At 38.9% G+C, this 72,089-nt stretch overlaps 1 protein-coding gene and 3 pseudogenes across 3 annotated transcripts; all 4 read right to left on the minus strand.

Annotated features, from left to right (window-relative positions):
* Positions 1-8,743: 8,743 nt before the first annotated feature.
* Positions 8,744-20,006, minus strand: LOC101405707 (ankyrin repeat domain-containing protein 40-like; annotated as a pseudogene). The gene is made up of 4 exons (XR_015552679.1): positions 18,925-20,006; positions 18,234-18,329; positions 17,501-17,591; positions 8,744-9,781 (listed from the first exon to the last, which is right to left on the minus strand). The product of XR_015552679.1 is annotated as an ankyrin repeat domain-containing protein 40-like (transcript).
* Positions 12,692-13,279, minus strand: LOC147916593 (E3 ubiquitin-protein ligase TRIM22 pseudogene; annotated as a pseudogene).
* A 17,488-nt stretch (positions 20,007-37,494) lies between the features above and the next one.
* LOC147916594 (ankyrin repeat domain-containing protein 40 pseudogene) lies at positions 37,495-43,127 on the minus strand (annotated as a pseudogene).
* LOC101402130 (E3 ubiquitin-protein ligase TRIM22-like) lies at positions 41,839-55,514 on the minus strand. Of its 2 annotated transcripts, none has more exons than XM_087433333.1 (8): positions 55,469-55,514; positions 51,402-51,884; positions 50,714-50,809; positions 49,831-50,061; positions 45,796-45,818; positions 44,464-44,564; positions 44,134-44,160; positions 41,839-43,875 (listed from the first exon to the last, which is right to left on the minus strand). In XM_087433333.1, the coding sequence occupies exons 2-8, from the start codon at positions 51,822-51,824 to the stop codon at positions 43,280-43,282; spliced, it is 1,497 nt and encodes a 498-aa protein (XP_087289459.1). In that variant the 5' UTR covers positions 51,825-51,884; positions 55,469-55,514; the 3' UTR covers positions 41,839-43,279. The 2 variants fall into 2 exon arrangements, with proteins under 2 accessions (XP_087289459.1, XP_087289458.1); XM_087433332.1 differs by having other exon boundaries at positions 55,382-55,499.
* Between the last annotated feature and the right edge of the window lie 16,575 nt (positions 55,515-72,089).

Genomic DNA, 72,089 nt, shown 5'->3' on the forward strand with positions numbered 1-72,089 from the left:
CTCTGAGACCCAGGACATGAGTTCAGATCAGAAATGTAAAGGTAAAAAAGACCGCAGGCATACTTCACTTTATTGTGCTACACATTGTGTTCTTTTACAAATTGAAGGTTCATGGCAATCCTGCACAGAGCAAGTCTAACAGGATTTTTCCATTTGCCATTTTTCCAACAACATTTGCTCACTTCATGTCTCTGTATCACATTTTGATAATTCTCACAATATCTAAATTTTTTCATTATTATTATATTTGTTATGGTGATCTGTAATCAGTGATCATTGATGTTACTATCATAATTGTTTTGCAGTGTCACAAACTGTGCCCATAAAAGACGGCAAACTTAATCAAAAAATGTTGTGTGTGTTCTGACTGCTCCACTGACCGGTCATTCCCCCATCTCTCTCCTTCTCCTTGGGCTTACATATTCCCTGACACACAACAATATTGAAATTAGGCCAATTAACCCTAAAATGACCTCTAAGTATTCAAGTGAAGAGTTACACATCTCTCACTTTAAATCAAAGGCTAGAAATGATTAAGCTTAGTGAAGAAGGCATGTTGAAAGCTGAGACAGACAGAAAGCTAGGCTTATTACACCTGTCAGGACATAGGAAAATCTCCTTTCTTCCATGCTTGTGTTCTTATGGCTGAACTATAATAAAACTGACACAAGACTACATTAACAGGAGAAAAACCCAGTTTAATATGTACATATTGGAGACCATAAAGAAATGATGCTCAGAGAGTGAACAAAGTAGGCAGTATACATATCTTTTATACAAAGAAACAATAAATTTGTGAAGAATTGACAGGCCAAAGAAACTTAGGTTTGGGGTACGTAATTAATGAGGAATTTGAGCTGAGTTTAGACTTGAGGTATTAAATTAGCAAGGTATGTGTATACAGGTCTCTCAGCCTTGAATTCCCTAGCTCTGGTGATAAAGATGCAGGGAGAGCCCGTTTCACATGGGAGATTTATTTCTTGCTTTCAGGGGAAATAGAGAAAGGAGGATCAGAATGCCATTTTTGTTTCTCAAGTAACTTTAATTTAAAATAATGAATATGCTTTCTTGGGATACTTTGAGGTGGCCTGCCCATGCCCCAACACACCAAACAACTAACCAAGCAATGAATGTGACGGAAAAGTTCTTGAAGGAAATTAAAAGTGCTACTCCAGTGAATACACAAATGATAAGAAAGTGAAATAGCTTTATTGCTGATATGGAGAGAGTTTTAGTAGTCTGGATAGACAATCAAACCAGCCACAACATTCCTTTAGGCCAAAGCCTAATCCAGAGCAAGGCCCTAACTCTTCAATTATATCAAGGCTGAGAGAGGTGAGGAAGATGCAGAAAAAAAGTTTGAAGCTAGCAGAGCTTGCCTCATGAGGTTGAAGACAAGAAACCATCTTTAAAACATAAAAGTACAAGATGAAGCAGCAAGTGCTGATGTAGCTAGTTATCCAGAATACCTATTGAAAATAATTAATGAAGGTGGCTAAACTAAATAACAGATCTTCAATGTAAACACACCTATATCAGAAGAAGATGCTATCTAGGACTTTCACAGCAAGAAAGGAGAAGTCAATGCTTAGCTTCCAATCTTCCAAGGACAGTCTGACTCCCTAGTTAAGGGCTTATGCAGTTGGTGACTTTAAGTTGAAGCCAACGCTCACAAATCATTCTGAAAATCCTAGACCCCTTAAGAATTTTGCTAAATCTACTCTGTACATGCTATATAAATGGAATAACAAAACCTGGATGACAGCACAACTTTTTACAATATGGTTTGCTGAATATTTTAAGCCCACTGTTGAGACTTACTGCTCAGAAGAAAAGATTTCCTTCAAAATATTATTGTTCATTGACAATACACCTGGTTAACCAAGGGCACTGATGGAGATGTACAACAGGATTAATGTTTTCATGCTTGCTAACCCAACACCCATTCTGCAGCCCATGGATTAAGAAGTAATTTCAACTTTCAAACTTTATTATTTTATAAGGCTATAGCTGCCATAGACAGAATTCTTCTGATGGATCTGGGCAAAGTAAATTGAAAACCTTATGGAAAGGATTCACCATTTTAGACACCATTAAGATTATTCATGATTCATGGGTGTAGGTCAAAATATCAACATTAACAGAAGATTGGAAGAAGTTGATTCTAAATCTCCTGGATGACTTTGAGGGGACCAAGACTTCAGTGCAAGAAGTAACTGCAGATGTGGTAGAGACAGCAAGAGAACTCGAGTTAGAAGTAGAGCCTGAAGATGTCACTGAATTGCTAAAATGTCATGATAAAACTTTAACAGATGAGGAGCTGCTTCTTATGGATGAGCAAACAAAGTTGTTTCTTGAGGTAGAAACCACTCTTGATGAAGATGCTGTGAAGACTGTTGAAATGACAATAAAGGGTTTAAAATATTACATAAACTAAGCTGATAAAACAGCAGCAGGGTTTGAGAGGATTGGCACAAATTTTGAAAGAAGTTCTACTGTGCATAAAATGCTGTCAAATAGCATCGCATGCTACAGAGAAATCTTCCATGAAAGGAAGAGTCAACCAATGTGGCAAATTTCACTGTTGTCTCATTTTAAAGAAATTGCTACAGCCACCCCAACCTTCAGGGACCACCATCTTGATCAGGTAAGCAGCCATCAATATCAAGAAAAGACTCTCCACCAGCAAAAAGATTAGGACTCGCTGAAGATTCGGATGATGGTTAATATTTTTTAGCAATAAAGTATTTTTTAATGAAGATATATACATTGGTTTTTTAGACGTAGTGCTATTGCACACTTAAGAGAGTACAGTATAGCGTGAATGTAACTTTTATATGCACTGGGAAAACAAAAAAAATTATGTGACTTGCTTTATTGTGATAGTCACTTTATTGTGGTCTGGAACCTAAACTGCAATATCTCTGAAGTATGCCTGCAAAAGGATGGCTATGGGACTTCTGAGAGGTATGAGAAAGGAAGGAGTACTAGAGAGAAGAGAGGTCCTTGGATAAATGAGTTCATCTCCTTTTTCTCACAATCGATTTCCCTACCTTGCTCTATGCACGCCACATAACAAACTCACACACTGAGCCCTCTATTCCACTCCAGCTGTCAACAAGATTTACAGATCAAAAGTAAACTATAAACAAACATCACGCCACTGTATAGCTCTCCATTAACCACCATACTCCATACCATCCTCTTCTCCTTTCTGAACTGTGAGAAGGAAAAGTAGGACAACCACTTTGAAAGAAATTGGCCGTTTCTTATGACATAAAATATATATTGACCCTAAAAATCAGTATACTGCCTTATAGTATTTACTCAAGAGGAGTGATCTGTTTGTATTTCTAGAGACCTGGATATAGGGCCCTCCAAGCCCTGCATGAACAAACACGGCAGAAACAATTCCCCTCCCTTCTCACTGGGGGAGGAGAAAGGGCTTTTCTTCATTCCTGAGGACTGCCATAGTCTGTCAGCTCACTGGAAAGAGTGAGGCTGACCAGGAGAAACAAAAGTTTGGCCTACGATGTTGTTGAGAAATCGCTGAAAGTACTCTTGACTCTTCCTATATTGCTGTGAATAATAATTTTTTGAACCTAGGCAAGCAGAGAAAAGGATTTCAAATAAAATAGAATTATTTCAAAAATAGAAAAGAATATTAAATCAACATTTAATTAGTATATTCAGTGAAATGGTCTATTATAATTATAAAATAAGATGAGGGAGCTATGAAGATGACAAGAAAATTTGGTTTAGGATGCTAAAATATTTATGTTACAACTACATAAAATTCTCTAAAATCTTTTTTTTTTCTGTGAGGAAGATCAGCCCTGAGCTAACATCCATGCCAATCCTCCTCTTTTTGCTGAGGAAGATTGGCCCTTGGCTGACATCTGTGCCTATCTTCCTCCACTTTATATGGGACGCCGCCACAGCATGACCTGACAAGCGGTGCCTTGGTGCGTGCCAGGGATCCGAACCTGGGCCGCCAGCAGCGGAGGGCGCGCACTTAACCACTGCACCATGGGGCCAGCCCTCTAAAATCTTTTTGATTGCTTAGCAAGTTATTCTATTACTTAAAACAAAGCAAAGATAATAATTTTGAAAGTAAGCTAATACATATTTTTAAAATAGTTTATTTCAATACAGTTAAAGGCAACCAGAAAATCAATTAATAGACACCGTTCTGGATCACTGCTTATGTGTTAGGAAACAGTGGCAGTTATTTAAAATATTTTATTGTTTAATTTTCACAATAACTCATCAACTGATTTTCATTACATATTTTTTGCAAATGAGGAAGTATATCTCATACAGTTTAGTTTACTCGATAAGAGCCAGTAGGTGGAAACACCAGAATTATAATGTCTCCTTGTGATACAGAAAGAGAAATATTGCATGATCTCACTTACATTTAGAATCTAAAATAGTCAAACTCATGGAAGCAGAGGGTAGGATGGTGGTTGCCAGGGGCTGGGAGCAAGGGGAAATGAAGAGATTTTAGTCAAAGGGTACAAAGTTTCAGTTATGTAAGATGAGTGAGTTCTGGAGATCTAACGTACAGCATGGTGCTATGGTCTGAATGTTTGTGTCCCCCCCTCCAAATTCATATGTTGGAAACCTAATGCCCAGTGTGATGGTATTAGGAGGTGGGGCCTTTGGGAGGTGACTAGGTCATAAGGGTAGAGCCCTCACCAATTGTATTTGTACCTTGATAAAAGAGACTCTAGAGAGATCCCTAGCTCCCTGCACCATGTGAGGAAACAGCGAGAAGTTGTGAGTCTACAACACGGAAGACGGCCTTCACCAGACTGGCACCATGATCTTGGACTTCCCAGCCTCCAGAACTGTGAGAACTAAATTTCTGTTTTTTATAAGCCACTCATTCTGTGGTAGGTTGTTATAGTAGCCCGAACAGACAAAAATACATGGTGACTATAGTTAACAATATTGTCGTGTATACCTGAAATTTGCTAAGAGGATATATTTTAAATTAAATCTTCTCACCACACACACACACACACACTTATGCACAAGCACAGACACACAAAATGGTAACTATGTAGAGGTGGTGGTATGTTAATTATCTTGATTGTGGTGATCATTTTACAATGTATACATATATTTAAACATCCTGTTGTTCACCTTAAATAGTTGCAATTTTTGCATGCCAATGATATCTCAAAGCTGCTAAAAAAAACTGAAAACAAAAATATGGCTGTGAGATATATGTTTGTGTGTGTGTGTATGTATCAAAAGCAGAACTGCAGTAATTTTTTTTTTGAGGAAGATTTGCCCTGAGCTAACATCTGTGACAGTCTTCCCCTATTTTTTATGTGAGATGCCACCAGAGCATGGCCATCAATGAATGGCGTAGGTCCAGACCCAGGAACCAAACCAGGGCTGCAGAGGCAGAGCATGCTGAACTTAACCACTAGGCCACAAGACCAGCCTGCAAACTGGAGTAATCTTGACAGTGACATCAAGGACCTTTAAAATGGGGGAAATTGTACAAGGCTTGTCTTTGTATTATTTTTTACATCTGTATGTGAATCCACAATTATATCAATTTTGTTTTTTAAAGTTGCCAATTTTACAAAGTCTTATCTAGCATACAAGTGATCCTTTGATTTTGCGTCCTCCATTGAGTTTCCTTCTAGGTGGCAAACATGGCCCATGAGAAGTGTGAATGAGTTTGGTGTATTTAGAGATCTATTGGTATTTCCAGATTACTGGGCGTGGAGCTCAAGGGAGACGAGTGAAGAGAGGAGAGATTGCAGAACTGGGCAGAAGTCCTATCATCAAGAGCCCTTTATATAGGCAAGGAGGGGATAGAAATTTCTGTAGAGAATCACAAAAACCACTATGTATTTATACGTACAAGAAGCTAGTGTAGCAGCTTTCCCGGATCTCTCTAGCTTTGAGATTATCAAGTCTCCTTATTTCCTTTTCTCTCCTGAAAGAGGGTAGCAGCAATGTCCTCTGCTGTCTCTGATTATAGATGTGACCCAGAGGCTGGGCTGTCAAAAGGAGCGTTGGACACATAATTTCATAATTTTGCACATCCTCTTATTATTTTGGTCGTGTTAAGTTTTCTGCTTCTTCCTGAGAGTGAGTCATTTCTATATTACCCAAATTACTCATTTAAAAGAGAGTCTAAAGATTATTAGGTAGAATCGTATAACATTTCTAAGATGTTTAGTTACCAGTAACAGACCACTTTTCATTCAGAATTTCATTAGTTGGGTTAGTTACCTTTTGCCTTGTTTAGATTTCTGGAAAATAATCGTATTCTGCTATGGTCACTTATTGTAGTATTTTATTTGCTCTTCAATAATTTCAACGAGTGAGTCTCCCTTGTATGGAAGGAGATGGTAGTTTTGAGGCAGGAATGGGCAAGGATAGTTCCCCAAAACTGAAATCCCTGTCTGGACCTTACAGAAGACCATATGTTGCTGCAGTTGCTTCCACCTGTGACACCAGCTAGTGGTCCTTTGAGAGTTAATGATTCAGAAGGGAAGGAGCAGGCTCAGGGCAGAGAGGAAACCACAAATACACAAAACTACAACTGCAAGAAACACAACACAGCCTTGACAATTTCAGATTTCAAGCCCCATAGCTAAAGCACCATCCACCAGAGAGTGAAGGAAATGAGGGTATTTGAGTTCTCATTGGGGCAAAGTAGCATGAGTTGCTTAATGAATAGGAAGGCCTGTGGCCTTTGAGAACACCTGTGAAGGCACAGATGCCACTTTTAACACATCGGTTTGCCTTAGCTTTCCTACAATATATTAAATATAAAAAATGAACTCATGACCCACATTAAATGTAAATACTCTAAAATTTATGATTTTGCTAAAGAGGACCACTTGACATAATAGCATGTTTAGGAACAACATAATCATCATTTATTCATCTCATATGAGGGAGATTTTACCCCATAACATAAAAATAATAAGTGCTATGTTATTAAGTCTCCAATATTCTCAATATTAACTGAAAACACTTAGTGTCTGTGATGATTAATTTTGTGTGTCAAATGGGCTAGGCCACAGTACCTAGGTATTTGACCAAACACTAGTCTAAATATTTCTGTAAAGTTATTTTCTAGATGAGATTAATATTTAAACCAGTAGACTAAATAAAGCAGATTACTCTCCATAATGCAGGTGGGCCTCGACCAATCAATTGAAGGCCTTAAAAGGAAAAAGACAGAGGATCTCTGGGAAAAAAAAAAAAAAAAAGGGAATTCTGTCTCCAGACTACCCTCAGACTTGGGCTGCAACATCAATTCTTCCCTGAGTCTCCAGCCTGCCAACCTGCCCTGCAGATTTTGGAATTCTCACCCTCCACAATTGGAGTTAATACCTTAGGATCTATCTGTCTGCCTATCTATCATCTATCTATCTATCACCTATTTGTCTAAGTACGTGTACATCCTATTAGTTCTGTTTCTCTGAAGAACCCTGATTATTACAGGGTCTAGGAATGTACCTATACAGTCTTAGAGGCAAAGCAACGTTAAGGAGAAAAACAATTGCCCCACTTCCCACCCCAGGGAGACAAAGGGAGTTACCTGAGCTGGGAAGATATATAGCACAGCAGAGGGGAGTATAAGCCGTGGGTACTGAGATTAAGATCTGACCCAGTTTTAGAAAGGATGGAGAGATTAGCACAGGATGAAGAGATTTCACAGCATTGTCATCAAGCAAAATGGAAGGTCACTGGAATCTCATATTAATGAGTGCAAGTTATGTTTTTATTCCAAGGAAAATCTCAGGTCCCCAAATGGAGAAACTACTGAGGACCATCTGGTAATGGCTCTAGATACTGCTGCCAGCACATTTTCCATGAATGATCCTGGGGGGTTGAAGGTTTCTTATTCCTTGAGATTCACCTGAGCCCACTGAAACTTTCCACTGTGGATATACATCTGCCTCATTAATGGCCTGTCATAAGTCCTGAGGCCCCAGAAATACAAGATGAATTGATGGCTACTCAGTCTCAGAGGTGATGGGGAGGGAAAAGCCCTGGAACTGATTTGCAGAAAGCAAATCACACTTGGTGCCCACTGAAATTTTTGAGTCCAGGATACCTTCTTTCGTTGTTTACTGAGAAGAGAGAGTGTAACTGGGAGCAACTTAAACTTTTGGTTTACAGCATATTTACAATTAGGTAACTGTATTCTTAAATACTTTAACCTGAGTAACATTTATAAATATGTCCTGTGAAACATAACGTTCACAAGTTATATTAAAATTGTCTTGTCCAATGCCAGTGGTTTCTCCAGTTTTTCTCTAATCAGTTCACATTTCAGGAAAGTTGGGGCATGCAACATGAAGAAAAGTGGATCTTGGATCTTGGATCTTCAGGGGCACTGACAACAGGAAAGAATAGAAACAGGTTCTGCTCTCTCTCAGTTTCTGCTTAGACAACTCTCTTACATTCTGCACATAAAAGAGACTGGATATAGAATCACCAGCTTCTGCCTCTCCAGACCACTTCTCAGCTGTTCACAGCTTCAAACAATAGGCTTATTGTGCAGCAAGAGGCTTGGAAGTGTGGTACTGCTCCTTAGGGGTCAGGGGCTTCCTACCTTGGCAGAACTGTCAGTGTATACTATGCAATGACACCAGGCGCCCTCTTGGGCATCCGAGGCATTTAGACCAGTTGCTTGTCTGTGGCCCAGATGTGACACACACTGTCACAATACTCAGTGATAAAAGTCCCTGCTGCATTAGTAAGTCAGGTTTGAATCTCTCTTGTAGCAAGACCTTTGAGTCAGTATCGATGCAATATTTCTGAAGGGAAAATTAATTTCACTTATCGTTAGAACCAGTTTCAACTCTTGTAAATCTTCGAGTTGAGCAACAAATTTGTCCTTTCTTACCAGAGTACTGGATAATTTTCTGATCTTCTCCACTCCGTCTGGATTAACACTCATCTCACAGTAGCTCAATCTGAGTAATTCTTGGTAGGTGAGCTCCTGTCAGTCCAGTTCAATTTTGAGGAAATCATTTTCTCAGGGATGGGTTCTAAATCGTCACCTTAAGTACTAGCTCTTGCATAATAAATGGAAATGCTCCAGTGAAGAAAAATGGATGGAATGCTGGCACTGGTCCCTTACACATCCCATTTTGAGTCTCCAGAGACACTGGTGGCTTGGGCAGGACAGAACAGAACAGTGAGTGACTCTGACTCACTGGTGACTGACAAACAGGGCCCGGTTTTGTGCTTTCTGGTGTTCCGAATATGGCAGAGGGGGCAGACACATTACAGTTCTGAACCAGTTCCACGAGGTGTGTTCCCATGGAAAGGCTCCTAGCAGAGGAGGTTCCCAAGAATGAAGCAATGGAGGTGAGCCATCCTCAGTGGGTGATGCAGGAGGTGTGGAGAATACCCCATTCTGCAACTGGGTTGAATCCTCTGCCATGGAGGAGTAGATAAAAGGCAAGGCTGAGTTGGCCAAATAGTTGAGAACAAAGGGCAGTTTTGACTCCTTCATGTCGGGGAAGTCATCATCATCATCACCATCTTCCACTCCCATAATCTTCCTGATTTCTCTCCTTGAGGTTATTTAGACTGGCATTTCTCCTTTTGTGGTAAGAATCACTTTGTCAGCTCCTGATTTTAACAGGAGACCACTTGGCCATGATGGTGTTACATGCCCAGTGTAAACAGGTCCAGCTGTTGACCACATTTTGGGAATTCACCCTTAACCTGCTCTCCAACAATTTCTGCACCTCTCTAATGTCCCCCAAGTTCAAGGACTCCCACCCTTCCCCTGCTGCTTCTGGCCCACAGACCCAGCCTCCTTCAGGCTTGCAAACTTTCTTCAAATTTTGTGCAGTAGCATAGCCTGCTCTAAGATGTAATGCATACTTCTCTAAGAAGAGTTTATGTCTTTGCTATCCTAGGTAGTTCTATTCTTCATCCTAAGTTTTAAAATGATTTTTTTCTAAAAAAGAGGGAAAATGCATAAGGTAGTAAATACAGTGGTATATCCAAGTGTTTCACCCAAAGGAAAAACCCTGAACACCAAAAGGCTGTCTCTCCTAAGGATAGTGGAGCCTAGACATGACCCTCTCTACAAGACACATCATAAAATTCATACTTTCTTCAGTAGGGTTTTGGGATCTGAAAAACGAGACATCAGTAGAGTCAATTATCATTTTGTTAAAACAAAACCAAAGCAAAACAAACTATTCCATCGGACATAGATTTAGCTTACATTTTTTAAGTTATTATAACAAATATTTATTCTTACTTATTAGACACTTTGAAAAGTGTTTTACAGTTAATAAAATTTAGTTTCTCACTGTGATCCTAGGAATTGGGTACAATCTTTAACATCAATTTTTATTTTAAGAAAATGAGACCAAGGGATGTTAAGTAACTTATTCAAGGTTACACAGCTTAAAGTGAAGAAATCAGGTTTGACTTCGGAAACTCTGAGCACCAAAAAATCGATTCTTGGTAAATATTTTATTTATTCACTTCCCACTTTAACTCGGCGATATATATAGGGTCCTATTCGTAAAGCAACACACTCTGAAGGATTCACTATTTAGAGACACATTCCTGAGCACTGTCCTTGATAACAAAAATAAGGCTGAGAGTTTTCCTTTGCTAATTCTGTTAAGCAGCAGAGGGAATGAGGAAGAAGAGAATGTCAGAGGAGTTACAGCAATACGGTTCTTTCTATAGGAGAGATTAGATGTGTTTCCCTTGCAAATACAAAAAAATAAGCATTCTCTCCTAATGAAAACAAGACGTTAGGAAGAGAAGGTTCAAGCTTTCACTGTATACTGGACAAATATAAAAGACTGTTATGGTTGAGTTGTATTCCCCCAAATTCATATGTTGTAGTCCTGTCCCCTAGTACTTCGGAATGTGACCTTGTGTGGAGATAGGGTCTTCCCAGAGGTAATTAAAATAAAATGTTGTCATTAGGGTGGACCCCATTCCAATATGACTGATGCCCTTATAAAAAGTGGAAATTTAGACACATAGCCATGTATAGTGAGAAAAAGATGTGAAGAGACATAGGGTACAGACAGCCATTTATAAGCCAAAGACAGAAACCAGGAGCATATCCTCTCCTCACAGCTCTGAGAAAAAACAAACTCTTTTGAACCCTTGATTATGGACATTTAGACTCGAGAACTGTCAGATAATAAATTTCTGTTGGTTACTCACCCAGTCTGTGGTACTTTGTTATGGTAGCCTTAGCTGACTAATGCAAAGACATTGTAAATAAAAAAAGGGGATAACGCTGCAATGAACACAGGGGTGCATGTACTTTTACAAATTGGTGTTTTCAAGTTCTTTGGATAAATACCCAACAGTGGAATAGCTGGATCATATGGTAGTTCTATCCTTGATTTTTTGAGGAATCTCCATACTGTTTTCCATAGTGGCTGTACCAGTTTGCACTCCCACCAGCAGTGTATGAGAGTTCCCTTCTCTCCACATCCTCTCCAACACATGTTTTTTCCTGTCTTGTTAATTATAGCCATTCTGACGGGTGTCAGGTGATATCTCATTGTAGTTTTGATTTGCATTTCCCTGATAGTTAGTGACTTTGAACATCTTTTCATGTGTCTGTTGGTCATCTGTATATCTTCTTTGGAGAAATGTCCGTTCAGGTCTTTTGCCCATTTTGTAATTGGGTTGGTAGTTTTTTTGTTGTTGAGATGCATGAGTTCTTTATATATTTTGGAGATTAAGCCCTTATCAGATGTATGGTTTGCAAATATTTTCTCCCAGTTGTTAGGTTGTCTTTTCGTTATGTTGATGGTTTCCTTTGCTGTACAGAAGCTTTTTAGTTTGATGTAGTCCCATTTGTTTATTTTTTCTATTGTTTCTCTTGCCCGGTCAGACATGGTGCTTGAAAAGATGTTGCTAAGACCGATGTCGAAGAGCATACTGCCTATGTTTTCTTCTAGAAGTTTCATAGTTTCAGGTCTTACATTCAAGTCTTTAATCCATTTGGAGTTAATTTTTGTGTATGGTGTAAGGTAAGGGTCTACTTTCATTTTTTTGCATATGGCTATCCAGTTTTCCCAACATCATTTGTTGAAGAGAGATTGGATTGGTGGTTACCAGAGGGGAAGCAGGGAGGGAGGAGGGTGAAAGGGATAATTCGGTACATGTGTGTGGTGATGGGTTGTAATTAGTATTTTGGTGGTGAACATGATGTAATCTATGCAGAAATAGAAGAATAGTGATGTACACCTGAAATTTTTACAATGTTATAAACCAATGTTACTGCAATAAACAAAAAATTAAAAACTGGAAAAAAAAAAAAAAGGGGGGAGAGCCAGCCCTGATGGTCTAGTAGTTAAAGTTCCGCATGTTCCACTTCAGCAGCCCATGTTCGGTTCCTGGGTGTAGAACCATACCACTCATCTGTCAGTAGCCATGCTGTGGCCACAGCTCACATAGAAGAACTAGAAGGACCTAAAATTAGAATATGCAACTATATACTGGTACTTTTGGTAGGGAAATAAAAGAGAGAGGAAGATAGGTGGCAGATGATAGCTGAGGGCAAATCTTTCCCAGCAAGAAAAAAAAGTGGGGAAAAAAAGGAAGAGGAGGTCGTAATGGTGCAGATAATCTCAGGTGCAGAAGATGAGCACCAGGACAAGGACACTAGCAGAAGTGGGTGAGGGAAACAGAAAGTTCAGGAGCTCAGTGGGCACAGTGTCTTGGGAGTTGGACAGTTCCAAGGACTGAAATAAGGATAAACAGTCTGAGAAAAGCAACATTTAGAGAACTTGTAGATAAGTGACCCCATGGTTTGTGACATTGAAAAATGAGCCAGTGCCTGCTTCACAGTCTAGGAAAATCCAAATGCAGTGAGAAGGAACAGCCATGGAAAGAGTCAAGACCTGGGGATCAGAGGTGGAAGAGTCCTCGTAGGCATTGTACTCAGATTCATTCTGTAACCCTTTAACCCAGTAGCCATAATGAGGTCTGTATCTGGAGTAAATATTTGGATGATTTATTTTTTGGCCAAACATAACCTCAAAAATCTTCCTTCTATTGAAACTACTTGTTTCACTCTATACCCCCAGGATCCAGGCAATCTTCCTAGACACATATGCTTCCCAATAATATATTCTTGAGGAGAAACATTGGTGGCCCAAGACGTCCAAAGCAGAAAAATTACATGAATGCACATTAAGAACCGCTAAAGCATACGAATCATTACTTGTCTCTTATTCGCAGATAAGACAATATTCCAAAAGGCAGTGACTGGCTTCAGCATCCCATCTACTGTAGGAAAAATTAAAGGGTCAGGTGAGGGATATAGAATGTTTAAGTCTTGTGACATTGTGAGGAGCAATATTGGGAGTTTACTGGGAGGAACTTGTGTTGATGTGTCAGAGATGAGTAGGACACATGAACAGTTGTATGTATGCAGGTTTGGGGAGGAACATGTGAAGCTAAGATCATGGGACCTAGTAGTAACCACAACTTCTGAAAAGGGACCAGAACATGGAGATTTGAACATCCTGTAACTTCCTCTTACCCAACTTGGATTGGACCTCTGTCAGCTCTGAAATGACAAAAGTTGCAATGATGTTGTTAGAAGAACAGGAGTTAACAATGATAACAATCCTCTCCCTAGCGTGGAGACAGGGGAGGGGAGCCCTGTGAGGCTATGAACTGGTGAATGAGAGGACAAAGCAGACAGCTGGCCATTCCCCCTTAGATCTGATCACATCTTCAGCACAGGATCTCTCTCTCCTTGTCAGGCTTACCTCCCCTCTTTTACCGTCATCTAGAAACAACACCCATTCCCCCATTTGGCTTGATACTACAGGAATGTCACACCCACACCATTCCCCTGGCTCTCCTCTCCTGTAAACATTTGGAGTTTCATTATCAGATCAGAGGATCCAGATACTCTTGTTTGTTCCTTGGGAAAAGTTTTTGGCCTCTGACCTTTGACTGCTGACCTTTGAGCCAGAAGAAAAATGTTCATGTCCACCTTCAGGTTACCCTCTGTATGACTTTTGGAATGTCTTGACCTCTCAGAAGCATAGTTTCTTCCTTCCAATAAGACATCATTAACCTCTACCTCTCTACTTCCTAGAAATCATATGAAATTATGGATTTAATAACACAAAATGAAACCTTGTTACTTTAAAACAAATTAATATGTGGAAGAGTCACTGCATGGATATGGGTTCCCAGGGAGATGATCAGAAAATGTGATGGTAGAGACTGGCTCCTGGCTGTTTGAGTCATATCAAGGGTGGGAATACTGTCTGGAGACATCAATATCTTCAAAGTCTGCTCCCCAGTAGGGAGGACCTTAAAATAATCTGAAATTTCAGTTATCTGTGAACAATTACAAACACTTGGAGGTGAGGACATCATGGACACCAAACTAATAGTGGTCTGAATTTCATGTGTTTAGAAGAGCTTGATGCTGTTAGGTAGGTGTGTAAATTTAGACAAAAGGATTTTTTTCCCTTTCCATTCTGGCTTCTAAAGTATGTGACCAAGATAGATCAATTGTTTGCACCTTGGCCAAAAGACTCCTTGAGATTCAAATCTGCTTTTGGAAATCTAAACAGAACCATATAGAAAGACTTGGTCTTCTCTATTCCCGGGGCAAAAGTTTAAATATAAAGGAGTTGTCACCAATTCTATGTGCTTGGCAGATCAAGAAGATGTGATCTTCCCACACTAAGTCAAATAACTATGAAATATGGGAATGTTAGTAAAATAGAGGCATGGATAGTGAAAAAAATGGATAAAGTCTGAGGGGTCTGATGATGCAACACCTTATCCCTAATACTGCTATTGACCCCAAATCTGTGACTTCCTTCGGCCAATTCCCTGCCATAGAATCTGGTCCATTCTCAAAAGTCAGAGAACACTCAAACCATGATTTGTGAACAGAAATTTAAGATAAATCTACATTCATAATTTCCTGACCTGAGAGATATTTTATTATAATTGACCACCAGATAACTCGAATAGCTTTCAACCTCTTTTCACAGCACAAAAGTAGCATCTCTGGTCTCCCTCACATACTTTTCCAAGATACTATTTTCATCCTACAGAGAAAAGAGAAAACATGCATCAATTAATAATACGCCCTCCTCACTTACAAAGCTTAATCACATTTCTACCACCAACTGATATGGTGCGATTAGAGATGGCTCCAATATGTGATCCAAAAAGTAAAGACAAGGCCCAGGCCTATCATTCCGGAAGACTGTTGTAAGAGTGTCACATATCCTAAAAGGTAGAAACAGCATTGACTCTAGTGAAAGTACATAATACAGCTTTCAGTATCTGGAGAAGACATTAATTATGAGGAAAACAAGAGGTCCATAATTTTTTGGTGAAATACATAAGGTTCTCCATGAGACAATTTGAATAATTCATGATTCTTTCATTTATTCAACAAAAATTTAAAACGATATACCATTATTTGCCAAGCATGATGCCAGGCTTTGGTGAATCACAAATGAGTATATAATCATAATATTCCTCAAGAAGTTTACATGGCTTTTGCTGAGGGTACAAGCAAACAAATGTATTAATGGAGGCATTTCTCAAGTCTCTCTCTTCTCATTTTATACAATGTCTACAAGCGATCTATCTACTCTCTGAAATTCAACACACATATATGTTCAGTTGATTTCCAACTCTGTATTTTCACTCAATTTTGTCTCTTAAATGAAGGTTAATATACGCAGTAATAAATAAAACGCAGGAACAAGTAACTTGGAAGGTCTAACAAGTAACTTACTATTCACTAGCCAAATATCAAAAGCTAGATTAAAAGGAAAAATAAATAATTCAACATAATAGTTGGATTGTTCAATAACTCATTCTCAATAATTGTGTGAACAGCTTGCATGTAAACAATCAGGATATAGAAGACATGGACAATACTATCAACCAACATAACCTAGCTGATATCTGTAGACCATTTCACTCAATGAATGAAGAAAATACATCTTATCTTCATTCAGATGGACACATTTTCTGGACATACAGACATTAAGCTATAAAACAAGTGTCAGTACATTTAAAACACTGAAATAATAAAATACATGCTCTCTGATTACTGAGGAAATAAATTTGAAATCCACAGCAGATGAAAAAGAAAGAAATCACTGAATATTTTTTAATTAAAAAACACCTTCAAATATCCCAAGAGTTAACAAAAAAATCACAATGAAAATTTGAAAATAAGTTTAACTGAATGAAAATAAAAAACAAATAACCAAAAAGTATGGAATACAGATAAGGAAATGCATTTATATCATTAAACACTATATCAGAAAAGAGGGTCTCAAATCAGTGATCTAAGTTCCACTTTTAAAAAAAAACTACAAAAGAAACAGCAAACTAAACTCAACACACACATGTGTGCACACCTGCATACACACACATGCACACACAAAGAAAGAAAACATTAAAGGTGACAGCAGAAATATATGATAAAGAAAGGTCAAAAATAGATAAGATCGTGAAAGAATAAAGTTTGTTCTCCTAAAACATCAACAAAATTGACCAAACATAAATAAACTGACCAAAAAAAGAATAAAAAAGAGAAAGAGATAGAACAAGCAAATCACCAAAATCAGGAAAAATTGAGGAGATGTTACAATGAGTGATGTAGAAATTAAAGGATTTATAAGGGATTATTATGATTAACTTTAGGTGTAAAATCAGACAAATTAGACAGAATGGAGAATTTCCTACAAAGACATACATTACTGAAAACTAACAAACACAAGAACTGTAAAAAATCTGAATAAACCTAACACAACTAAAAAATATATATATTTTAAAGCTTTCCAAAAAGAAAAGCCCACAGTGAGATGATTCCTCTGGTGAATTCTGTGGACTATTTAAAGGATATATCATACCAGTCTTCAAAAATATTTCTTTCAAAAAACAGCAGAAGTAGGGGAGAAATTTCAAGTCATTGTATGAGGAAAAAGAAAAAAAGCTCTTGGAATCCAAAGTGCATTTGTTTGTCTGTGACTAAGCTGGATCGTGAAGTACCTGATAAATGCTTAACATGGACCCCAGACAACAGGGGCCTATAGAATATCATGGGACACAATGCTTCTTCCCTCCACAGTCAAATTTTTTCATTACACTAGATAAATGAATAAAAATGAGATTTTTCTCTTGTTATTCATACATTCAATTATTCTGATAGCCTCTGAAATCAATGCAGGGAAAGGCGTACTGCAGGGCTGAAGGAATCTTAATGTCACTACCAGAAAGACCACTGCAATATAGAGGAGAAAGAAACTAGTCTTCCTTTTCTCAAATCTCAGTGGCTGGGACTACTTCACAAGTCATACCTGTAACATCCTCCTTGTTGACCCCTGCAACCAGTGTTCCACATCTGAGATGAAAGCTCTCACCAACTGGCTCTACTGGACCAGCTCTTTCTCAGCCTCGACCACGTTATGTAGAATACCAGTCTCCTCCTTCTTCAGCTTTAGCAGCTCCTTCTGCTCCTCACAGTCCAGGACACCTCTCATTTGTTTAAACTCTGCCTGGACACGTTGTGTCTCATTATGTATTTGATTCTTCAGGAATGAGAAAGAGAGAGAGGTACTCAGGCTTTCAGGCAGAGATTGGGAGACAGAAAAAAGAACCGTTTTGTTTGATAAGTTATCGCAGGGAAGTGAGATAGTAGCAGGGGAGCAAGCCTTGGGAAAGCTGACTTTTCCTATTATTTTCTCTTCATCATATTCCAAAATAATACCTTCAAATCTGCATTACTGAGACCAACTCTGAGCCAAATTGGATGCCAAGGTGTGGCTCAGCTTTAACAAATCCATGCAGGTCCAGAATAACGAAGCCTCCCTGTAACTTCCTGCCAAAAGTTAAACACTTAGGACAGAGCCAGGAGCCATTGCCAAATGTCTTCCCCCAGGAGAGTCAAAGGCTCAAAAACATGACAGGAAAGGAACACAGAATTCACTAGCTACCCTCACCAGAGAGTCCATTTATTTGAATATCTCCCTCCAACTGTCTGTGTCCATTTGTGACAAGTTCTCTTTTCAGCCCCCGCCCCTATCAGAGAAATGATAAAGAAGAGGACTAATCAAATAACTTTTGGACATATCAACTGTCAGGGAATAAAGAAGAAGGAAGCTCCTTGTGACTAACAAACAGGGTCCCGCCCAGATTTCAGTGTAACTCCCTCATCAAGTATTTCCTCCTACCTTCCAGGAAGTACTCTCTTCTCTGACATCAGCTTCCAACTTCTCAGTTTCCTGCTAGTCCTCCCTCAGCCTCTCCAGAGCTGTATGGAACCTCTCCTGTGAGAAAGGAATCAAACCAGAATCAAGCACTGGGCTTTTTCAGCATCTAAACAGAGGATAAATGGGTCAGAAATCAGGCTGAACTCTGGAGAGATTAGAGATTACAGAAACTGTGAGAAAAGCAATTAGAATCTATGACAAAAGAAAATCTGAGATGGTGAATGTGTTCTTTAAGACTCAGGTAGTAGAAGTCAGCATCCCCTCCCCCAGAGAAGACTGATTCTCTTTCTCCTAGAAGAAACCTGATGCTGAGGCAAGGAAAGATCTTACATGTCAATCCACACAGCTCTCCAGTTATCCCTCCTATTCAAAGGGGTAATGAGAGATTTTCTTGGGCACCAGATTTCCACCTACTAGCACAAGATACAACAAAATGTACTTCTGGCTAAGAGTCTGAACTGTAGGCTTATCCTTTTGTCACTGGATGGGATGCACGGAAATGGCCTTCAGACTAAGGAAGGTGAGCATAGGAAGAAAAGAGTTCACAGACCTCAGGGCTATGGTGACAAGGCAGTTAAAGTCCAATGCAAAGTGGAGATTTCCCATCAAGTACCATTTACTGCCCTGTCTTGCCTCCATCTTTTCCTCCTACCTGATATTCCTGGAAAACCTTCTCCATGAGGAGTGTGTGTTGACTTCAGTGCTCCTCAGCCTTCTCCAAAGCCAGCAAACGATCTTCCCAGCCTCCTACAGAACAGCAGGAGTTTCTCTTCATGGCGCACACAGAGATCTCTATTCTGCTCTTCCTGTGGTTTCCAGTTGATCTCCCCGAGCCTCTCAACTACGCTGGCCGTGGGCTGATTAGTATGCAGGTTCCTGGGCCCGTAAGAGATTCAACAGACAGGGCAGCTACTCTCTTCTCCTTGCTCGATCCTGGACTCTTTGTTTTCTGCAGTGATGCAGGTTTGGCAGAAACTTTGGCCATAGTCTAGGCTCAGCGGTTCTTTCAGGAGTTCCAGGCAAATGGGGCAGGTCACCTGCTCCTTTATGTTCACCAGGATTCCTGAAGCCATCACAGCTGCTCCCCATCCTAACTTTCATAATTTCTAAGGCTCTTCTTCCTCACAGATCCCTGCATTATTAGCAAAGGTTAAAAGGGCACAGAGTAAGAAATGAAGGAATAATATGATATTAAAGGTGTAGAAATCAAGAACAAGCCAAGACCAAAATATTGAAAGACGAAATAGAAAACGTGGTGAAAGAAGGAAAGAAACGCGGTGAACTGGTAAAAAGGACTTTTCATAATAATATCAAACACTTTATTTCCAGTTCATGTCATGTGACAAATTCGATCCTTATCTCTGCAATGACTGATAATTTTCTTTACTTTCACTGAAAGAAAGGATGACCTGACATCTTTTCTACCAAGATCCTTGTGTGATCCACCATCTATCCTGCCTGTTCTTTCCCACGCCAAAAGCGCCAAACCACTGTTGCCTCTGGGATGTTATACCTGCTCTTCTCTCAGCTGCCCTGATATCAGTATGACTCACTCTTATACTTCAGTGAACTCTCTCCTTACATGTTCTCTTATCAGAAAGACCTGCTCTAACCTACTTACAGTGTTACATTTGCCATCATTTGCTGTATGTTTGCAATTATTTCTCTTATTATTGTGATATAATATTGGACAAGGTGTATGTGTACATGGCAAGAGCAAACCCTTCATCAGACGTGTGAATAGACATAACAAGTGACATACAAAGGTCACTTATCTTCAATAGACAGAGGTGAGATGAACCTAATGTATTTGGGGTCACTCAGCCTACCCCACTGAGTTGTTCAAAGACAAACAGAAGACACTTCATGAACCCAATTAATACCCAGAGCAATGGAGCAAGTGGAAATGAAGAGATTCAGACCAGCTGTGAGGTTGTGGGGAGTCTTGTGTTTCTAAATGGTGAGCTTTCACCTTGGCCTGGAAATTTGCCAGGCACACTGAAAGGGGCGTAAATGTGTGTATGTATGTGGAAAGGGAGATGGTACGGATATGCTGATAGGATCACACGTGTTAGATACCTGGGAAAAGAAAAGTAAAGAGAAAATAAATGTTATTCTTAAGTCTCAAAATATTATTCAAAATCATTCAACAAATAATCATTAATGATTAATTATGCTAGTAACTGGACCAATATCCAAAAACACAAAGATAAGTGTAAACAGAAAACTTACACCACTGTGACCTTGACATTGATCTGGAAAGTAATAGTAAATTGAATATTCAGCCTTATGTGTACAAAAGAGCAATTGTGAAGAACACTACCAGAGAGACATAGAAATTGTTGGGGCAAATGGAGGGATACCAAGAATTTCACCCTGAAAACATAAGAGTTGAACTGAAAACTGAAGATGAAGGACATATGAGAGGAGAGAGAGGAAAACATTTCTTAAGAGGAAGAAATGACCAGTTCTTGGAAGACATATCATCTTGTATGAGATTTCAAATGCCAGTGTAGCTGGTGTGCAGAAAACTGCTGGGCCTTTGGTATCACATGAGTCTGCAGTGACCAAAAAAATATGACACTTCCCAAATTATGTAACATTTAGGGACTCTTTTCCCAGAACAAGAAATTATCAATGTCTTTCCATCAGTGAAGAGTGGGAACATACTTAGCTCTTCACTTGGTCTATGAAATGTTAGATGGATCCATAGTGGAACTGGAAAGATCAGTTAGGATGCAGGTACAATTGCTCAGGGAAGAGATGATGGTAGCTTGAGGGGCAAAATGGTGTAGGAAATGGTGATCAGCAGATGAGAATGAGAGAGAAGATGAGGTAGAAGGATAGGACCGGGAGTTAGTTTGAATATGTGGAAACAAAGCGTTAACATCAGGCCTGAGGTCTTTCTTCCTGTAAAGATGATATTGGGTTACTCTTCTCTTAGTAAGCATTTGTTTTTTATTTCTGGGAAACCTACTGGGTTACAATAAAGTGGAAGTTCAGCTGCCTTGATAGTAAAAGTGGCCTAAGGTATCAAGTGCATTTGAACTGGGAAGACTTTGTATAGAGCTTAAATGTCAGTTGGTAAAAACAGGCTTAAATTTTCACAGGGAAATGTGGTTCTTATAATCAAAATGTGTCTTATTTATGCCTCTGGAAGCTGTGCTCATGGGTATTTCACAAGGTAATCTGTTCTTTGTAGCAATATGCTTATCTGATCTATAGTAATTTTATACGCATTGAACTAGTTTGGCTACTTATAAAGCTGAGATGACAGGGATAAAGTATTTCCTGTACCACTGTAAGGTCCATCACTGAGAATTCACCTGAGGCAGCCATGCCAGCATGCTGTGTCTCCTGTCTTGTATCTCCCGGCTAAGCTATGTGAACCTGACAGTTTATATCTCATTAGGTCACTTGGCTGGAAATGGCCATACAGATTGCAAACTGCTGCTGGTGGTCAATCAGAGGGGGTATCACAGAAGGGTAGCACTGTGATGCTTATTCTCTGACCTGGACTCAATATGGCTATGTGACCACAGTCCAGGTTCAGGAGTTCTATCAGGAACTCCAGGCAAATGGGGCTATGACGCAATAAACAATGAAAGGGCGTATCTCAGTAGATACTAATGTTCTGACAGTTGCCAAACTGTGACAGTAAAAGAAAGTTCTCCAGCGTGAGACAACCAATACATTTTGCCCTTCCACTACACAAAGGAAGGAAAAGCTAGACAGACTGTATGAAGATAAATTTAGATCTACTAAAAGTGTCTCCTTGTGCCGTGTTCATCTGACATGAAGGGAACGTGATAAAGAATGAGTCTGAAAGTGAAACAGAAGTGAAATCCAGCTAATGATACAGATGCTGAAAATAGTCCAAAGGTCATATGCAGTTAGCCCCTGGCTTCAGAGACTATGGCCAAGATCAAAATCATGAATTTCATAATCAGAGGTTGACATTATACCAGTGGTAATTATGTGATAATGTCGACCCCTGTTTATGACTCAAGCTATGATCAAAACGTAGCGGTGGGGCCTCCAATTATTTCTCATCCCTTTCAAGATCCAACCAATGATGAGATACATCAAGAGCCTATAGTGCAGGGAGGAGTAGGGCATGCTTTCTGCCACGGGACTAGAAAATTATTCTCATAGCGTGGCTACAAGGAACTAGTGTCAAAGCAGCTGCTGCCACAATGGACACAGAAGGGCAGTGTACAGAGGACCTAGAGTCCTCCCACACGGAGGATGACCCCACCTCTACCTAAGCAGTGACCCAATGGCTCCACAGCAATGAAGGAGATAGATATGTGAACACGAATGGTTCCCAGGTCTATCAGGTCTGCCTGATAGAGATCCCAGTACAGTTGGCTGCCATAAATGTCAGGTTATTGTACCTTACACATTTTTCTTCTGACATATGAGCTCATGATAATACAAACTCAAAGTGTTCCAGAGATGACAACTAAAGACAAGAATAAAATACATTAAAGACAATAATTATGTAAAAGTTGAAACAGTGAATATATAGACAGAACTTTCTTGTGTTGTCATTGGAGTAGAACTTTTTCTTTAAGCATGATGAAGCCACAAATTACTAACATCAAATAGAAAGAGTCACTTTTCCTAAATGGAAAAGAAAAAACAGAAGAATAAAAAAGTGAAATTGTGCTATGTTTTAATTTCCAGGCAGTCATCTAATACTATTTAATATAAACTCCTTAAAATACTAGCAAATTAAAAAGTGAAGCAGAAAAGTAACTAATTAATTCTAAATCCCTTTGATAACTGGCATGACAGAGGTGCACTGTGTGAGTTCAGAAGACAGGAACTTAACGCTGACATATGGCTGAGAGGAGGACAAGAATATGCAATAGAGGTGGTAATCTCCAACGTCAACTTTGACAAAGTAAGATTGCATCACATGAGGGTACTCAAGATGAGAAAAGAGATTTGACTGGTGTCTTTCATATGCCTGAGTAAGGTGTGTGTAGCTGTACTCTCTATAGGAAGGGAGAGTAAACACAAAGTCTCCCCTATTCTAACTTCCTTCCCTCATGGATCTAGGGATCTTGTTATCATACTATTTCTTTTGACATCTTTTTATGTCATTAACACCAATCAAGTAACTCATTTTGTTTATTAAAGTGAGAAAAGACACCACTTCTGGAATTCTTCGTACGTGCTCCTCTTGCTCCTTATGTCTCAGCTCAACTCGGTTTCTGGGTGAATATATGGCCCACTGAGATGTATGAGCAAGGTTAGTGATTTTTAAGGAACTGCAGCAATTCCCTCTGTCTGGACAAGTGAATAGATAAGGCTGTAGAGATTTCCAGCTGTCACCCCATCAAGGCTCCTAAGCACAGACAGGCTAATGATAAGAATTTATCTACAGAGTCATACAGAAACATTAGACTGTTACACTGATAGGCATTAAACTATTAGGATTCAAAGATCTCTCTTCCTTTGCTCCTATTTTGGGGGGGGAAGAGATTTTCTGCCTCTGAAAATGCAAGGAGTCTGGCTGTCCTCAGCAAACTGCAATTCAGAATTATAGAATTAGTAGATGTGGGTAAATCAAGCTTGCAGAAATGAGAGTCCCTCCATGAAATGCACAAAGCCTTTCACTTCTACAAACCTCCCTTCTTTTAAGACCACCTTCCCCCAGACTACACTTCAGTCTGCACTCTCAGCAGGGATCCTGCAAGCTGGGCCTTTTTCCCCCCTCAGAACAATTTCCTGAAGACAAATTAAACTCACCCAAGCAAATTCAGTATTTTCCTCCGAAGTTTCTCAACCTCTGCTTCTACAAAATCTTTAACTCACCTTCAGACACCAATGGAGAACTACTGATTCCCTGGAGAAGAGTACAGTAGGCCAGGGAGAGAGGTGGTCAATATTCACTCAGCAAACAAGGAGTCTGATCTCCACAAAGAGATCCAGAGGAGCCAAGTGAAAATGATTATTAAATTCTTGGAAAAAGGCAGGAAAAGTAAAGAGAAATTATGGGCCAATGGGAGGTCTCCACATAGGGCCCCTGGGAAACGACAAGGCTTTTCTGCTTGTGCCAGATGGGCCAGTGACTACATTCTTATTCCTATCTCATTTGTAGTCCTGGAAGTTCTTTCATGGTTCTTCAAGGTAATTCATCCTTTGGAGCGCTAGGCTTACCTAGGCAATGTAATTTCACACACAGATACCTTGTCGTGTTTCCTTCCGAATGAGCTGTCACGAGAGACTAAACTACCTCCTTTACTACAGTGAGGACCCATGCTAAAGCAGCCGTACCTAGAGGCTCTCGCTTATCCTGCATCCACCAGCTAAGCTAAGTGAATCTCGCCAGTTTGTGTTCTATTAGGTCATGTGAGAGGGAATGTTTATCCAAATCTGAAATTACTTTAGGTGGTCAGTCCAAGGGGCTATCACAGTGGAAGCACAATGATGCTGACTTTTAGAATCTGGATTCAATATGGTCAAATGTGACTTTTCTAAATAGACTGGGAAGATGAAACTGTATGAAGTGTCTTTTGTTGGGCAATGTCATTCAATACTATTCAACATAGGAATGAATGGATAAAGAAGATGTGGTATATATACACAATGGAATACTACTCAGCCATAAGAAACGATGAAATCCAGCCATTTGTGACAACATGGATGGACCTTGAGGGTATTATGCTAAGCAAAATAAGTCAGAGGGAGAAAGTCAAATACCATATGATCTTGCTCGCAAATAGAAGATAAGAACAACAACAAACAATCACATAGAGACAGAGATTGGATTGGTGGTTACCAGAGGGGAAGGGGGGAGGGAGGAGGGCAAAAGGGATGAATAGGCAGGTGTGTGATGATGGATTGTAACTAGACTTTGGGTAGGGAACATGATGTAGTCTACACAGATAGAAATATAATGATGCACACTTAAAATTTATACAGTTATAAACTAACGTTAATGCAATAAAAAAGTTACTAAAAAAGTAAATAAAATATAAAAACAAGAACCAAAAAAGGACCATCTATGGTCTCTCTCACATAACTTTTCATGATGCCATTCACATCCTGGGGAGAAAAGAGAAAATATGAGTCAAGAAGTGATACGCCCTCCCCTCACACAAAGCTTCATCACAACCTTACCACCACATGATGTGATGGGAATAGAGATTGTCCCAATATCAGAGCCAAAAAGTAAAGAAAGACTCAAGGCAATCATTCCAGAAGATCATGAGATGTAGTCATGTTCTACCTAAAAGGTAGAAACAGCTTTGACCCTGGTATTAGTACACATGAGGTTTCCGGTAACTGGAGATGAGACTAATAATGAGGAAACAAGAGGTCTGTAAATTTTTCCCCAAATGCATGAGGCTCCTCATGAGATGATTTGAATAATTCATGATTCTTTCATTTATTCAATGGAAATGTAAAGTGATATACTATTATTTGGCAAGCATTATGCCAGTATTTGGAGAATCAAAGATGAGTAAATAATCATTATTCCTCAGGAAGTTTGCATGGTTTTTGTTGAGGGAGCAAGCAAACAAATGTATCAAAGTAGGCATTTCTCAAGTCTCTCTCTTATCATTTTATAGACTATCTAAAAGTGACTTCATCTACTCTCTTAAATTCAACACACTCATATGTGCACTTGATTCCCAACTCTGTTTTTTCTCAATTTTGCCTCTTAAATGCAGGTTAATATATTCAGTCATAAAGAAGTCACAGGTACCAGTAACTTAGGATGTATAACAGGTAAATTACTATTCACCAACTAAATTGTCTCCTCTCTTATACCCCATTGTTCATAATGTTACCAATATCTACTTGGTCGCTATCCTAAAATCTACAATATCTACCCTGCACATCAGTCTCTAACAAGCCAATTTAATCCACATCCTTAGAGTTTAGCCCTCTCCTTATTTTTCCAATTATTTTATTCAAATCATAAATGTTTATAATATTATCTAATTTCAAGTATACGTTATTATCAGTTACTGTATAGACCGTCTTGTAGTCACCACCAATAGTCTATTTTTTATCTGTCACCATACATATATGCCCCATTAACATCTTTGTCCACCCCCAAACCCCCTTCCCCTCTGGTAACCATTAATCTATACTCTTTATCCACGTGTTTGTTCATCTTCCACCGATGAGTCAATCATGCAGTATTTGTCTTTGTCTGGCTTATTTTGCTTAACATCATACCCTCAAGGTCCATCCATGTTGCTGCAAGTGGGACAATTTTGTCTTTTTTATGGCTGAGCAGTATTCCATTGTGTACATATACCACATCTTCTCTATCCATTCATCCACATCGAGGTAATTGGGTTGCTTCTGTGTCTTGACTATTGTGAATAATGCTGCAATGAACATATGTGTCCATAAATCTTTTTGGATTGTTGATTTCAAGTTCTTTGAATAAATACCCAGCAGTGGGATAGCTGGATGATATGGTATTTCTATTTTTAATTTTTTGAGAAATCTCCATACTGTTTTCCACAGTGTCTGCACCAGTTTACATTCCCACCAGCAATGTATGAGGGTTTCCTTATCTCCACATCCTCTCCAACATTTGTTATTTTTTGTCTTGGTAATTAGAGCCATTCCGACAGATGTAAGATGATATCACATTGTAGTTTTGATTTGCATTTTCCTAATAATTAGTGATGTTGAACATGTTTTCATGTGCCTGTGGCTGTATGTATATCTTCTTTGGAGAAATGTCTTTTCATATACTCTGCCCACTTTTTTATTGGGTTGTTCATTTTTTGTTGTTGTTGAGTTGTATGAATTCTTTATCTACTTTAGAAATTAGCCCCTGTCAGACATATGATTTGCAAATACTTTCTCCCAGTTGGTGGGTTATCTTTTCATTTTGTTCATGGTTTCCTTTGCCTTGCAGAAGCTTTTTTAGTCTGATGTAGTCCTGTTTGTTAATTTTTTCTTTTGTTTCCCTTGCCTTAGTAGACACGGTATTTGAAAAGATGCGGCTAAGACCAAGGTCAAAGAGTGTACTGCCTATATTTTCTTGCAGGAGTTTTATGGTTTCAGGTCTTACATTCAAGTCTTTAATCCATTTGGAGTTAATTTTTGTGTATGGTGCAAGATAATGGTCTACTTCCATTCTTTTGCATGCGGCTGTCCAGTTTTCCCAACATTATTTATTGAAGAGACTTTCCTTTCTCCATTGTGTGTTCTTGGCTCCTTTGTCAAAGATTAACTAACCATAGATGGGTGGTTTCGTTTCTGGCCTTTCAATTCTGTTCCATTGATCTGTGTGTCTGTTTTTGTGCCAGTACGATGCCGTTTTGATTACGATAGCTTTGTGGTATATTTTAAAGTCAGAGATTGTGACGCCTTGAGCTTTGTTCATTTTTCTCAGGATTGCTTTGGCTATTCGAGGTTGTTTTTCGGTTCCATATAAATTTTAGGATTCTTTTTTCTATTTCTGTGGAGAATGTCTTTGGGATTCTGAGTGAGTGCATTGAACCCATAGAGTACTTTAACTAACGTGGACATTTTAACTATGTTTATTCTTCAAATCTATGAGCGTAGAATAGCCTTCCATTTCTTTATATCTTCTTTGATTTCTTTCAATAATGTCTTACATTTTTCAATATGTAAGTCTTTCACTTCTTTGGTTAAGTTTATTCCTAGATATTTTATTCTTTTTGTTGTGATTGTAAATGGGATTGTATTCTTGACTTCTCTTTCTGTTTCTTTGTTGTTAGTGTATAGAAATGTAACTGATTTTTGTAAGTTTACTTTGTACCCTGAAACACTGCTGTAGTTGTTGATTATTTCTAGCAGTTTTTTCATGGATTCTTTAGGGCATTCTATATATAGAATCATGTCATCTGCAAACAGCAAGATTTTCATTTCTTTCTTTCCAACTTGGATTCCTTTTATTTCTTTTCCTTGCCCAATTTCTCTGGCCAAAACCTCCAATACTATGTTGAATAGCAGCGGTGAGAGTTGGCACCCTTATCTTGTTCCTGTTCTTAGAGGAATGGCTTTCAGTTTTTCCCAATTGAGTATGATGTTGGCTGTGGGTTTGTCATATATGGCCTATATTATACTGAAGAACTTTCTTTCTAAACCCATTTCATTGAGAGTTTTTATCATAAATGGATGTTGGATCTTGTCAAATGCTTTCTCCGAATGTAGTGAGATGATCATGTGAGTTTTGTTCCTCATTTTATTAGTGTGGTGTATCACATTGACTGAGTTGTGGATGTTGAACCATCCCTGCATCATTGGTATAAATCCTGCTTGATCATGGTGTATGATCCTTTTAATGTATTGCTGTACTTGATTTGCAAATATTTTGTTGAGGATTTTTGCATCCATGTTCATCAGGGATATTGGCCCGTAATTTTCCTTTTTTTGCTGTCCATGCCTGGTTTTGGTATCATGGTAATGTTGGCCTCATAGAATGAGTTAGTAAGTGTTCTGTCTTCTTCAATTTTTTGGAATAGTTTGAGAAGGATAGATATTAAATCTTCTTTGAATGTTTGGTAGAATTCTCCAGAGAAGCCATCTAGTCCTGGACTTTTGTTTTGGGGGATGTTTTTGATTACTGTTTTGATCTCTTTATTTGTGATTGGTCTATTCAAATTCTCTCTTTCTTCTTGATTCAGTTTTGGGTGGTTGTATGAGTCTAAGAATTTATCTATTTCTTCTAGGTTATCCAATTTGTGGGCAAATAGTTTTTCATTGTACTCTCTTTTAATCCTTTGTATTTCTGTGGTATCCATTGTAATTTCTCTTCTTTCATTTCTAATTTTATTTATTTGAGCCTTCTCTCTTTTTTTCTTAGTGAGTCTGGCTAAGCATTTGTCAATTTTGTTTATGTTCTCAAAGAACCAGCTCTTAGTTTCACTGATTCTTTCTACTGTTTTTTCAGTCTCTATTTTGTTGATTTCTGCTCTGATTTTTATTATTTCCCTTATTCTGCTGACTTTAGGCTTCATTTGTTCTTCTTTTTCTAGTTCTGTTAGGTGTAGTTTAAGATTACTTATTTGCTATTTTTCTTCTTTGTTGAGGTGGTCCTGTATTGCTATAAATTTCCCTCTTAAAACCACTTTTTCTGCAACCTCCAATAGTTGCTATGTTATATTTTCATTGTCATTTGTCTCCAAGTATTTTTTTTAGTTCTCCCTTGATTTCATCATTGATCCAATGGTTGTTCAGTAGCATGTTGTTTAGTCTCCACATATTTGTGACTTTTCCAGCTTTTTCTTGTAGTTAATTTCAAGTTTCATAGCATTGTGGTTGGAAAAGATGCTTGAGATGATTTCAGTCTTCTTAAATTTATTGAGGCTTGCCTTGTTTCGCAACATATGGTCCATGTTTGAGAATGTTCCATGTGCATTTGAGAAGAATGTGGTTTCTTCTGTTTTAAATGGAATGTTCTTTCTTTATCTATTAAGTCCATCTGCTCAAGTGTTTCATTTAAATCCATTATTTCCTTGTTGACTTTCTGTCTGGGTGATCTATCCATTGATGTAAGTGGAGGTGTTGAGGTTGTCTACTACTATTGTGTTTCTGTTAACTTCTCCCTTAGGTCTGCTAATAGTTGCTTTATATACTTTGGTGCTCCTATGTTAGGTGCATATACATTTATAAGTGTTATGTCCTCTTAGTGGAATGTCCTTTTTACTATTCTAAACAGCCCATCTTTGTCTCTCGTTGTCTTTTTTATCTTGAAGTCTGCTTTGTCTGATATAAGTATGGCAACACCTGCTTTGTTTGACATTTCCTTGGGGTATCATATTCCATCCCTTCACTCTGAGTCTATGTTTGTCTTTAGAGCTGAGATGTGTTTCTTCGAGGCAGTATATTGTGGGATCTTGTTTTTTAATCCCTCCACCCACTCTGTGTCTTTTGATTGGAGAATTCAATCCATTTACATTTAGAGTGACTATTGACATGAGGGCTTAATACTGCCATTTTATCTCTTGTTTTCTGGTTGATCTATATTTCCATTTTTTCTCTCCCTTTGAATTTCTGACTGCCATTTCATTTTGGTGATTTTCTGTTGGTGTTTTCTAAGTTTTCTCTTTCTTATGAATTGTGGCTCTGCTCTGACTTTTTGTGCAGTCATTACCATGAGGTTTTTAGAAAAGATCTTATAGATGAGATAGTTCATTTTCTCGTAGGCTTTTATCTCCATTAGCCTAAGCTGATTCCATCCCATTTCTCTTGCCCTTCTGAGTCTTTTGTCACAAATTATTCTGTTTTGTCTTGTCAGTTTGTGACTTAGTTGAAGTGTTTATAGTTACTTTTGATACTTTCTTTCCTTTTATCTTTTAAGTTATAATTAAGTATTTGCTATCTTGTTATGAAAGAGAGCTGCAGTGTTCTTATTTTGTCTATTTCTCTCCATGCTCAAAGCTCTGTTGACTTTTGTCTTTTATTTCAGATATGAGGAAATTCTTAATCATTTCTTGTAGGGGAGGTCTAGTGGTGGTGAACTCCCTCAGCTTTTGTTTATCTGGGAAAGCTTTTATTTCTCTATCATATCTGAAGGATAATTTTGCTGGATAGAGTATTCTTGGCTGAAACTTTTTATCTTTTGGTATTTTGGATATATCCTTCCGTTCTCTTCTACCCTGTAAGGTTTCTGCTGAGAAATACACTGAAATCCTGATAGGGGTTCCTTTGTAGGTTATTTTCTCCTGACTGCTGCCCTTAATAGTATTTTCTTTCTCATTGATTTTTGCCAGTTTTACTCTTGTATGCCTAAGAGAAGGTCTTTTAGCATTGATGTAATTAGGCGTTCTATTGGCTTCATGTACTTGTAAGTCTGGTTCCTTCCCCAGGTTTGGGAGGTTATTCAGCTATTATTTCTTTGAACAACCTCTTTTTTCCTTTCTCTGTCTCTTCTACCTCTGGAATACCTATAATCCTTATGTTGCTTTTCCTAACTGAGTCAAATATTTCTCAAAGAATTCCTTCATTTTTTTTTTAAATCTTAGTTTGCTCTCCTCCTCCACCTGAAGCATTTCTATATTTCTATCCTCTAACTCATTAATTGTTCCCTCCATACCATCAGTCCTATTTTTTAAGGATTCTGGATTAATTTTTATCTCATTAATTCTGTTCTTCATATCCAGAATTTCTGGGTGTTATTTTTTTTATTGTTTCAATCTCTTTGGTGATGCATTCCATCTTCTCATTAATTTTATTCTTGAGCTCATTGAACTGTCTTGCTGAATTTTCTTGTAAATCATTGAGTGTCTTTATGACAGCTATTTTGAATTCTCTGTCATTTAGATTGCAAATTTCTGTGACTTCAGGGTTGATTTCTGGAAATTTGTCATTCTCCTTCTGCTCTGAATTGTTGCTATAGTTTCTCACGGTGTTTGATGAAATAATATTTGGTGGTGCATTTGTGATAGTGTCAGGTCCAAGTTTTTGACTGGAATGTCATATTTTAGAGGGACCACATAAACTCAGATATGACCAAACAGCTTTAAGGTATTAAGGTTGACTCTATGAGGCCAAAAAAGCACCTTGGAAAAACAGTCTGGTACCTTACTTACAGGGTTCCTTACAGCCTAAACAGGTGAATAAATAAGGTCACTTCCTGGTAGATGCAAGAACCTCAAGATATGTCAGGAGTCTCAAGAAGAAAAGAAGTTACCCAAATCTATATGTATTGCAGGTGGAATATTTGGCTTGGCTTCTTAGCCTTGAGAGGCTTTTAAAAGTTCAATCTGGAGATTCTTGATAAAAAGTTCCAGCAAAACAGATTTAAAAGAGCCTATATGATCAATCACTATTTTTGCTGTACTTTTATAAATATCTAAGTAAAGTTTATTGAAAGTAGACTTATTTTGCAAACAAATGGGTCTTAATTGACTGTCTTTGATAAAATAAGAGTAATTTTAGAGAAAAAAACTGTGTTTCAGTGGAAACTATAATATACATTTGTGAATACTAAATTCTAGCATTATTAATTTTCCTTGAAGTTTATTATTTACCTAAAAACTGGACTTGATCCTTAATTCTTCTAACTTCCTGAAACATTTGGCTAGGGATCTTCAAACTAATGTTTCCAATTTTTCTCCCATTTTTGACTTGGATCATTAAAAGCTAAAACTGCTCTTTTTCCCTGAAGACCTGCAAACTGAAGCTGATATATACTCAATAAAAACTTAAGCGAGATCACAATAGCCTCTGTTTAAACAAACTTCATGCCTGTTGCTAAGTAAGCCACTCAGAATGTTTACCTGAATACTCAATGATATCATCAGATACATTTCAAATTGCAAAAAATACTTTGACATTGACATCTAGAAATCTTCTTGACTGATTGCCCTCAGGATCACAAACTGGTTTATAGTTTGCTTCAACCATTAGCCACTGTTTTCTTTTGTTTCCATAGAAATGTCTCTTATTAAATACCTGTTTACTTATACCATAAACCTAACTTAGGGAGCCCACCCGCATCACTGCCTCCTAACATGAGACAACTGTTTTAGTGACATGACCTATTTTTCAAGACTAAAAGATTAATTCATGAAATAATGTAACAATATACCAGCTCAACTTTTTTTTTTTTTTTTTTTTTTGGTGAGAGTGGGGTGTGGAAGATTGTCCCTGAGCTAACGTCTGTGCCAATCTTCCTCTACTTTTTGTATATTGGTGGCCACCACATCATGGCTTGATGAGATGCCAAGCAGCCCAAGTAGGGCTAACAGAACTGAACAGAGATTTCAGTTGCTGCATGCAAGGAAGAATTAAGAATTAGAGTTCAACCAACCTAACTACCAGGAAAAAAAATAATATTCTTTAGAGAAATAAACAAAATCCAGAGTCTCTACATCTCATTCACAATTTCCCTGGGGGGATTTTAGATAGAATCTAATATCACTTAACATAAAAAGAAACTAGAAAATATGACTCATAGTCAAGAGAAAAAGCAATCAATGGAGATCAATTTCAAATAATCAAGATGTTGTATTTAATAGACAAGGACTTCACAGCAGCTATTATACCTAGGGTGAAGGATGTAAAAGAAATTAATGAGCAAATAAGAAATGTCAAAAGACAAACAGAGTTTTTGTTTTTTATTAATTGAAATACTAAAACTAAAAACTACAATCACTAAAAAAACAAATCCAGGATTGGCTTAGGAGAAATTCAGAATCACAAGGGAAAGCCTAAATAAACTTAAAAGTAGATTAATAAAAATGATCCTATATGAAAATAATGAACAGACCCTCAATAATCTGTAAAAAAAAAAAAAAAATCAACGTAAAAACAGGTTTAAATCACAGAACAACTACTAAAGTACAATAACACTAAAACTATAAAGCTGAATTAAATGAGAAAGAACAGAGTAAAAATCACATGTTAATTTAAATACATGCAGAAAAAAATCACATAAAATCCAATACTTGTTCATGATAATGATAAATTAGGAATATTAATCTGATGAAAGGAAAAAAGAAAAAGCCTCCTGTTAACATCCTACTTAGTGATCAAATACTGAATACATTCTCTCTATGATTAGAAACATGTCAAGAAACATGTCAACACTCACCATTCATATTCATCACTGAACTATATGTCCTGGCCCCAAAAAATAAGGCAAGAAAAACAAATAAAATAATAAATAGCAGAACAAAATAAATAAAACAATCTCTATTTGCAGATGATGAAATAGTTTATGTAGAAAATCAAAATAAATCTAAAGGAACCGACTAGCATTAGTAAGTGAACTAGGCAAGGTCATAGGACCCAAGGACACACGTTGAAAATCAATTATATTTTATAATCTAGCAGTGAATAATAAGAAAATTAAATATAGGGGCCTGCCTGGTGGTAGAGGTTAAGTTCGCAAGTGCTTCACTTCGGCGGCCTGGGTTTCACGGGTTCAGATCCTAGGAGTGTACCTATGCATCTCTTATCAAGCCATGCTATGGAGGGCATCCCATGTATAAAGTAGAGGAAAATGGGTACAGATGTTAGTTCAGGGTCAATCTTCCTCACCAAAAAGTGGAGGATTGGCAACAGATGTTATCTTAGGGCTAATCTTCCTCACCATAAAAAAAAAAAGAAAATTAAATTATACATTCTTTTACAAAAATGTCCCTAAAGGACATCCCCTGAGGAGATAAACAATCCCTCACTTCCCACACCTGGGTGACTAGGTGAATCACCTGGCCTGTGAGAGTTCATAGCACTGGGATAAATGGTGCAGTTGCTATAGGTATGATATGAAATACATACCTGGGATTGGAGAATATGGAGAGATTAGAAATCAGAATCAATAGATCCCTCATCATCATCCTTGGTCATAATAAATGAACATTAGAATCCCACATCATTGTGTGCAGATCACGTGTCTCTATTCCAACAAGGATCTCAGGTCATCAGGGTTTAGAAACGTCTGGTCACCAACTAGCAATGGCTGTAGATACCACTGCCTGCTCATTGTTCATGGATGAATCTGCAGGATGAAGACTGTGTATTCCTTGAGATTCCCATGAACCCTATCCCCCAAAATTTCCATTGTGGATACCCATCTCCCAAATTCAGGGTCCAGTATAATCCTAAGGTTCCAGAAATATGAGAGGGACTAATAGTCACTTAGAGAACTTAGATCATGAGAGAACCCACACTTGATGAGAAATGAACTTTTTATTTTGAGTCCAGAATTCCTTCTTAGGAAATTTCTGAGGAGAAGCTGCGTATAGGCTTCATACTCTTGTGAGGAAATGGCTTCATTTGAGGGCAGGAGGTGCTGTTAAAAACGGATGCTTCAAACTCTTCCTTTGTGTTTGGTAACTCAGGTACTTTTACCTTTAACTTGTTTCACATCTTGAACTGGTTTTCTTAATAAGTCATGGCCTCAGTCATTGTAGAAATAGAGAGACAGGAAGGCAGAGATAAAAGGGAATACGTATAAGAATCCATTTCCCCCAGTGCCCATGGATGAGAGTTTGAAGGCTGTATGTGTGTGGAGAGAGACTTGAGGTATTTAACCTGGAATGGAGAACTGAAGAATAACTTGTGAAAGAGGGACCAGAGCAAACACTGTTTTGCCCCGTACCCAGTTATTTCTATTTCTCAGCTCATAAGTGGGTTGGAAATGAAAATGCCAAAAGACACAGGGTCACCACCATGCACTGCAGGAACACTCAGTGCTGCAGCATTTGCCTTGCTGTCTCACTGGAGGAGAAGAACAGGCTTTACTTCATTCCTGAGGACTGTTGTAGCCTTTCGGTCACTGAAAAGAGTGAGGCTGTCTTGACATGAGTACAGCCATGTTTGGCCGCTCCATTGACCTACAGCAACCAGCACAAAAAGAAATATAAAAGTTGCTTTCTGTGTGGTGGGAACTGGCCCTTCTCCCATGGAGATAGTTGCAATGTGTAAAAATTTCAAGGCCTTTCGGGCGCCGAAGCCTAGGACAGACTGGCCATCTGTGCCGGGCTGGGACGATAAGCAAGGTAAACAATGCACGTACACAACTACTGGGCTGGTGATGGGTTGTAATTAGTATTTTGGTGGTGAACATGATGTAGTTCATGCAGAATAGAAGTACAATGATGTACACCTGAAATTTTTACAATGTTATAAACCAATGTTACTGCAATAAACCAAAAAATTAAAAAATAAATAAATAAATAAAGTGGACAACAACTACTGGACTGGGACGACAGCCGGGGTGGGGAAGCAGGGATCAGTGCACGAACTCCACTGATAACCATTTGTGCATGGGAACACTAGATGCTTGCTCTGTAAACTCTGTAACTGCTTATATAAACTTCTGGAAACTGAGACCCGGTGAGAGTTCCACCTGTGGAAGGGACACCTTGCCCGGGACGTGTGATTCCCGCCCAGCCGTGTTGATTGACAGGACTCTCCTGGCAGTGGGGCATGGATGTTGTAATTGATTTATTGTGAAGTAATTGATCTGATGTGTTCTCTTTTCGGTCAACCTGGCGTTTCTCTTTCCGGTTGATTTGTGTCATTTCCCTTCAATCGATCTGGTGTTTCCCTTTCGGATCGATCTGATGTTTTTCCGTCTTATTATATGACCTGTTCGGATCTGCTGCTGTCTCAGCTGATGTGAATGTTTTCCCTGTCCAGTCGAGCTGGTGTTTTTTCCCTCTTATTATTTGACTTATTCGGATTGTTTGCAGACTATCGCCTTTATTATCCTCTATATAATAAAATATACCTGCAGTCCATTTGTTTGGAGTAGAAAGTTTCTTTTACGTCTCCGATCGAATCCCCGAACCTCTCATAACAGAGGCTGACCAGGGAAAGGAGACATTGACCTACAGCATTGCTGAGAGAGCCCTTGACCAAACTTCTGAATCTTTCTCTATCACGGTAAGTGCTAACGGGAACCAGCAACCTGAAGAATGGAGATTGCTTTGGGAAGACACAGAAAATATTTTCCATTGAGAGAGAATTACTGTGGAAACAGAAAAGAATCTCAAATCAACTTATACCTAGTATATTCATTTAAATGAAAGAGGCTATTCCAGTGATTAAAATAAAAAAGACTAAGTAGCTTTGAAGAAGGTGAAACTTTCTTTTATAACGAAGAAATATTTTTTACGTGCACACTATTGTTAACTATAGTCTTGTGCCATATAACGACATTTTGGTCAACGACGAATCACATATACGAAGGTGCTCTCTTAAGATTAGTACCATATAGCCTAGGTTTGTAGTAGACTACACCATCTAGTTTTGTATAAACACACTCTATGATGTTTGCACAAAGAAAAAATAGCCTAACAAAGCATTTCTCAGAAAGCATCTTCGTCCTTAATTCACGCATGACTGTATAGGCAGAATGTTGTACAGTAGATCTGTGGAACTTATTTAACAGGCATAACTGAAACTTTATATCTGTTGAACAGCAACTCTTTAAAAACTTGTTAAGATGTTAGATCTCATGTTAAGTGTCCTTACCACAATTTTAAAAAGGCTTGTTGACAGCATACTATTAAATATCAAATTCAAAAAGAATGTTTAGCGGAAAAAAATAGAATTGTGTACTCAGACAACCATCAGTAAATTGAAATAAAGATATTTGAAGATTTATAAAAAGAAAAATTAATATGCAAATGATGAAATTAAGAAATGTTCTGTGATTCTTTAATCAAATTATTCTTTTGCAAAACAAAGTTACTAATATTTAAAGTAGATTAATATTCATTCTTAACATTAATCATTTCAATCACAGAGAAAATTAATGAACAGCAATTTGGGTCAGTGTTTATGTGCTAGAAAATGAGGAAGTTTTACAAATATTTTATTATTTTCTTCCTACAATATCTCTGTCAAGTAAGTCATATTTATTTCCAATGATAAACTGACAATTAAAATTAATTTAATAAGGTCCAGTAATTAACAACATCATTAGATAATGAAATTCCATCTAATTTCAAAGTCAAGGCTTTAACTGTCCACAGTGATCACCTCCCACAGCATGTCACTTGTAAGAGTACCCTAGTCATGTAGTAGCTCAACTTGGTTTTAACCATTACAATGACCTGCTCCTGCTTCACTAATGGCTACATGGACTGAGCATATCAACATCTATTTCCTAGCACCCAAGATTTTCCCATGATGCTCCCTGCCCCTTCTGCAGATCAGCATCCCCTGGGTTGTCTGTCCTATATTCTAGGGAATCTGGCTCCTACGTATTCTTAAGGGGTATACTGCACACAGGGCACCTGTGCAGGTGAAACCCAGACATAGTCCTAATCCCGCCTCTGCTACTCATTAGCCGTGGAACATTGGAAATTATCTCATAAATTTTTATATTCTTTTAACCATTTGATAGGAGTTCCCTCTTCACACGACATTTTTGAAGATCAACTGAAAAAAATATATTCTATGCATATATATATAATTATATATATACAGGTGTGTGAATAAGTATGAGTATGTGTGTATATACCATTCCCAGGCAATGTGCTTTCTTTTTCATTCCATTGGGACAACATATTACCCCTCTATACCTTGATGTGGGCTCTGACAACTGGCAGCTGTCTGCCCTAGTTTATAATTTTTTACTTCTCTAAGAAAATTTGTACCTTTGCTACCCTGGGTAAGTCTATTCTTCATCCTAAATTTCAAAATGGTTAAGAAAGAAAAGAAAAGACAAAGAGCATAAGATTTTACATATGGTGTATACTTAAGTGTTTTACCAAAAGGAAAAAGCCTGAATGCCAAAAGTCTGTCCCTTTTAAATCCCTAGACATGGCTAACTCTGCTGGATAGATTTTGGAAAGTCATACTTTAGCAGTTTTCTGACCCATTCCCAATAAAGGGCCTTAAAAATAGTCCTAGCCTACGTATAAAATGTTCCATAGAAGAAGGCTGGAACTGGAGTAGTCTTGATAGTGGCGTCTGGGAACTTGAGAAATGAGACTTCAGTAGAATCAACTATTGATCCTCTGAAGGGCACAGGTCTGTTGCACAGGACATTGACGGCTTATACTTTTCAGTAATCATGAGAAAAAATATTTATTCTACTGTGCAGGACATTTAAATAGCTGCTTCATTGAGCGACACTTGTATTTACACAATAATTAAAGTGTTAGGTACAGTTTTAAATCCCAATTTTATTATAGGAAAGAGAAACCCAGAATTTTTTCATCATTATGTACCTTGTAAAAGAAGAGACAGGATTTTATAGTCCTCCACATGCCCCCCTAAAATATCCATATCTGCAGCATTACCATCATGGCTTGGGGCAAGATGCTAGAAAGGTACACATGGAAGATTTATCAATACCAATAACACATTCAACAGTGGAGGACATCACAATAGAAGTTTGTAGGGTCCCGAAGACACTCACTCATTGTCAGGCTAGGGCAAAGGTCTGGGTGGTGATAAAAATTTTCCCCTTGATCAAACTCTAGTGAGGCTCCTCTGAACTCTCTCCTCAACCGGGCCCTGACTTTTAGGCTTCTAATGTTAGTCTCTGTATTGTCCAGTTTTAGCAAAAATCCTGCTAACTTAATTTTAGAGAGTCATTGCCTCAGCCCCTTTGAAGATATTTATCTGGTCTGACCATCTTCAATATCTTATCACCTTGGCCTGCCTTCAGCAAAAATTCTATTAGGTCAGTTTAGCAAAGAATTATTCTACCTCTTAGTAATTTTCCATCCACCAACATCCGACCCTGCTCCTTGGCTATAAATACCCACTTTTCATTATTATAGTCAGGGTTCAGCCTGATCTCTCGCCTCTACTACCAAACTCCATTGCAGTGGCCCCCCTTGAATAAAGTCTTCCTTACCTTCCTTGTTTAACAAGTGTCTTGAATAGTTTTTTTTTTTTTCTTTTTCCTTGAACAATGGTGGTGGCTTCAGAACCCAAATCAGAGAGGATTATCTCCTTTCCCTTCATCTTGATACCAGGAATTGGCGAATCACCTCACCCGTGCACCAATATCTACAATGCCCACGAAGTGCAATTTTCTTTTATCTCCCCATTAAACTCTAATCTTGGCAAAGATCTTCCAGTGCCTCTTGGAGACAGAGAGACATCTGCTTAACCCCTAGTCTTGTTTATTTCTGAAAGCTGAGATGTCTGGTTAAAAGTGGCAGCCCTTACCCCCACCCCTCAGCCCACAGAGAGGGACAGTGGGAACTGTTCCTGAAAGATCCACAGGGTCTGACTCTCAGAATTTGGACACAAGTTTTCTAGGGTGGAGGGAGGGATTGGAGAGTCTGGTGGAGCAGTGGCTCAGGCAGACACTTTTTCCCAGGGGGGACCTCTAGGGGCAGTGTTTGATCTGAGCCCAGGCTTCCCCCAGGCTTTCCTGACAGTTAAGGCAGCAGCTGCTGTCAGGGCAACAAATCCCCTCTGAAGGGGGGCGCTAGGTAGTAAGGGAGTGTAGCAGAGGAATGCATATTCCTCTACACTCAAGGTTTTTCTGGCTGGTCTAAGAATTAAATTGACATGAGACAGAGTGATAGGAGAAAATAGAACAAAGTTTAATAACATGTATAGATGAGAGAAAACCAAGAAAGTAGAGTAAGTTGCTAAAATAGCCAAAGCTGCCACCCTAAACACCACCTTCAGCTAAAGATAAAGGAGGATGTTGGGGTTAGTGATTTGGAACTTCAAAGAGGAGGAAGTCAATTCACATGAAGATGGAAAAGCAAATGTTTGGTAAACAAATATTTGCCATGCCATGCAGAGACAATAAGAAATGAAAAGGACTCTGAGCTCTAGGCCCTGCCAAGTCGCCCCCACTACACTTGGCCCATATTCTTTGTAGATATCTCTGGTGATAGCTCTGTTCCTCTTAAAGGTGATTTGTCTAAATTCTTTTAGGCAGTTAAGGGGGAATTAACAAGAAAAACTTTCTGAGCCTTCTGTTTTTTTAAAATAATCAGTCTCCCAAAGAGACATATTTTTAGGTGGCAAACTCTGTTCCCTTTCAAGTACATCCAATGAGACCCTTAAGCAGAAAACCCAGCTAAGCTTTTCCCAGGCTCCAGGCTTGAGAAACTGTTGTTACTATGCAAAATTGGGGTTCTCTGCCCGATGTGCCCACCAGCGACACTGGTGGCTTGGACAGGACAGAATAGAACAGGGAATAACTCCGAGTCACTGGTGACTGACAAACAGAACATGGTTTTGTGCTTTCTGGTGTTCTGAATATGGCAGAAAGGGCAGACACAGTCCAGTTCTGAACCAATGTAAAGAGGCGTGGTCCCGTGGAAAGGCTTCTAGCAGGGGAGGTTCCCCATAGGGGAGCAAGGGAGGTGAGCCATCCACAGCGGGTGATGCAGGGGGTTTGGAGAGCCCCCATTCTCCAGCTGGGCTAAATCCTTTGCTGTGGGGGTATAGATAAAAGGGAAGGGTGGGTTGGCCAAATAGTGGGGCACAAAGGGCAGTTCTGACTCCTTCACCTCGAGGATGCCGTTGTCATCACCATCATCTTCCACTCCCATAATCTTCCTGATTTCTCTCCTTGATGTTAATTGGACTGGCATGTCTCCTCTTGTGGTAAGAATTTCTTTGTCACCTCCTGATTTTAACAAGGAACAGACTACCTGGTCATGATTGTGTTTACATGCCCAGTATAAACATGTTCAGCTGTTGACCTCATTTTGGGAGTTCACATTTATCCCTCTCTCTACCAGTTTCTATACCTGCCGAATGTCCCCCAAGGCCGAGGCCACCCACCACTCCCCAGTGGCTCCCGCTCACAAGCCCAAGCCTCCTCCAGTCCTCCAAATCTTCATTCAAATTTTGTATAGTGGCATAGCCTGCCCTAAGTTATAATGCATACTTTTCTAAGAACAATTTATGTCTCTGTTATCCTAGGTAGTTCTATTCTCCATTCTAACTTTGAAAATGATTTTTTTTTTTACAAAAAGAGAAGAAAAGTGCCTGTGGTGATAAATACAGTGCTATACTGAAGTGTTTCACCACAAGGAGAAAGACTGATCGCCAAAAGGCTGTCCCTCATAAGAACAGCTGAACCTAGACATGACCCTCTCTACAGGACACACCATGAAAACTCACACCCTCTGCAGGGGTGTGGATCTGAAAAATGAGACTTCAGTAAAAACCATTAACATTTAATAGAAGCAAAACCAAACCAAAATGGACTGTTTCTTGGGACATTGACATAGCTTACATTTTTCACTAATAACAAATATTTATTCTTACATCTAAAGTGCTTTACACTGAGTAAAATTTAGTTTCTAAAAGTGATCCTAGGCATTAGGTACAATCTTTAACATCAATATTTATTTTAAGAAAATGAGACCAAGGGATGGTAACTAGTTCAAGGTTACACAGCCTTTAAGGAAAGAGACAAGATTTGACCTAGAAACTCTGAGCACCAAAAATCTACTTAGTTAAATACTTAATTTATACACTTTCCAGCTTAACTCTGTGATAATATGGGGTGCCATTGTTAATGCAACACACTCTGAAGGATTCACTATTTAGGCACAGATTCCTGTGCACTGTCCTAGATACATGAACAGTGTGGACAACTTTGCTAGTTCTAATAAGCAGCAGAGGGAATGAGGAAGAAAAGAAGTGTCAGAGGAGTTACAGCAATACTGTTCTTTCTACAGGAGGGATTAGATGTGTTTCCTTCTCAAATACAAAAAAAAAAATAGCATCTCCTAATGAAAACAAGATACTAGAAAGAAAAGCTTTAAGCTTTCACTGTATGGTAAGGAAGTATAAAAGACTGTCATGGGGTGAATTGTGTTCCCCTAAATTTCATATGTTGTACTCCTAACCCCTAATACTTCATGTGACCTTGTTTGGAGATAGGGTATTTATAGATGTAATTAAGTTAAAATGATGTCATTAGGATGGGTCCCACTCCAATATGACTAGTGTCCTTATAAAAAGGGGAAATTTAGGGCTGGCCCAGTGGTGCAGCAGTTAAGTGCTCACGCTCTGCTTCAGCAGCCTGGGATTCGCAGGTTCGGATCCCAGGCATGCACCAACACACTGCTTGTCAAGCCATGCTGTGGTGGCGACCCATATAAAGTAGAGGAAGATCAGTACAGATGTTAGCCCAAGGCCAATCTTCTTTGGCAAAAAAGAGGAAGATTGGCATCAGATGTTAGCTCAGGGCTGATCTTCCTCACACACACAAAAAAGGGGAAATTTAGACACGGAGCCATGCATAGTGAGAAGATAATGGGAAAAGACATAGGGAGAAGACAGCCATCTACAAGCCAAAGAGAGAAAACAGGAACAGATCCTTTCTGAAGAGCCCTCAGTAAGAATCAGCTCTGATGACACCGTGATTTTGGAATTTAAGCCTCCAGAACTGTGAGACAATCAATTACTACTGTATAAGTCACCCAGTCTGTGGTACTTCATTGTGGCAGCTGCAGCAGACAAATAGAAAAATGTTCTAAATAAAAGAGGGAGGAAAAAGGAAGAGGCAGTCAGATGGTGCAAATAAACTCAGGTGCAGGAGATGAGCCGCAGGTCAAGGGCACTAAGCAGAAGTGGTGAGGGATTAAGAAAGTTCAGGAGCTCGGTGGACACAGGGTGATGGAGCCTGGACAGTTCAAAGGATTGAAATACGGATAAACAGTGCAAGAAAAGCAACATTCAGAGAATATATAGATGAGTGACCCATGGTTTGTGACATTGAAAAATGAGACTGTGCAGGCTTCGTAGTCTAGGAAAACACCAACACGACGGGGAGCAACAGCCGTGGAAAGAGTCAAGACATGGGGATCAGAGGTGAAAGAGTCCTCAAAGGCCTTGTACTCAGATTCATTCTGTAACCCTATAACCCAGTAGCCATTTTGAGGTCTGTATCTGGAGTATATCTCTGGAGGATTTACTTTTGGGACAAAAGTAAACCCGAAGATCCAATGGCTATTGAACTTCCTTTCATTACTGCATACCCCCAGGATCCAGGCAAACTTCTCAGACACATCTACTTCCCAGTAATATTTCCCTGAGGAGAAACATTGGCAGCCCAAGACATCAAAAGCAGAATAATAACTTGGATGTATATTCCTTGATGGAGAAGGGTGCACAACTCTCACTTGTCTCTGATCTGCAGACACGACAACACCAGAAATAGTGTTGACTGGATTCAGCATAAAGTCCACTGTAGGAAAAATTACAAGGTCAGGTAAGGAATATAGAATGGGTGTGTCTTGTGACACTGTGAGAAGGGATATTGGGATTTCACTGGGATGAAATTGTGTTGATGGGTCAGAGATGAGTAGGACACTTAAGAATGTTTGTATGTCTGCAGGTTTGGGGAAGAACACATGAAGCAAAGATCTTGAGACCTAGTAGTAACCACAACTTCTGAAAAAGGATCAGAATATGGAGATTTGAAGACCCGATAAATTCCTCTTACCCCAGTAGCATTGGACCTCTGTCAGCTCTGAAATGACAAAAGTTGCAATGACGTTGTTAGAAACAAAGGAAGAAACACTGATACTATCCTCTTTCTAGAGGGGCAACAGGAGAGAGGAGCTCAATGATGCTATGAACTGGTAAACAAGAGGACAGGGCAGACACCTGGCCATTCCCCTTTTGATCTGATCATCTTCAGCACAGGATCTCTCTCTCATTGTCAGGCCTACCTCCTCTCTTTTACCCTCATCTAAAAATAACATGCACTCGCCCACTTTGCCCTCATACTACAAGAATCCCACACCCACATCCTTCCTCTGGTTCTCCTCACCTTTAAATACTTGCAATTTCTCTATCAGATGAGAAGCTTGGGATACTTTCCTTTGTTCCATGGGAAAATATTTTGGCTTCTTCAGAGTCAAAGTCTCACTCCTGGGGATGAAAAAAATTGACCCTGACACCTCTGACTTTCTGTCCCTCTAAAACCACTGACTGCCTGTCTTTTCACCCCATTGATTCACTTGAACCCTCTTCCCTGGAAACCCTAAAAATGAGAAAGAAGACTGCTGACCTTCGAGCCAGAAGAAATTTATTCCTATCCTCCCTCCTGTTTTGTCTCTCTGTGACCTTGGGAAGATCTTGACCCCTTAAATGCATAGTTTATTCCTTCCAATATGTAATCCTCACATTTCCCTCTCTACCTCATAGAAATCATATGAAAATATAAGAAATAGTGGATTTAATAAAACATAACAAAACTTTAGTACTTTAAAAAAAAATTAATGTTTGGAAAAGTCAGTTTATGGATATGGGTTCCCAGGGAGATGATCAGAAAATTAGGTTGCAGAAGATGGTTTTTGAGTGTTTGAGACATATCAAGGGTGGGAATACTGTCTGGAGAGACCAAAATCTTCAATTCTGTTCCCCAGTAAGGAGGCCCTCAGAATAACATTTTAGATTTCAGGTTCTCTAGGAACAATTACAAACACTTGCAAAAGAAGACATTACGAACATGAAACTAATAGTGGTCTGGATTTCATGACTTTGGAAAGAGCTTGATGCTGTCAGGTAGATGTACAAATTTAGACACAAGGATGCAGCCTTTCTATTCTGGCTTCTAAAGTAGCTGACCCAGATGGATCAACTGTTTGCACCAGGCCAAAGTATTCACTGATAATCAAGTCTGTTTTTGGAAAACTAAACAGATCCATATAGAACGACGTGGTCTCTTCAATTCCCAGGGCAAAAATTTAAATATAAAAGGGCTGTCATCAATTCTGGGTGTTTGGCAGATAAAGAAGAAATGACCTTCCCACAGTAAGTCAGGCATCTCTGAAATATGGTAACTTAATTTAGACATGCAAGCAGGGTGAATAAAATTTATGAAATCACAGGGGTATTTTAGTGCAAGACATTATGCCTTACACTGCAACTGACCCAAACTCTGACTTCCCCCAACCAAGTCCCTACAAGAGAATCTGGTCTATTCTCCATAATTACAGCAAACTCCAACTATGGTTTGTGAACAGAAATTTAAGATAAAACTACACCCAAAGTTTTCTTCGCTGAGCGATGTTTTAATCTAATTGAGCACCAGATAACTCTAATGGCTTTAAACCTGTCTTCACAGCACAAAGGATCATCTCTGGTCTCCCTCACATACCTTTTTACAATGCCATTGACATCCTATAGAGAAAAGAGAAAACATGAGTCAAGAAGTGATATGCACTCTCCACTTACAAAGCTTCATCACATCTCCACCACATCCTGATGTGGTAGGAATAGAGACAGTCCCAACACGAGAGCCAAAAAGTAAAGAAAAGACTCAGGCCAATCATTCCAAAAGATTCACAAGATGTTGTCATGTTTCCTAAAAGTTAACAACAGCTTTGAGACTTGTGGTAGTACAGCCTGAGGCTTTGGTATCTGGAGATGAGACATATTTATGAGGAAAACAAGAGGTCCATAATTTTTTCCCAAAATACATAAGGCTCCTCCTGAGATGATTTAAATAATTCATGGTTCTTTCATATATTCAACAGAAATGTTAAGAGATATACTATTATTTGCCAAACATTACGTCTCACGTTAGAGAATCAAAGATGAGTAAATAATCATAATATTCCTCAACAAGTTTACGTAGGTTTAGCTGAGGGTACAAGCAAACAAATGTATTAATGTAGACATTTCTCAATCTCTCTTCTCATTTTATACACTATCTATAATTGATCTCATCTTCTCCCATAAGTTCAAGACACACATATGTGTAGTTGATTTCCAACTCCTTAATTTTACTCAATTCTGCCTCTTTAATACAGGTTAATATATTCAGTAGTAAAGGTACCAGTAACTTAGGATGTCTAATATGTAACTTACTATTCACCAACCAAATTGTCTCGTCTCTTATTCGCCACTGTCCATAATATTACCGATATCCACTTGGTCACTGCCCTAAAAACTGCAAAATTTATCCTGTACTTCAGTCATTATCAAGCCAATTAGGTCCACATCCACAGTTTTTAGCCATCTCATCTTCCCTATCATCACAGATATTATTTTATTTGTTTGTAAAGATATGTATCAATATATCTGTTGTCTTTTACCTCAAACTTACTTCCTCCATTTCACCAAAAAGAAGACCAACAGCTGTGTCTGCACATGCCAAAAAAAATGATTTTGCTGTGTGTATTAGAAATTTTTTGTTTTTTTTATATATGACAAGAACCAAAAAAACTAGATTAAGTAGAGAACTGGATTTTCAGGAGCAGTTTCAGCTTTATTTGAAGCTTAATTTTGAAATTCAAACCTAGTAATCAGGATCTGGTCTATGTCCTCCAAATTCTATTTATTCCCTCTATATTGGCTTTACACTCAGTTCATGAAGGGAACATGAATCTCTTGATATAAACTCTAGAAGAAAAGAGAACTTTTGTTCCCAATTATCACAAAAAATTCTGAAGCCTGTATGGTATTGGCCTGGGTTGGATCAGGTACCTATAATGAAAGCATCACTCTATTGTTGTTGGAAAGAGATGAAGCGATATTTGAGGAAAATTTCTGTATTTTACTGGAATTGTTAGTATTAATCTGAAGTAGATTGTGATAGGATAAGATCAATATTGTAATCACTAGAGCAACCACTAGGAAAACAATGTTAAAAGAATACAGTTAGAAAATAGAAAACTTAAAATTTCATATTAGAAATATTGTTTCACACAAAAGAAGCTTCTTAGTGAGAAAGAAGAGAATAACATCTACAGGAAATATATAGAAAGTAAATAGCACAATGGTAAATTACATACAGCCATATCAATTATTGCATCAAGTGTCATTGTCTTACCCCAATTAAAAGGCAGAGATCGTTGCACTGCATAAAAAACAAGATTCAACTATTGCTGTCTACAAGAGGCATGTTTTGGATTCAAAGACACAAATAGGACAAAAGTAAAAATATAGAGAAATAGGTTGCTCAAATGTCTACATTAATATTATAAAATAGACTTTAAGATAATAATATTATGACAGAATGAGAGGTAAATTTCATGATAAAAGTTTCTGTACGTCAAGAAGATAATAATGATTATAAATGTATTGGCATCTAACAACTGAGCTTCAAATTACACAAAGCAAGATTAAAAGGAGGGGGCTGGCCCGTGGCTTAGTGGTTAACTGCATGCGCTCCGTTACTGGTGGCCTGGGTTCGGATCCCAGGCGCGCACCGACACACCACTTGTCTGGCCATGCTGAGGTGGCATCCCACATACAGCAACTAGAAGGATGTGCAACTATGACATACAACTATCTACTGGGGCTTTGGGGAGAAAAAGGAGGAAAAAAGGAGGAGGGTTGGCAATAGATGTTAGCTCAGGGCCGGTCTTCCTCAGCAAAAAGAGGAGGATTGGCATGGATGTTAACTCAGGGCTGATCTTCCTCACACACAAAAAAAAGAGACTAAAAGGAAAAATAAACAATTCAATAATAACAGCTGGAGATTTCAATAACTCACTCTTAGTAATTGAGTGAACAGCTTGCATGAAAACTATCGAGGATATAGAGGAAATGGACAATACTACAAACCAACTTAACCTAACTGAGATCTATAGACCATTTCACCCAATGATCGCAAAATATACATTCTTTTCAAATTCACATAGAAAATTTTCTTGACATACAATATTTTAAGCTATAAAACAAGTGACAATACATATAAGACTGCAATAACAAAATATATGTTCTCTGAACAAAGGAATTTAAAATCCACAGCAGAAGAAAAAGGAAGAAATCACCAAGTATTTTTTAATTAAAAAATATACTTTCAAATATCCCAAAGGCAAAAAAATCGCAATGGAAATTTGAAAATAAGTTGAATTGAGTGAAAATAAGAAGTAAATAATCAAAGTGTATGGAATACAAGTAAAGCAAGGGATTTATATCATTAAACACCATATCAGAAAAGAGGGTCTCAAATCAATGATCTATTTTTCCATTTTAAGAAAATTAGAAAAGGAACAGAAAATTAAACCAAACTCACACACCCACACACGTTCACACCTGCATATACACACATACACACATGAAGAAAACATTAAATGTAAGAGAAGAAATAAATGACAAAGTGTAAAAAATAGATAAAATCAATGAAACACTAAGCTTTCTTGATGAAAAAAATCAACAAAATTGACCAAACATAATTAAAATGAAAAAAGCAATCACCAAAATCAGGAATAAAAGAAGTGACATTACTGTGAGTGCTGTAAAATTTTAAGGATTAATATGGGATTCTTATGATTAATTCTATGTCTACAAATCAGACAACTTAGAGTGGAAAAATTCTTACAAAGACATAAATTACCAGAAACTGACACAAGAACTGTAAAAAATCTAAATAAACCTAATAAAAGTAAATTAAAAAAAAAAGGTTATTTTAAACCTTTCTGAAAAGAAATGCACAGAGTGAGATGGCCTCCCTGGTGAATCCTATTGAATATTTAAAGAATATATCATACCAAAAAAAATTGTGAAGGATTTCAATTGTTTTCCAAAAAAATAGAGAAAGAAGGGAGAAATCTCAACTCATTCCATGAAGGAAAATAAAGTAAACCTCTTGGAATCCAAACTGCATTTGTTGGGCCGGCCCCATGGCTTAGCGGTTAAGTGCACACACTCTGTTACTGGCGGCCTGGGTTCGGATCTCGGGTGCGCACCAATGCACTGCTTCTCTGGCCATGCTGAGGCTGCGTCCCACATACAGCAACTAGAAGGGTGTGCAACTACTACATACAACTATCTACTGGGGCTTTGGGGGTAAAAAAAAGGAGGAGGATTGGTGATAGATGTTAGCTCAGAGCTGGTCTTCCTCAGCTTTAAAAAGAGGAGGATTAGCATGGACGTTAGCTCAGGGCTGATCTTCCTCACACACACACACACACACACACACAAAAATGTGCATTTGTTTGTCAGTGATTAAGCTGGATCATGAAGAGGTACCTGATAAATTCTTAACATAGAACCCAGATGACAGGGGCCTGTCATATATCATTGGACATAGCGAATCGTTTCTCCAAGGTTAAATTTTACAATGCAGAGCCAAAGGACCTTAATGTTCACCACCAGAAAGAGCACAGCAAAACAGAGGAGAAGGAAACTAGTCTTCATTTTTCTCAGATCTCAGAGACTGGGACTTCATCCTAAATCCTACCTGCAGCATCTCCATCGTTGACCCCTGTAACCGATGCTCCACATCTGAGATGAGAGCTCTCACCAACTGGCTCTGCTGGACCAGCTCATTCTCAGCATCAGCCAGGTTGTGTAGACCATCTGCTCCCTCATTCTTCATGTTTAGCAGCTCCTTCTGCTCCTCACAGTCCAGGATACCTCTTATTTGATTAAACTCTGCCTGGACACGTTGTGTCTCATTTTCTATTTGATTCTTCAGGAAAGAGAAAGAGAGAGAGGTACTCAGGATCTCAGGTAGAGCCTGGGAGCCAGAAAAAGAACAATTCTCTTTGGGAAGTTCTCACAGGGAAGTGAAATAGAAGGGGAGCGATTCTTGGGGAATCTGAATTTTCCTATTATTTTCTCTTCATCACATTCCAAAATAATGCCCACAAATCTGCATTATTTAATCCAACTCTGAGCGAAACAGGGATTCCTGGGTGTGGCTCAGCTTTTACATAGTTGTCCAGGACAGTCAAGCCTTCATGCATTACTCCTAAACCCCAACCCTCTGCCAAAAGTTGAACACTGAGAACAGAACCATAAGGCATTGCCAGATATCTTGCTCCAGAATAGTCATAGGCACTAAAACATGACAGGGAAGGAACACTGAATTTACTAACGATCCTTGTCACAGACTCCATCTACGTGAACACCTTTCTCCAAAAGTCTGTGTTTATTTCTGACAAGTCCACTTTTCAGCCCCCACCCCATCAAGGTAAGGATAAAGAAGAGGAGTAATCAAATGACGTTTGGACACATCAGCTGTCAGGGAACAAAGAGGAAGGGAGCTCCATGTGACTAACTAACACCCACAGTCCTGCCCAGATTTCAGTCTAACTCCCTCAGGAAGGGTCTCCTGTTACCTTCAAGGAAGATCTCTTTTCTCTGACATCAGCTTTCAACTTTTCAGCTTCTTGCTGCTTGTCCCTCAGCCTTTGTAGAACTGCCTGGAGCTTCTCCTGTGAGAAAAGAATTAAATCAGAGTCAAGCACTGGGCTTTCTCAGCATCAGAATAGACGATAAATGGAGAAGAAATCAGGCTTATCTACAAAGAGGCTGGAGTTTACAGAAAATGTGAGAATTGAAATTAGAATGTAGTACTTGAAAGAAAGCCTGAGGAGATGAATGTATTCTTTGAGTCAGGTTGTAGAAGACAGCATGCTCTACCCAAGAGACAACTGATTCTCTTTCTCCTAGATGAAGAACCTGAGCCTGAGGCAAGGAAAGAACTTACCTCTCAACACCTAGCTCCCCAGTTAACCATCCTGTTCAAAGGGGTAATGAGAGCTATTCTTGGGTACCAAGTCTCCGTCTACTGAACAACATACAAAAATACCCACTTCTGCCTGAGAGTCTGTGCTGTAGGCTTATTCTTTTGTAATTGGATGAAATGCACTGAAATGTCCTTCAGACTTCAGAAGGTGAGCATAGGAAGAAAAGAGATAACAGGCCTTAGGGCTATGGTACAAGGTAAATAAGATGAATGCAAAGTGGAGATATCCCATCAAGTACCATTTTCTGCACTGTCTTTCCTCTATCCTGGTCTCTTACCTGATATTCCTGGGCAACCTCCTCCATGAGGACTGCGTGGTGACCATGGTGCTCCTGAGACCTCTCACAAAGCCAGCAAATGACCTTCCCATCCTCCTTACAGAAGAGCAGGAGTTTCTCTTCATGGCGCACACAGAGATCTCTCTTCTGCTCCTTCTCTGGGCTCAAGTTGACCTCCCTGAGTCTCTCTGCTATGTTGGCCAAGTGCCGATTAGGTCGCAGGTTGTCAAGCTGGTAACTGATTCTGCACACAGGGCAGCTGCTATCTCTCTCTTGGACTATCTTGGACTCTTTGTGGTTTGCAGTGATGCAGGCTTGGCAGAAGCTGTGGCCACAGTCTAGGGTCAGGGGTTCTGTCAGGAGTTCCAGGCAGATGGGGCAGGACACCTCCTGCTTTATGCCCACCAAGATTCCTGAAGCCATCACAGCTGCTCCCGTGTCCTACCTGTCCTGACTTCTGAGGCTCCTCTTGCTCACAGATCCCTGCATGATTGGGAAGGAGAAGGGGACAGAATAAGAGAGGAAGGAATAAATGTTACTAATTGTGTAGAAATCAAAGATGGTTCAAGACCAAAATATTGAAGGACAAAATAGAAAAGGTGGAGAAACAAGGAAGGAAGCTTCTTGACCTGGTAAAAATGACTTTTCATAATAATTTCAAACACTTTAGCCCCAGTTCATGTCACATGACGAATTCCATCCTTATATGTTCAATGATTGATATTTTCTTTTACTTTCACTGCATGAAATGATGACCTGAGGCCTTTTCTACCATTATCCATGTGTGATCCACCATCTATCCTGCTTCTTCTTCCTCCTGCCAAAAGCACATCCTCAGTGTTAAAAGCACCAAACCGCTTATGCCTCTGGGAATTCATACCTGCCATTCTCCCAGATGTCCTGATATCATCATGACTCACTCTTATACTCCAGTGAACTCTCTCCTTATGTGTTCTCTTATTGGAAAGACCTGCTCTGACTAACCTATTGAGAGTATAATCTTTGCTATCACTTGCTGTATGTTTGCAATGATTTCTTTTATTATCATGACATAATATATGACAATGTGCATGTATACATGGTAAGAGCAAACCCTTTATCAGCTGCATAAAAAGAGATAATAAGTGATTACAAAGATCATTTGTCTTCAATACACTAAGTTGAGATGAACCTAATATATTTGGGGTCCTTCAAAGGTCTGTCTCCTCCTACACCACAGAGTTATTCAAAGATAGAAGAAACTTCTTGAACCCAATTAATACCCAGAGCAATGGGACATGTGGAAGTGAAGAGATCCAGACCAGTTGGGAGGTTGTGCGGAGCCTTGCATTTGTAAATTTTAAGCTTATACCTTGGCCTGGAAATATCCCAGTGACGTTGAAAGGAGTCTAAATGTGTATATGTATTTGGATGTTAGAGAGGAAGATGGTATGGATATACTCAGAGGATCACACATGTCACATACCCGGAAAAAGAGAAACACAGATCAAATGAATGTCAGTCTTGAGAAAGAAGTCTCAAAATATTAGGCAAGACCATTCAACAAATTATCATTCATGATGAAGTATGCTAGTAACTGGTCTAATATCCAAAAACACAAAAACGAGCCTAAATAGAACATTTAAACCACTATGGCCTTGAAATTCATGTGGTACATAATAATAAATTAAATATTCAGCCTTATGTGTACAAAAGAGCAGATATGAAAAACACTACTAGAGAGATGTTCGTGTTGTTGGGAAATCAAATAATGGGAGCAAATGGATGGCTATGCAAGAATTCCAACTTGAAAGCATAAGAATTGAACTGAAAGCTGAAGAAGATGAAAAAAATATGGAAGGAGAGAGAGGACAAAATTTATTAGGTGAAAGACATGACCCGTTCATGGAAGGCATATCATCATGTATGAGTTTTAAATGCCAGTGTATCTGGTGTGCAGAAAACTTCTGGGCCTTTGGTATGACATGAGCCTGAAATGACCAGAAATTATGACACCTCCGAAATTATGTAACATTTAGGGAGTTTTTCCCCAAGAGCAAGGAAAAATTATCTGTGTTTTCCCATCAGAGAAGAGTGGGGACATATTAACTCTGAACTTAGGCTGTGAAATGTTAAATAGATCTAGAGTGGAATTGGGAAGATCATTTAGGATGCATGCACAGTTGCTAACTAGAGAGATGATGATAGCTTGAGGAACAAAGTGATGAAGTACATGGAGAGCAGCAGATGAGAGTGAGAGTCAAGATGAAGTAGAAGGATAGGACTGGGAGGTAGATTGGTTATGTAGGAAGAAGCAGAGTATACTTTCTGCCATAAAGTAATTAACTTTATTTTCATAGTGGGACTACAAGGAGATAATGTCTAAGCAGTTGAAGCCACAATGGACACAGAAGGGCAATGTGTAGAGAAACTAGTGTCCTCTCACATGGAGGATGACTCCACTTCTACCTAAGCAGTGACCCAAGGGCTCTGCAACAATGAGGGAGATAGAGATGGGAACATGAGTGGTGTGTGTCTGATAGGACTCCCAGGTCAGTTGGCTGCCATAGGCATCAAGTGATTGCACCTTACACATTGGTCTTCTGACTTACGAGCTCATGAGAATAGAAACTCAAATTATCCCAGAAGTGAAAGCAAAAAACAAGCAAAAAAGACATTCAAGGACAATAACAATGTCAAAGTCAAAACAATAGGATATAAACAGAACTTTCTTTTTTTTTCCACAGGAGTAAAACTGTTTCTCTAAGAATGATGAAGCCACACATTACAGATGTTAATGGGAAGAGTAGCTTTTCCTAAATGGAATGGAAAAATGAAATTGTGCTATGTTTTAATTACCAGGCAGTCATCTAACACCATTTAATATAAACAACTTATAATAGCAGCAAGTTAAAAACTGAAGCAGAAAAGTAACAAATCAATTCTAAATCCCTATGATAACTGGCATGACAGAGGTGCATTGTATGAGTTCAGAAGACAGGTGCCTAACACTGACTTATAGCTGAGAGGAGGACAAGAATATGTAGCAGAGGTGATAATCTAAAAATTCAAATTTGATAAGGTAAGATTTGGTCACATCAGGGGAAGTCAAGGTGAGAAAAGAGATTTGACTGGTGTCTGTCGTATTCCCGTGTAAGGTGTGTACAGCTGTAACTTCTATAGGAAGGGGGAGTAAACACAGAGGCTGCCCTACTCTAACTTCTTCCCACATGTGTCTCTGGATCTTGTTATCAAACTATTTCTCCTGAGATCTTTTTATATCATTAACACCAATCAAGTAACTCATTTTGTGTATTAAATTGAGAAAAGACACCACTTCTGTAAATTCTTCCTTCACTCTCCTCTTGCTCCTGATCTCTCAGCTGAGCTCTGTTTCTGTGGCCAAAGTGACCCAAGGAGAAGGATGAGCAAAGTTAGTGATTTTTAAGAAACTGCAGCAATTCCCTGTGTTGGGACAAGTTAATAGATAAAGGCTGCAGAGTTTGCCAGCTGTCACCCCATCAAGGCTCCTAAGCAGAGACAGGCAAAGGTGATGAGAATTTATCTACAGAGTCATACAGAAATACTAGTTTGTCACACTGATAGGCATTAAACTATTAGGATTCAAAAATCCCTCTGCCTTTGGTCCTATTGTTGGGGGGAAGGAACTTTCTACCTCTGAACATTTGAGATGTCTGAGTGTCCTCAACAAGGCACAATTCAAAATTATAGAAAGGGTAGGAGAGGTGGGTAAATTCAGCCTGGAGAAATAACAGTCCCTCCATGAAGCAAACAAAGCCTTTCACTTCTCTAAACATCTCCTCTTTTTGACCACCCCTACTCTAGACTGTCCTTCAGTCAGCACTCTCGGCAGGGAGTCTTCAATTTTGTCCTTTCTCTCCCTTCAGAACAGCTTCCTGAAGACAAGTTAGACTCACCCAAGCATGTGTATTTTTTTTCCTCTGAAATCTCCCAACCTCTACCCGCTACAAACCACTCACCTCAGCTTCAGACACCAATGGAGAAGTCCTGATACCTTGGAGAAGAATAAGGCAGGCCAGGGGCAGGGGTGGTCAGGATTCACTCACCAAACTAGGGATCTGATCTCCACAAAGAGATACGGAGAAGCCAAGTGAAAATGAAAGTTAAATTCTTGGGGGAGGGCAGAAAAGAGGAAGTGAAACTTCTTCTGAGTAGAAGGCCTCCACAAAGGGCCCAGGGAAATGACAACACATTTTTGTCTAGGCCAGGTGGGCCTGTGACCACATTCTTCTCTCTATCTCAGTTCTAGTCCTAGAAGGTGTTTCATGGCTTTTCAAGGAAATTTGTCCTTTGGAGCACCAGGCTTACCTAGTAATGGAATTATGCACATAGCCACCTTGTCTTGTTTCCTTACAAATGAGCTGTCATGAGGAGGGAGTAAAGTAACTCTACCACAGTGAGGACCCACACTGAAGGCTTATGAGAGGCAGCCATACTGGCACACTCTCTCCTGCCCTGCATCCACCAGATAAGTGAATCTGGCTGTTTTTGTCCTATTAGGTCATGTGACAGGGAATGGCTACCCAAATCTGAAATTACCTCAGGTGGTCAGTCAGAGGGGTTATCACAGTGGACACCCAGTGATGTTGACTTTCAGAACCTAGATTCAGAGTGGGCAAAATGAGACTTTTCCTTAATAGACTGGGAAGATGAAAATGTACGAAGTGTCATTTGTTGGACAATGTCATCTAATATTGTTTAACATATAATATCTATACCTTGCCATAATTAAATGAAGCAGGGAAATAATCACCACAGTTAATTTTACATATCTTCTTTACTGGCCACAAAATGTCCAGATTAAACACTATTTCTGGGTGTGTCTGAGAGGGTGTTATTTCCAGATGAGATTTGCATTTAAGTCCGTGGACTCAGTTAACAAGATTTTCCTCTCCATTGTACATGGGCATCATCCAATTTGTTGCGGGCTTAAATAGAACAAAATTGTGGAGGAAAAAAGAATTTGCCCTTTTTGTTTCATGCCTGCCTGATTGACCTGGGTCATAAGTCTGCCTCTCCCTTGGACTAGCACATGCACCATTATCTACTCTGGTTCTCAAGCCTTCAGACAGGGACTAATTATACCACTAGCATTCCTGGGTCTCCAGCCTGCAGATAGCAGGTCCTGGAAGTTCTCAGCCTCCATAATCATGCGAGCCCATATATGATACATACATACATATATATGATATATACATATAAATTGGTTCTGTTTCTCTGGAAACCACAAACTAATGTAGTAATGAAACAATTCTAAAACTCTGTGTTAAGTGGCACAGGTGAATTGTGATAATGATAATGACACAGTGGAACTGTGTCTTTTTAAAACATATGTGCCTAAAAAAAAACTTGGGAGAGATATCAGTACAAGAAAAATGATGTAGAGGTGATAACGCCCAAGGTCAACCTTAATCCAGTAAGATCTGGTCAGATAAGTAGATGTCAGAATAAAAAAAAGAAAGAGCTTTGAATAAGATCTACCATCTGAGTAAGTCCCGCGTGCAGTATGCCTTTTACAGGAAGAGAGGTGGTCAAATAAAGAGACATTCCTACTTTAATCCCCTTTTCTCATGGGTCTCAGGATCTTGTTATCATGCCACTGCTTTTGATATCTTTTCACAGTTTTAACACCGATCAAGCATCTTACCTTTTTTAATTAATAGTTGTAAAGATGCCCTTTATGGAAATTCTTCCTACGTATTTCTCTTACTCTTGATCACTCAGTTGAGCTCTGTTTCTGGGTGGCAGATATAGACCGAGGAGAAGGAAGAGCAAGGTTAGTGGTTTTTCAGAAACTGAACTGATCCTTGAGTTTGAACTTGGAAATCTGGTGGGACTAGTAAACACAAAAGAAGCTGCAGAGCAGGGCAGCTGTCACAGCATTAAGGCTCCAAAACCCAGAGAGGACAGGGTGCCAGGATTATGTGGTGAGCCATGCAGAAATCCTACATTATCACACTGAGAGATGTTAAACTATTAAGTTTCAAAGAACTCTCTGATTTTCCACTATATTATTCGGCAAAGGATATTTTTCATCCCTGTGCCAGGCCACGCGTAGCACTCTTCTCTGCTCCTCTCTGTGCAGAAATGATCCAGAAGCCCGGGCTGTAGCCCATAGAGACTCCATAGGTTCTTTCTTGAGGGTATCCTTTGCCAGGATTTCTCAGGAAATTTGAAGACAGAGAGACAGACATAGGGACAAGATGTTAGCTCTGCTTTGGAAATGGTACAATGTAGGAGTTTTACAGTAGGGTAGGGACTACCTAGGTCCTGAGTTTCCTTATCTCACTATACCCTAATAATCTGCACAGAGGCTTTCTGTATCTATCCAATTTAGACAAGAAAAATGAAAGTGTCTCCACAATGGGGAGAACAACTCCTATGAGGGGTTTAGCCAACATCCTCGAAACTTCTGCTGTTTCCTGGGTCAGGAACTGCCAATGGGTAGGTGGACCTATTCTCTGCATCCAGAGACCTGAGGAAACTCAGGAACATTGTAACACCTCCCCATTCCTCTCTGCTCAGAGCTTCCACTTTGACCACCTTTAGTGGCCAGGTTTTAACTGCCCCACATTAAGGACTCTCTCCCCAAGTGCTCTAGCTCCCAAGTCAGTTAGTTTCAAATAAATCATTTGGTAACAGAGGCCATCTTCGTAAAGCTACTCCTAGTTTCATTCCTTTTGCTCACAGTGAGTTTATCAGTAAATCCTCTAGGACTCTTTTCAAATTAGGTCCCATCCAAGGAAGTCTTTTACCCAGATTCTAAGAATAGTTTCCCCACTGGTCTCCCTGATTCGGTCATTGGTCTCACACAGTCTGCTCTCATCACTATTCACACCAACAGCCAGAATGATTTTTAAGAGTATACATCAGTCTTGTCACTCCTCTGCTCAAATACGTGTCATTCAGTGCAAGTCCATCTTTATTGTCATCTAGTTAAGTGAACATTACACATCCCCTGCTATGGCCTCATCTCTCTCAGCGCACCTCCTACTCCTCCCCAACCCATACTGGCTGCCTTTATATTCCTTAATCACTCTTGACAAAAATCCATCTTAAACCCATCATTTCCTTGAAGTCTCTTCAGAAAATCACCTTTCCACACTGAGACCTAACCTGTGTTATGAGAGGTTCGGGGATTCAATCGGAGATGTAAAAGACACTTTCCACTCCAAGCAAATGGACTGAAGGTATATTTTATTATATAGAGGATAGCAAAGGCGACAGTCTGCAAACAGATCCAAATAGGTCAAATATTAAGAGGGAAAAAACATCAGCCCGACTGGAAAGGGAAAACATCCACATCGGCTGAAGAGAAATGACACAAATCAACTAGAAAGAGAAACACCAGGTTGACCGAAAAGAGAACACATCAAATCAATTACTTCACATCAAACCAATTACTCACAACATCCACGCCCCACTGCCGGGAGAGCCCTGTCAATCGACGCGGCTGGGCAAGGATCACACGTCCTGGGCAAGGTGTCCCTTCCACAGGTGGAACTCTCACCAGGTCTCAGTTTCCAGCAGTTTATATAAGCAGTTACAGAGTTTACAGAGCAAGCATCTAGTGTTCCCATGCACAAAATGGTTATCAGTGGTGTACGTGCACTGAGCCCCTTGGCTAACGTCCCAGCCCAGTAGTTGTGTATGTGCATTGTTCTCTTTGGTTATCGTCTCAGCCCAGCACAGATGGCCAGTCCATTCCGGGCTATGACACTCCAAGAGCCTTGAAATGTTACAACTTGCAACTCTCTCCGTGGGAGAAAGGCCAGTTCCCGGGAAAAGGCCAGTTCCCACCTCACAGAAAGCAGCTTTGTATTTCTTTTTTGTGCTGGTGGCTATAGGTCAATGGAGCGGCCAAACATGGCTGTACTCATGTCAAGACACCTGAAACCTATTTAAAATTGCAAAGCCCTTTCCCAGGGCACATAGATCCTTTGCCCCATTAAAGCCCTTTTGGTTGATTATTACTGTTGTTTCTTTGTTGTACATTTGTACCATAGTGAGTTTCATCTGTTGGCATGCCTCATCTCTCTTTTACTCTTTGTTTATTTCTCTCCCCTGACCCAGAATATAATCTTTTATAGATAATTAATATTTATGGTATGTTCAGTACATATTAATACAAATACTTTTTACCACAGCTGTAGGCTTTTGTTCTTGTGAATTTAATTAGAAATATATAAAATATTTAAAATTCATTTCTACCTGTTTATCGGGCCATCTTCTAGCCAAGGAGTAGGTAATTAATAAATACCATTTATGGAAATTGTCCAGTAAAATATTGTAGAGCATAGGGGAAGATCTTTCATTAGACTCCTCTCCAAGGAGATGTAGAAACTGGAGGAAACACAGAGCCCTAAGGAGGATTTATTATTCCCTGGGCCTTTAGAACATAATAAGCTAGAATGTGGACGATAGCAATATGGTTATCTTTGGAGATGGACTTTGGGTGGTGGGAGAAGGAGCATGGTTCCTTCAGGTTTCCTTTTGGCCCATATTTTCTTGTACCCTGAAAAGCTCTGATTTCCTCACTGGTTTCTCTCCATCTTAAATCTAATGTTTCAGAGGAGGTTCCCAGGACATCAGTGGCACTCTCCCTGCCCTCTCATCCCCTCTTGGGCCTCTGATTCCCTCCTACATTTTCCAGATGAATTTTCTATAATCTCTTCCCAGACAAGCTCAAAAACATCAGGTCCTCTATGCAGTTGCAATTTTCAAATTGATAGATTGATCCAAGTCTTTACAGCTCAAAGCTGCCCTATCTCCACCTACTCAGAAATGCATAATGTATACTGGGGCTTTAGTTTTAGAAAAAGGAGTTCATGGGGGCTAAAGAGAAGGTACACAGATCAGCCAGCTTTCACACCTCCTACTGAAAAACAGAACTCTTTCTTCACATTCCAGAAGCACTTGCATGTCATACAAATACATCACAGAATCTGGAGGGAACACATTAGTTCTCTGGGGCCAAGAACCTGAAGTCAGATCAGAGTTTCAAAGGGAGAAAAGACTACAAGCATACCTAACTTTATTGTGCTTCACAGATATTGTGCTTTTATACAAATTGAAAGTTGTGGCTGCGTATAACAAGTCTATCGGCGCTGTTTCACCAACAGCATCTGCTCCCTTTGTGTCACTGTGTCACATTTTGGTAATTCTCACAATATTTCAAACTTTTTTATTATCATTATATTTGTTATGGTGATCTGTGGTCAGTGATCTTTGATGTTACTATCATAATTGTTTTGGGGCACCATGAAATGTGCCCATATAAGACGGCAAACTTAATCCATAAGTGTTGTTTGTTTTGACTCCTCCACCGACAGGCCATTCTCCCACCTTTCTCCCTCTCCTCAGGCCTCCCTATTCCTTGACACACACCAATATTGAAATTAGGACAATTAATACCCCTAATTTGACCTCTAAGTATTCAAGTGAATGCAAGAGTCACACATCCTTAACTTTAAATCAAGAGCTACAAATGATTGAGCTTAGTGACTAAGGCATGTCGAAGCAAACATAGGCTGAAAGCTAGGCCTATTGCACCAAACAATTAGGGAGGCCGTGAATGCAAAGGACAAGTTCTTGAAGGAAATTAAAAGTGATACTCCAGTGAAAACACAAGTGATAAGAAAATGAAGCAGACATTGTTGATATGGAGAAAGTTTTAGTGGTTTGGATAGAAGATCAAACCATCCACATTTCCTTAAGTGAAAGTCAAATCCAGAACGAGGCCCTAAACCTCTCAATTCTGTGAAGGCTGAGAGAGGTGAGCAAATTGCAGAAGAAAACTTTGAAGGTAGCAAATGTTGATTCATGAAGTTTAAGGGAAGAAGCCAACTCCATAACGTATATGTGCAATGTAAAGAAGCAAGTGCTGATGTAGACGCTGCAGCAAGTTATCCAGAAGATCTAGCTAAATAATTAATGAAGATGGCTACACGAAACATCAGATTTTCAATGTAGATTTAAACAACTTCATATTGGAAGATGATGCCATCCAGGACTTTCATAGCTAGAGAGGAGAAGTCAATGCTTGGCTTCAAATCTTCAAAGGACAGGTTGCATATCTTCTTAGGGGCAAATGCAGCTAATGAGTCTAAGTTGAATCCAATGCTCAGTTACCATTCTAAAAATCCTAGGGCCCTCAAGAATTATGCTAAATCTACTCTGCCTATGCTCTGTACTGGAACAACAAAGCCTAGATGACAGCACATCTCTTTACAACATGGTTTATTGAGTATTTTAGGCCCACTGTTGAGACCTGTTCCACAGAAAAAAAGATTCCTCTCAAAATATTACTGCTCATTGACAATGCAACTGTTTACCCCAGAGCTCTGACGGAGATACACAGTGCGATTGATGTTTTCATGTCTGCTAACACAACATCCATTCTGCAGCCCACAGATCAGGAAGTAATTTCAAATTTCAAGCCTTATTATTTAAGAAATACACTTGGTAAGGCTAGAGCTCCCATAGATAGGATTCCTCTCATGGATCTGGGCAAAGTAAATTGAAAACCTCGTGAAAAGGATTGACCATTCTAGATACCATTGAGAGCATTCATCATTCTTGGGAAGAGGTCAAAATATCAACATTAACAGGAGTTGGGAAGAAGAAGTTGATTCCAACACTCATGGATGACTTTGAGAGATTCAAGACTTCATTGGAGGAAGTAACTGCAAATGTGGCAGATATAGCAACAGAAGTTGAACTAGAAATGGAGCCTAAAGATGTGACAGAATTTGCTGCAATCTCCTGATAAAACTTTAATGGATGAGGAGCTGCTTCTCACAGGTGAGCAAAGAAAGTGGTTTCTTGAGATGGACTCTACTCCAGGAGAAGATGCTATGAAAATTGTTGAAGTGACAACAAAAGATTTAAAATATTACATAAACTGAATTGATAAAGCAGCAGAGGATTGACATCATTTTGAAAGAAGTTCTACTGTGGGGAAAATGCTATCAAACAGCATCACATGCTACACAGAAATCATTCATGAAAGAAAGAGTCAATCGATATGGCAAATTTCATTGTTGTCTCATTTTAAGAAATTGCCGAGCAACCTCAACTTTCAGCAACAATCACCCTCATCAGTCAAGCAGCCACCAACATCAAGGAAAGACCCTCAACCAGCAAAAAGATATGGACTCACTGAAGGCTCAGATGATGGTTAGCATTTCTTTTTAGCAATAAAGTATTTTTAATTAAGGTATGTACATTTGTTTTTTAGACATAGTGCTATTGTACTCTTAATAGACTACAGTATAGTGTAAACATGACTCTTATGTGCACTGGGAAACCAAAAAATTTGTGTGACTTGCTTTATGGTCATGTTCATTTTATTGCAGTGGTCTGGCACATAACCTGCAATATATTCAAGGTATGCCTGTATAAGAATGGATATGGGATTTGTGAGAGGCAAGAGAACAAATCATTAGAGAGAAGAGAGGTCCTTGCACAAGGGAGCTCATCTTCTTGGTCCTCTCTATCAATTATCCTACCCCTCCCTGTACATGCCTCATAAAGACACTCGCACACACTTGAGCCCTCCACCTCCTTCCAGTTGTAAGCAAGATTTACAGATCAAAAATGGACTATACCAAATGTCACATCTACAGTATAACTGCATTAGCCACCATACTCCATACCATCCTCGTCTCCTTTCTGAAATGTAAGAATGAAAAATGGGACAACCACTTTGAAAGAAATCTGGCAGTTTGTTATGAAATAAAATACACACTGACCCTAAAAACCAGTAAATCATCTTATAGTATACACACAAGAGGAATGATCTGGTTATATTTCTAGAGGACTGGATATGGGGATCCCACCAAGGGCTGCATAAACAAACACTGCAGAAACAATTCCCTCATTTCTCACTGGGGGAGGAGAACAGACTTTCCTTCATTCCTGAGGACTGCCATAGTCTGTCAGCTCGCTGGAAAGAGTGAGGCTGACCAGGAAACCAAAGTTTGACCTACAACATTGTTGAGAAATCCCACAGGGTACTCTTGACTTTTCCTGTATTGCCATGAATAATAATTTTTTGAAGGCAGGCAAACAGAGAAAAGGATTTCCAATGAAACAGAAGTACTGAAAAAATAGAAAAGAATATTAAATCAAATTTTATTAGTATATTCGGTAAAAGAGGCTATTATAATTATAAAATAATATAAGGCAGCTATCAAGATGATAAGAAAAAATGTTCTACAATGCTAAAATATTTATTTTACAATTAGATAAAATTCTATAAAATATCATTGATTACTTAAGCAAGTTATTGTATTACACAAAACAAAGTGAAGGAAATGATTTTGAAAGTAAACTAATGTATATTTTTTAAATAATTTATTTCAAGTCACTTGTAAAGGGAACCAGAAAAACAATTAATAGACACCATTCTGGACCATTGCTTATGTGTTAGGAAACAGTGGCAGTAATTAAAAATATTCTATTCTTTAATTTTGACAGTAACTCTTCAGGTGATTTTCATTATGTATTTTTTGTAAATCTCATAGAATTTAGTTTACTTGATAAGGGCCAGTATGTGGCGACACCAGAATTACAATAAAAGTCTCCCTCTGACACGTAAAGAGAAATACTGCATGATCTCATTTATATGTAGCACCTAAAATAGTCAAACTCATAGAAGTAGAGAGTAGGATGGCGGTTGCCAGGGACTGGGGGGAGGAGGAAATGAAGAGATGTTGGTCAATGTTTCAGTTTCGTAAGTTGTTTCAGTTATGTAAGATGAGTAAGTTCTAGAGACCTAATTTACAACAAGGTGCTATAGTCTGGATGTTTCTATTCCTCCCCTCTAAATTCATATGTTGAAAACCTAATGTCCAGTGTGATGGTGTTAGGAGGTGGGGCCTTTGGGAAGTGATTAGATCATGAAAGCAGAGCCCTCACCAGTTGGATTGATAAAAGAGACTCCAGAGAGATCCCTAGCTCCCTGCACCATGTGAGGACACTGAGAAATTGGGAGTCTACAACACACAAGACGGCCTTCAGCAACTGGCACCATGATCTTGGACTTCCCAGCCTCCAGGACTGTGAGAAATAAATTTCTGTTGTTTATTAGCCACTCATTCCATAGTAGGTTTTTATAGCAGTCCAAACAGACAAAAACACATAGTAACTATAGCTAACAATATTGTATTGCATACCTGAAATTTGCTAAAAGCATATATCTTAAATTAAATCGTCTCACCACACAGACATACACACATACACACACATACTCAGAAAATGGTAACTACGTAGAGGTGATGGATATATTAATTTTCTTGATTGTGATGATCACTTTACAATGTATATGTATATTTAAACATCAAGTTATACACCTTAAATATAATTTTTATATGCCAATGATATCTCAAAGCTGTTAAAGAAACTGAAAACAAAAATATGGCTGTGAGATATACGTATGTGTGTGTGTATGTATTTGTATGTGTGTGTCAGAAGGAGAGATGTAGTAGTCTTCACAGTGGTGTCAATGACCTGAAAAATGAGGGAAATTAGGAAAAGTGTAGTAGGCAGGTCCTTGTGTTATTTCTTACAACTGTATGTGAATCTACAATGATCTCAAATTAAAAAAAAAAAAAGGTTGCCAATTTTGGAAGTCTTCTCTAAGGTATAAATGTTCTTTTGATTGTGCATCCCCCATTGAGCTTTTCTCATGGCCCAGGAGAAGCATGAACGAGGTTGAGGTATTCAGACATCTGTTGTCATTTCCAGAGGACTGGGTGTGGGGCTCAAGGGAGATGAGTAAAGAGAGGAGAGATTGCAGAATTGGGTAGGAGTCCTATCATCAAGACTTATTTATATAGGCAAAGAGGGGATGTAAATTTCTGCAGAAGATCACAAAAACCACTATGTATTTACTCATACAAGAAGCAAATGTTATCAGCTTTCCTAGATACCTCTAGCTTTAAGATCATCAAGTTTCTTCATTTCCTTCTCTCTCCTGAAGGAGAGCAGGCAGAGATATCTTCTGCTCTCACTGATTACAGTGTGACCCAGAGGCTGGGCTGTCAAAAGGAGCATTGGACTCATAATTTCATAATTTTTCATATCCTTTCATTATTTTGGTCCTATTAAGTTTTCTCCTTCTTCCGGAGAGTTAGTTCTTTTTATAATATCCAAATTATTCATTTAACAGAGATTCTAAAGATTATTAGCTAGAATTGTATAACAATTTTTAAATTGCTTACCAGTAAGAGAACACCTTTCATTCACAATTTCATTAGTTGTTTTAGCTACCTTTTGCCTTGTTTAGATTTGAGTGAAATGATCACATTCTCCTTCTCCTCTCATTTATTTTAGATTTTTATTTGCTCTTCAATTATTTCAAAGAGTAAGTCTCCTCTGTATGAAAGGTGACAGCAATTCGGAGAGAGGAAGAGGCTGGGATAGCTCCCAAACCTGAAATCCTTTGCTGGGCTTTACAGAAGACCACATGCTGCTGCAATTATCTCCACCTGTGACCCACCTAGTGGTAGTTGAGAGTTAATGACTCAGAGGGGAAGGAGCAAGGCTCAGGGCAGAGAGGAAACTACAAATACACGACACTGCAACTACAACAAACACAACACTGCCTTGACATTTCAGATTCAGGTGAGATATTGAACTGGTGAATGAGAGGACGAACTAGACATAGGGCCACTTCTCATTAAATATGACCATATAAGCAACCTATGATATCCATCCTTTTTTGTCTCCTCTATCTACACTTAGAAATTATACTCTCTTTCCCATTCAGCCCCTGCTATCACAAGAATCCCACAGCCACCCACTTGCTCTAGTATTCCTTAGCATTAAACAATCACAGTATCCCTCTCAGACAAGGAGCTCGGAACACTCTCCTTTGTTTCATGGGGAAAGTTTTTGGCTTCTTCAGAGTCAAGGTCTCACTCCTAAGGATGAGAAAAATTGACCTGCACACCTCTGACTTCTTGTCCCTCCAAAACCAGTGACTTCCTATCTTTTCACCACATTGATGCACTTGAACCCACTTCTCTTGAGACTCTGAGAAAAGAGGTAGTAGAGTGCTGACCTTGGAGCCAGAAGAAATGTGTTCATGTCCACCTTCCCTGTTCCACCCTGTGTGACTTTGGGAAGATCTTGAAGTCTCAGGAGCACTTCCTCCCTCCAGTAATGAAACCATCAACCTCTCTCTCTCTACCCCCTAGAAATCTTATGAAAGTATATGAAATAATGGATTTAACAAACAAAACAAAACATTGGTACCTTAAAAAAAATAATGCGTAGAAAAGTCAGTGCATGGATGTGGGTTCCCAGGGAGATGATCAGAAAATGAGGTTGCAGAACCTGGCTCCTGGGTGTTTGTGACACATCACGTGTGGGAATACTGTCTGGAGAGGAATAAGATCTTTGAAGTCTGCTCCCCAGTAGGGAGGTCCTCAGAATAACATCTGAGATTTCAGGTTCTCTGGAAACAATTATAGACACTTGGAAAACAAGACATTATGAACACCAAACTAATAGTGGTCTCAATTTCCTGAGTTTGAAAACAGCTTGATGCTTCCAGGTAGGTGTCTAAGTTAAGACACAAGGCTGCCACCTTTCTATTCTGGCTTCTAAAGTATGTGACTAACATGGATCAATTGTTTGTACCAGGGCCAAAATATTCCTTCAGATTTGTGTCTGTTTTTGGAAATCTATACAGAATCATATAGAAGGATCTGGTCTCTTCAATTCCCATGTCATAAATTTCATTATAAAGGAGTTTTTTCCAATACTGGGTGCTGATTTAGATACAGACACGCAGGTGAATAAAATTAATAAAATCATAGGTGTCTGATACTGCAAATCTTTACCTCAATACTTCTATTGACCTAATCTCTGCAACTTCCCTCAACTAATTCCCTACCACAGAATCTGGTCCATTCTCAATAATTATAGAACACTCAAATCATGATTTGTGAACAGAAATTTAAGATAAAACTACACCCAAAATTTCCTGCCCTGAGTAATATTTTCTTCTAATTGACCACCAGACAACTCTAACGGGTGGGCTGACCCGGTGGTATAGTGGTGAAGTTTGCATGCTCTGCTTTGGCAGCCCACGATTCACAGGTTCTTATCCTGGGTGTGGACCTATGCACCACTCATCAAGCAATGCTGTGGCAGCATCCCATATATAAAACAGAGGAAGATGGGCACAGATGTTAGCTCAGGGCCAATCTTCCTCTTTTTCTTTAGTAAGATTGGCAACAGATGTTAGCTCAGGGCCAATTCTCCTCAAAACAAAACAAAACAGAAAAAAACTCTAATGGCTTTAAACCTCTCTTCACAGCCCAGAAGGGCCATCTCTGTTTTCCCTCATATACCTTTTCATGATGTCATTCACATCCTAGAGAGAAAAGGGAAAACATGAGTCAAGAAATGATACATCCTCCCCACTTACAAAGCTTCATCACATCCCACCGCCAACTGATGTTGTGGTGATAGAGATGGTTCCAAATTGAGAGCCAGAAAGTAAAGAAAAGACCAAGGCTGATCATTCCAAAGGATTCATGAGATGTTGTCATGTTTCCTAAAAATTAGCAGTAGCTTTGAGACTTGTGGAAGTACAGAATGATACTTTTGGTATCTGGAGATGAGACATATTCATAAGGAAAACAAGAGGTCCATAATTTTTTCCCAAAATGTTGAGGTCTCCCCATGATATGATTTGAATAATTCATGGTTCTTGCATTTATTCAATAGAAATTTAAGGTGATATACTATTATTCACCAAGCATTATACCAGGTTTTGGAGAATCAAAGATGAGTGAATAATCATAACAATCCTCAAGTTTACTTGGTTTTTGCTGAAGGTACAGGCAAGCAAATGTATTAATGTAGGTATTTATCAAGTCTCTCTCTTCTCATTTTATGCACTATCTGTCAGTGACCTTATCTCCTCCCTTAAGTTCAATGCACACATATGTGCAGTTGATTTCCAACTCTTTATATTTACTCAGTTTTGCCTCTTAAATGCAGGTGAATATATTCATTAGTAAAGAAGCCACAGGAATCAGTAATTTAGCATATCAAATATGTAACCTACTGTTCACAAACTGAATTGTTTCCTCTTTCACACCCCATTCTTTATAACATTACCAATATCCATTTGGTCACTGTCCTGAAATGTACAATATTTACCCTAATCTTTAGTCTCTACCAGTCTAGTTTAGTGCACATTCTTAACAATTTTTAGCTGTCTGATCTTCCCTGTCATGACAGATATTATTTTATTTATTTGAATAGATATGTACCAATATGTTTGGTGTCATTTACCTCAAACTTACTTCCTCCATGTCACCCTAAACTAGGCAACATCTGGGTCTACACATGCAAAAAAATGGTTCTACTATCTGTATTAGGGCTTTTTTTCTGTATAAGGAAAGCCAAATAAAACTGGATTAAGTAGAGAAAAGGATACTGCGGGGCAGGAGTAGCTTCAGTCAAAGCTAAATTTTGAAGCAAACTTTGTCACCTAGTCTATGTCCTTCTCCAAATTCTACTTATTCCCTCTATATTGACCTTATTTTCACTTCATGAAGGAAACCTGAATTTCCTGATATATACTCCAAAATAAAAGAGGACTTCTCCTTCCAGATATCACAAAAGAATTCTGTGGCCTCCATAGCAATGGCCTGCATTAGATCAGATGCCCATATTGAAAGCATCACTGTGCTATTGCTGGAAGGAAATGAAGCAGTATTGGTGGCAAATTTCTATATTTTACTTGAACTAAATTCGTATTATTCTGAAGTAGATGGTCATAGGATAGGATGCATATTCTAAGCACTAGAGCAACCACTAGGAAAAAAAATACATTTAGAAAATAGGAAAACTTGAAATTTCATTTTAGAAATATTTATTTAACATTAAAGAAGTTTCTTAAGGAGAGAGAGGAAAATGAATACTACAGGAGACATATAAAAAGGAATTAGCAAACTGGAAAATTTAAATACAACTGTATCAATAATTGCATTAAATGTCATTGTCTTAATACCCCAATTAAAAGGTAGAGATTTTTGGACTGAATAAAAAGCAAGATTCAATTATTGACTTCTACAAGAGATATATTTTGGATTAAAAGACACAAATAAGGGAGAAGATAAAAATATAGAAATATATATACACCATACAAGCAGTAATTATAAGATTGCTCAAGTTTCTATATTAATATTAGAAAAAATAGACTTTAAGGCAATAAATATTATGAGAGAATGAGAGGGAAATTTCGTAATGATAAAAGGTTCAGTATGTCAAGAAGATATAACAATTATAAATCTATATACACTTAACAAAGCTTCAAAACACACAAAGTGAGATTAAAAGGAAAAACAGACATATCAATAATAATAGTTAGAGATTTCTATAACTCTCTTTCAATAATTAAGAGAATAACTTGTGTGAAAACTGTCAAGGTTATAGAAGACATGGACAGTACTATGATCCAAGTAGACCTAAATGACATCTACAGAGCATTTCACTCAATGAATCCAAAATAGTTTCTGCAAATTTACATAGAAAAGTTTTCTGGACATACAATATTTTAGGTCATACAGTATTTTAGGTCATAAACAAGTGTCTGTACATTTAAAATATTGAAATAAAATATATATCCTCTGATTACAGAGGAATTAAATTTGAAATCCATAGCAGAGTAAAAAGTAAGAAATTACTAAATATTTTTTAGTTAAATAACATATTTTCAAATATCCCAAGTGGTAACAAAAAAATCACAAAGGAAATTTGAAAGTAACTTGAACCAGGAGAAAATAAAAACTAAATAATCAAAATATATGGAATACAGCTAAAGCAATGCATTTATCATTAAATACTATATCAGAAAAGATGGTCTAAAATCAATGATCTAAGTTCCCACTTAAAAAAAAATCTAGAAAATGAACAACAAACTAAACCCATCACACACACATACACAAATGTGCTCCTACATTTGCACACAATGCACAAAGAACATTAAAAGTGAAAGCAGAAATAAGTGATATAGAAAGGTTAAAAAATAGATAAATTCAATGAAATAATAAAGTTTTTTCTTGAAAAAATGAATAAAATTGACCAAAATAACTAAACTGGCCAAGAAAAAGAGTGAAAAAGCAAATCACTCAAATCAAGAATAAAAGAGAGGACATTACTGTGAGTGCTGTAGAAATTAAAGGATTCATAAGAGACTATTATGATTAAATTTACGTCTACAAATCAGACAACTTGGACAAAATGGTAAATCTCTACAAAGACCTACACTACCAAAAACTGACTCAAGAACTATAAAAAATCAAAATGAAGCTAATACAAGTCAAAAAAAATTATTTTAAACCTTTCCAAAAGAAAAGCCAAGTGAGATGTCTTCGATCGTGAATGTTACTGAATATTTAAAGAATAAATAATAACAGTCTTGGAGGGAAAGTCAAGATGGCGGCATATTCAGACTCTGAATTCACCTCCTCCCATGGACACAGAAGACCTACAACTACTTTTGGAACAATTACCCCTGAGAGAACAGAAAATTGGATAAGAGGAACCCCTGCAACAAACAACAGCCGTAAGTGAGCTGGAAGAGGCAGAAATTCCCTTCTGGAGAGAAAAAAAATGCCAACTTCACAAGCTGCAATTGCTTGTGAATGCAATGCTTCATGGCTGCCCAGGAGCAATCCAAAGGTCCACAGCCTTCAGTGGAAGAGTGAGGGGCCTGAGCTGAGGAGCATTGCCGCTATAAGCAGTTTTTGTTCCCAACACAACTGAGACAAGCGTCATAACATCTGGCTTTGCTGGCTGCTAACAACAACCAGGAATACCCCCAGAAAAGCTGGGACAGAAAGAAATTAAAGCCAGCTCTTAAAGGGCCAAGCACAAATTCACCCATTTCGGAAAGCAACTTAAAATCACCAGACAGAAAGGTGCACAGTCCTTTGGTGAAAAGAGATTCACCTGATAGGCTCTGGGTGCATCTCCATGACAGGTGAGACCTCTCCAGGGACTGGGACATTGGCAGTGGCCAATGTTGTGACCTGGTGTGGGCGTGTTGACACAGATGCTGGCAGATACCATTGGAGTTCTCCCTGTGGCCTGCTTGCACAAGGTCTGCCCCTCCCACTAGAGCACTGATTTAGTCCAGCTGTCCAAGGCAAAGAATATGGGCTAGAGACTGGCCCTACCCAACAACAAGCCCTCAGGCAACTTGAGGTGCCTGAACTCTCTGCAGCCTGGTGAGTGGGTCCACCTCAGTAGGAAAGGGCATGCATGAGGAGTGGGTGGAGGGCCTCTGCAGTGGGATGAGTGGGCCTGCTTCAGGGGTTCAGGGCACATGTATGGGGCTGGGCTGTGTGGACTCTGTGTGTGGCCCTGTGGGTGGTGGGGTTTGTCAGCTGCAGAAGACTTGTGTTTCTCAAACAGCCACATAGGGGATTGGACCCACCTTCCAAAGCCTGAAACAATTGGTGCTTCTGTGCCTGGGGCCAGCCCCACCCAGCTGCAATTGTCAGAGAGCTGACAAGAGTCTTATAGACAAGAGGCCTATAGCAATTGTAAGCCCCTGAGCCCGACAATCAGCCCTGCTGGGGACCTACTCACTTAATAGAAAAACTGAAACAATAATGTGCTATTAGATCTTGCAAC

Source organism: Ceratotherium simum, chromosome 7 (genome assembly GCF_057802395.1).
Source record: "Ceratotherium simum simum isolate JZ-2026a chromosome 7, ASM5780239v1, whole genome shotgun sequence".
NCBI classification, from domain to species: Eukaryota; Metazoa; Chordata; class Mammalia; order Perissodactyla; family Rhinocerotidae; genus Ceratotherium; species Ceratotherium simum.

What these genes read in the sequence shown, in the direction of transcription:
- LOC101402130 (XM_087433333.1), bottom strand. Translation starts at nt 51,824, where the DNA reads ATGGCTTCAGGAATCTTGGTGGGCATAAAGCAGGAGGTGTCCTGCCCC. An exon ending in CAACGATGGAGATGCTGCAG is followed by an intron (nt 45,819 to 49,830) that starts GTAGGATTTAGG and finishes TTTTCTCTATAG; the next exon opens with GATGTCAATGGCATTGTAAA. An exon ending in AGAGGTCCAATGCTACTGGG is followed by an intron (nt 43,876 to 44,133) that starts GTAAGAGGAATT and finishes TTTTTCCTACAG; the next exon opens with TGGACTTTATGCTGAATCCA.